The sequence below is a fragment of the Schistocerca nitens genome, chromosome 2 (genome assembly GCF_023898315.1).
Source record: "Schistocerca nitens isolate TAMUIC-IGC-003100 chromosome 2, iqSchNite1.1, whole genome shotgun sequence".
Lineage (NCBI taxonomy): Eukaryota > Metazoa > Arthropoda > Insecta > Orthoptera > Acrididae > Schistocerca > Schistocerca nitens.
In genome coordinates this window covers 913859978-913932066 of record NC_064615.1, presented here as the reverse complement: position 1 = coordinate 913932066, position 72089 = coordinate 913859978, and the positions used below count along the sequence as shown (strand labels likewise).

Here is a 72089-nt window from a genome sequence, read left to right as displayed (position 1 = left end):
TACCCATCAACAATTGACAAAATAATGACAGGGGCACCATTTCATTAACACTGCTTCAGAATCTATATTCATTTAGATTCTGATAGCTGTCATAACCTCTAATGCAGGCTAACGACAACAGATACAATTAATGGGCAAAATCAATTTAGCAGACGCACAGGACAGGTGGTCAAGTGGAAGGTTTACTAGTTAAAGTGTTTTCTGTCAGGGCGCTAACTCAGAGTCGTCTGCCACCTTTCAAAACATACCGCAAGTCCAGTGTGGTCTAGCAGCCTTCATCTTAAGTAAACACAATTATGAAATGTCCTGTAACTCTTCAGGCTTTCCCGGCGATCTAATGACATCTTGGGTTGTCGGGTGTTCTGCCGGATATCAGCGTCGTACTTGCACGATATTTCGGTCACGTAGCTCGTAACCTTCATCAGGTGCGACCTGAGACTGCTCCTCGAGTGGACCTGGTCCAGTATTTATGCCTATGGCCTTCCCCCTCCACCAACGGCTGCAGGCGCTTCCTCTGTGGTCCGCGCCCATTCCCTGCGACCTGCTGGAGCGTTGCTGCTCCGTTTCCCGTCCGCTGCGGTTCTAGGTGTTCCCTCTGCGGTCCGCGCCCACCAACCCCGCTCCTGGGGGTTTCATCTACGGTCTGGGGTACCAAGCGTTCCCCCTGCGGTCCGCGCCCGCTCATCACGACCTGTTGGAGCGTTGCCGCTCCGTTTTTCGTCCACTGCGGCTCTGGATGTTTCCTCTGCGGTCCGCGCCCACCAGTCCCACTTCTGGGCGTTCCATCTTCGGTCTGGTGCTCCTGGCAGTCCGTCAGGGGCTCGTTTTCCATCTCCATGTCTCTGGTTCTTCTGTTTGTGCAGTGTTGCAGCTGGCCCCGTTGCTCCTTTAACAATTCCAGAGCCGGATCCCAGGCTCTGCTTAGCTGGTACCCTGTGTCACGGTTCATAAGATCGTCAGCCGTTTTAATTTCTATCGATTTTCTTATAACACTGTCCCAAAATCTGGGTGTTTGTGCTAGAATCCTGGTATCCTCATACTTCATGGCATGATCTAGTTCTAGACAGTGTTCAGCAATGGCTGACTTAGTCACCTGTCTTAATCTAGTGTGCCTCTGATGTTCTTTGCACCTGATCTCCACAGTTCTTGTCGTCTGGCCAATGTAGGACCTGCCACATTGACAAGGTATATTGTAAATCCCTGGTTTTCGTAACCCCAGGTCATCTTTGACACTCCCCAGCAGTCCCCCAATCTTGTTGGATGGACAGAAAACACACTTGATATTGTGTTTACGGAGGATCCTACTGATTCTGGCAGAAATAGAGCCAGCATAGGGCAGATATGCCACCTTCTTTGTTTCATCTTGGTCTTCTTCAGGAACCTGTGGTATGGTGGCTGGTTGGAGTGCCCTATCAATTTGTCTGTCCGTGTATCCATTCTTGGAGAAAACTGTTTTGAGACGTTCTATCTCTATAGGTAGATTCTCTTGGTCTGACAGGGCATGTGATCTGTGGACCAAAGTCTTCAGAACCACATTCTTCTGTGCAGGGTGGTGACAGCTGCTGGCCTGCAGATATAAATCAGTGTGTGTTGGTTTTCGGTACACACTGTAGCCAATTGATCCATCTGCTTTCCTCTGGACTAGTACATCCAGAAATGGCAGCTGGCCATTCTTCTCCAGTTCCATGGTGAACTTGATATTAGGGTGGCATGAGTTAAGATGTTCAAGAAACTCATTGAGCCTGTCCATCCCATGTGGCCAGATCACGAAGGTGTCATCCACATACCTAAAGAAGCATGTGGGTTTAAATGTGGCTGTCTCCAATGCCCTCTCCTCAAAACTCTCCATAAACATGTTGGCAACCACAGGGGACAGTGGGCTGCCCATAACTACACCTTCAGTTTGCTCGTAATATTGGTTTCTGTACAGGAAATACGTGGATGTCAGTGTATGACTGAACAGGTCCAACAGAGCACCGTCAAATTTCTCTGCAATCAGTTCTAGTGAGTCCTTCAGTGGGACCCTGGTGAACAGCGATACCACATCAAAACTGACCATGATGTCCGAATCTGTGATGTTCAGTTGCTTGAGGCGTTGCAGGAAATCTTCTGAGTTGCGGATGTGGTGAATACATTTGCCCACATATGGAGACAGGAGACCTTTCAAGTACTTGGCTGTTGTGTACGTAGGTGCCCCAATATTACTGACAATTGGACGTAGGGGCACGCCCTCCTTGTGTATTTTAGGCAGACCATGCAGTCTAGGTGGCACTGGCGCTTTTTCCCGTAGTTGTCTGATGATCTTATCAGGCATCCCTGTTTCGTTCAAGAGAGCACTAGTCTTCTTGGCCACCTTGTCCGTGGGGTCACACTCCAGAATTCTGTATGCAGGGTCCTCCAGAAGTTGGCGTACTTTCTCATCATAATCCACCCGCTGCAAGATGACAGTGGAGTTCCCTTTGTCTGCTGGCAGTACCACAATGCTGTTGTCTTCCCGGAGTTTCTTGAGTGCAAGCCTCTCCTCGGTTGTGATGTTCGATTTCGGCGGCCTGGCCTTGGTGAGGGCCCTGCAGGTCTCTCGGCGGAGTTTTGTAATTTTTTGTATTTATGGCACATGAACATCAGAAGTCAAATATCAATATCCCGAAGTAGTTCGATACAACCCTAAAAAATTCAGGAGAAAACCGACTTTCAAGTTTTCTTAGAGTCGTTACGCTGCTGGAGTACCGGGTTTTCCTCTCGTTTTACTGCCCTCTTAATACTTACACAAAGAACAAGTATCGTATTGGACTTATTTGGAATCACTCTGTCTGAGGGGCTCTAAGCACCATAGCACTTAACATCTGAGGTCATCAGTCCCCTAGGCTTAGAACTACTTACCGCTAACTAACCTAAGGACATTACACACATGGATGCTCGAGGGAGGATTCGAACCTGCGACCGTAACAGCAGCGTGGTTCCGGACTGAAGCGCCTAGAACTGCTTGGCTACAGCGGCCGGCAGGGGCACGTAAAATTCCGATTTAAAAATAATTTTGTTCGTAGCGGGCAACAAATCGGCAACATTGATTAATGCATGAAAGAAGTCATAAGCACTGTTTGTATGGGCCTCTACGCAACGCAAAAACGAAACTGCAACAATCTGCCGAAACACCGGAGAAAACGCGTCCCACCGCTCGTAGAGATACTCCGTATGTATATGTAGTTGCGAAAAATAAAGAATTGAAGAGTTCGGTTTCTTCAGGAGTATAGATTGGGAAGTTGCAACAGCCCAATTGATTGAAAAATGGAAATCTGAATGTAAATCAGATAGTAAGACAAGTATAATATGGTCGACTAAATGGTACTGATGCGAACGGTAATTAATTTCCTCCTATTGAAATTTTATGCCTATGTTACGAGTATAATCTTCCGAAAAGTAATAATTCGTTTGTCACAAATACTCTTCATTAAAAAGTAAAACTATAATAGCTGGGAGACAATTAGTTTGGCCTTTTCTTACCTTTGTTACACGTAGAATTATATCCTCTACGTATAATAAGTGTATAACGGCTAAGAATATTTTAAGAAAAACGTAATGTTATGAAGGTGATTGCATTTTGGTCGTCTTTTGACGGAATACATTTAACACGGTACGATATTTACAAAACCATATTTTTTTGAAAATGTTTTTGAAGCGGAATGTTTAAGACACGTGGCACATAAAGCAATTGATTTGAGAAACTTAATTTTAGACAGTATTGTATCAGTACATCGAGAAACGTTTTTCACCATATTTCTTTACTTTGCTGTCATTATGTGCCCCAAGATGTTGAACGCTTTCCTTGCAAGAGTGGATAGGTTACGTTTATAAATGTTTGCGTGACCTACAAACGTAATATGTTACAATAATTTCACCCGTATTATTTTCTAAGCAGATCGACAGAATGACTATAAAAATTACTACAGCTACTATCTAAGGAATTATTTTGTTCTAACATTTCGTGAGGTACTTGTACTATACGACCTATAAACTTTAAGAGACGCTCGGATGCCGTTGTAGTAAATAATTCTCATTTTAATGAGCTTGATAAATTTTTATTTGCATGTGGTATTACTGAACACATGACCACATGGGAAAATAAGATTTGGAAGAGCAGGCCCACAACTTTCGTCATTTGACATTTCCAAATTGATACATATCTTAATTGATAAAGATACTATTTGAACAAAGTGCATGAACAATACGCGCCAATTTAAATATGCTCTGGAATTCACCACATAAGATTAGCCAACAATTAAAACCACTGGCACCATTGTGGAATTGAAAACATTTTTTGTAATTAAAAAAATTATCCATATATCCCAGCCCTTGAGGCTGTAAATTTACAGGTAATATTTAATGACAGGTAAATAAAAGATCTCCCTAAAAGAAATTCGCCAAACCATCAAGAGACAATTTTGACATTAAGATAGGTAGACATAAATAGCCTTAACAAACGATCATAATCTGGACAAGTCGAACAACAAAAGTGAAACAATATTTGAATGATACAAGGCGACATTTGGTAAAACCTTAATTACTGAAAGGCAAGATTTTAAAAATAACCTTCAGTTTAAGGGAAAATTTTGTATGCAAGACTCTGCCGTAGGAAACTTGTACAATTAGGCTCACTAGTAATCTGAGTGAAACAAGTATAACTGACTGAATTTAAAACGCACAACAACATGAAAACATGATGTCTACATACAGAGGGAGGCCTTAAAACAGTAACCTTTAGGCGGCAAAGAGAAAGTCTGATAAAACTCAACTTTATCTGCAGACAGGCGACGTGAACAAACTTCTGCACCACGGTGCGGCGCCGCCCAAACACCAGCCGATACCGCGAACACAGCGGTGTCTCACCAACAGACCCCCCGCTCCCGGCAGGCACGCTACAATCACGCGAGGGGCCCGAACTTCAGGAAAACGATTACCAAAAGCTGTCAACGAGAATACTATAGTCTAAACGCAAATAAATTAAGCCAACATAACTAAAGCCTGTTCTAACGTTGCTCGCCAAAAGACGCCTTTAGAAATTAATCCTAAGAAACCAGCAAATTATTCATTCAGATGCGCATCTACAAATACGTTTACACGTTTTAACATAACAATGAGTTTAAAACAAGAAAAATTTACAACACCACTCGTCAATGTACCTCAAGAGTCGAAAGCTAATTCGAGCCAGACAAAAAGAAGTGAACAAATGAAAGTCCAGTAAACATACTTTAAATGTAAGGCCTTACCAATATAGATCCGGCAGAGGGCCGTTAGTGCAATCAGTGTCTTAGAAGATGCATAAGCCTTACACCTTTATAATTGATGGTATTTAGCATAACCTTTTAGCCACCAAGAAATACACTCCTGGAAATTGAAATAAGAACACCGTGAATTCATTGTCCCAGGAAGGGGAAACTTTATTGACACATTCCTGTGGTCAGATACATCACATGATCACACTGACAGAACCACAGGCACATAGACACAGGCAACAGAGCATGCACAATGTCGGCACTAGTACAGTGTATATCCACCTTTCGCAGCAATGCAGGCTGCTATTCTCCCATGGAGACGATCGTAGAGATGCTGGATGTAGTCCTGTGGAACGGCTTGCCATGTCATTTCCACCTGGCGCCTCAGTTGGACCAGCGTTCGTGCTGGACGTGCAGACCGCGTGAGACGACGCTTCATCCAGTCCCAAACATGCTCAATGGGGGACAGATCCGGAGATCTTGCTGGCCAGGGTAGTTGACTTACACCTTCTAGAGCACGTTGGGTGGCACGGGATACATGCGGACGTACATTGTGCTGTTGGAACAGCAAGTTCCCTTGCCGGTCTAGGAATGGTAGAACGATGGGTTCGATGACGGTTTGGATGTACCGTGCACTATTCAGTGTCCCCTCGACGATCACCAGTGGTGTACGGCCAGTGTAGGAGATCGCTCCCCACACCATGATGCCGGGTGTTGGCCCTGTGTGCCTCGGTAGTATGCAGTCCTGATTGTGGCGCTCACCTGCACGGCGCCAAACACTCATACGACCATCATTGGCACCAAGGCAGAAGCGACTCTCATCGCTGAAGACGACACGTCTCCATTCGTCCCTCCATTCACGCCTGTCGCGACACCACTGGAGGCGGGCTGCACGATGTTGGGGCGTGAGCGGAAGACGGCCTAACGGTGTGCGGGACCGTAGCCCAGCTTCATGGAGACGGTTGCGAATGGTCCTCGCCGATACCCCAGGAGCAACAGTGTCCCTAATTTGCTGGGAAGTGGCGGTGCGGTCCCCTACGGCACTGCGTAGGATCCTATGGTCTTGGCGTGCATCCGTGCGTCGCTGCGGTCCGGTCCCAGGTCGACGGGAACGTGCACCTTCCGCCGACCACTGGCGACAACATCGATGTACTGTGGAGACCTCACGCCCCACGTGTTGAGCAATTCGGCGGTACGTCCACCCGGCCTCCCGCATGCCCACTATACGCCCTCGCTCAAGGTCCGTCAACTGCACATACGGTTCACGTCCACGCTGTCGCGGCATGCTACCAGTGTTAAAGACTGCGATGGAGCTCCGTATGCCACGGCAAACTGGCTGACACTGACGGCGGCGGAGCACAAATGCTGCGCAGCTAGCGCCATTCGACGGCCAACACCGCGGTTCCTGGTGTGTCCGCTGTGCCGTGCGTGTGATCATTGCTTGTACAGCCCTCTCGCAGTGTCCGGAGCAAGTATGGTGGGTCTGACACACCGGTGTCAATGTGTTCTTTTTTCCATTTCCAGGAGTGTACATCGAAGTCTTAAGCTTGCACAATAAGGTCTGAAGCAATTAAAACAAACTTTTACAATAGCCTCTAAAATCACAAAATTTCATTTTAAGAAAAACACATATCTGAAGAAAATAATAAATTAGATCCAACAAATTTTAAAATTGTCCGTAAGTACTAATGTATGTTCCGATTTTAAGTCACAACTTGGCCTATAAAGTCTCATAATTCCCAAAATCATACACGGTAAACTACACACACACACCAATGGACTCTGAATAAGCAGTATGGTTACTGCTCCATCAAAATGAACTGCAAAAAAATCTCAGAGAGCCATGCAAGGCAGGAACCGAGTAAGCAGACAGGTAAATAATACCGACCGTTGCACAAGAAGTGCTGTCCAGTCCTAACATTTGAAATTGCAGTCAACGACGGAAGGCCAAATCTGCAATTACAGCAGCCCAATACAATCGGGGGCGACTCCCATCACCAATAACGGCGACGATTCGTCAAAGACACATTCTGGCTCATCGGCGCGCAGATGGTTTTAAAACCTGGCCACCGTCAGACAGCGTTGTACCCCAGGACTCGGCTCTTACTAACTCCAGGCGGGCGAGCAGTGCTTTCCTTCACGTGCTTAACGATAAGTAAGCTTTTTAGAGTACACTACAATCACACCATCTGTTGAGACGAGTGTAAGTCAGAAAAATAAACGAGCCAAGGACTCGACACGAGCCTGCAAGACTCATTATGAATGTCACTTTTTAATGTTCACCGTTACTCTAGGTTAGTTGTACAAGTACTGAAATACACAGATAACTTTTTTATCAAATGAATTCAGTTTAACGGTAAGGAATGTTATGGCATTTGTGTTAATTATCTGTTTCGTTCATCATGAGACTGCTCTGGGCAGATTAGTGCCCTTGGAGACATCCTTACTTCAGGCCAGATTAAATTGCACGGTGCTGATGTACATTATTTTTTACGCACGTGTTACTATAACGCATTAGGCAACAGATTGCACGTGCCGGACTAATCTTAAATTTCCTTTTAGCACTCTTTCTTTACATTACTGGAATCATTTCCTGCCACAGTCAAAACTACTTTGAGATTAAATTAAACTACCTTTTACTACACTTTGGCAAAAGTTATTACTAGAGAAGAACATACTTATTAATTTAAAACAATAATCAAGTTGTTGTTTCTCAATGAGACGTACATAAAACAATCTCTTGTGCGTGTGTTTCACAATTGCTGCAGTGCTGCTAACTTAAATACTATTTGAGAAAATAATTTAGTGTATAATTAGCGTACGAATAGAGGTTGTTCACTGCATGGGGGCTTAATTAAATACAATGCAAATAATTTTAATTTTAGTAGCTGTTTGTCCGATTACGAAGTCTCGTAACCGGTTGGCCCTGACTAGTAATAGTAAGCAATCTGACTGCATAGAACAACAACAAAGAATGAAACGAAATTTCCATTAACACAATTAATTAATTAAGTCCCCAGCAACTATGAAAGCTACGAAACAACAAGGCACAAGTGTCGCTGTTCTGTGTGTGGAAGTGTGATTCAACGTACACATCTGGCACGGTTCTTCCTCAATACGACAAGATATTTTAAATACCATTTATACTGAAGTAATTAAAAAAATAAACAGAAATACTATAATTGCACATAGAAACCAGAAATACAGTCTAATACAAGAACACGAGCCAAATGCTATGTTGACTGAACCTGTGAACAAGGGGCATTATTGTTTCACACTTTTGAAATAAAAAAAATAAAAAAAATTCTTTACCTTTATATATATTGACGAAAAGTACTCTGATCATTACAATATCTCCATTCGAACAGCATCTGGTGTCTAGCCCATCAAAACATCTGCACACAACATGGCCTCAAATAGTACAGGTATCAACATCCTCTCTCCAAAGCACTAACTACCACCACGTCTCAACAACGACTGACTACTGGGACTTTTCAACAAGCACTACCAGTGGAGGCGTCGGAATAAAACTCTTTGGCGCAATCTCTGGCGCTGTGGCTCAGTGTAGCCACCTTTCATATGCCCCTCCTCCATGGGCTAGAATTTTATGGTATTTTTGGCAGCATTGGTGGTGAAAATACCACCAAATTCGTCCAAAAAAATACAGACAAAAATAGAAGATAATATTAATACGTAAATATCACATAACTAGATAAAATTTTGGCTTTGCACTGACCTTTCAATAACCTAATATATACGAGGGGCGTTCAGAAAGTAAGCTCCGATCGGTCGCGAAATGGAAACGACTATGAAAATCCGATAAAGCTTTGCACAGATGTGTTGGGTAGTGTCTCTAGTATAACCCCAGTTAGCATCACGTCGCTCTTCTCATTTCTGAGCCCGCAGTGAGTGCGTAAAGATGTCTAGAAAATAGTGTCTGCCGCCAAGTACGAGGGCCTGGTGAGAAATTTCGCCTGAAGCTATGCAGCTAACATTACATAACTGTCGTGCTGTTTCTTCTTCAAGACAATTCTCAGCCGCATTCTGCAGGGGCAATGAAGATGCTCCTGCATCGTTTTCAAATGGAAATGTGAGATTACCCACAATACAGTCCGCAATTGTCTCCCCCTGAGTTTCATCTCTGGTCACATGAACCGCTGTCTTTGAAGACAACATTTTGACACAGACAACGAGGTGTAGGCCAGCGTGGAGAATTGGCGGAAAGCACTGGCGGCTGCCTTCTATGATGAGGCTATTGAAAAGTTGGTACACCGCTATGACAAAAGTCTAAGTCAGAACGGCGACTACGTAGAGAAGTAGCTGAAAGGTGTAGCTAATTGTTACAAGTAAAACATTTCTGATGTTCACTGTGGTTTCAATTTGGCAATCAATCGGAGCTTACTTTCTGAACAGGCCTCGTAAATACAGTAAGGAATACAAATTATTTCATACGTGAGGCTTTACATAATAGTTTACACAAGTATCATGTGGTTAAACAATTCAATCAATAGCGTCAGCAATGACGAACAGGTGTAGGTAAGAGTCTCATAACATTTCATAAACAGTAAATACACAAAAAATCAGTTTATACAAATATTCACATAAAATGCTTTCCATAGTTCATTAAACAAGTAGTTGACAGTTCCAGCAGTAGCACCCAGCAATGGTCAACAGGTGCAGACACCAACAAGTGACATCATTTCAGTAAAAGCAGTTCCATCAGTGGCACCCAGCAATGTTGAACAGGTCCAGACACCAACAAGTGACATCATTTCAGCAGAAGCAGTCCATCAGTGGCACCCAGTAATGTTGAACAGGTGCAGACACCAACAAGTGACATCATTTCAGTAGAAGCAGTTCCGTTAGCGGCACCCAGCAATGTTGAACAGGTGCAGACACCAACAAGTGACATAATGTCAGTAGAAGCAGTTCCATCAGTGGCACCCAGCAATGTTGAACTGGTGCAGACACCAACAAGTGACATTATGTTAGTAGAAGCAGTTCCATCAGTGACACCCAGTAATGTTGATCAGGTGCAGACACCAACAAGTGACATTATGTCAGTAGAAGCAGTTCCATCAGTGGCACCTGGCAATGTTGAACAGGTGCAGACAGCAACAAGTGACATCATTTCAGTAGAAGCAGTTCCATTAGTGGCACCCATCATGTTGAACAGGTGCAAGCACCAACAACTGACATTATTTCAGTAGAAGCAGTTCCGTCAGTGGCACCCAGCAATGTTAAACAGGTGCAGACAGCAGTCCATAATATTCACTATCACTAATCACACTGTTCATCAGAGTTTATCAGCAGAAATTAAACATTTCCAAGTGGCACCTATCATGTTGAACAAGTGCACGCACGTACAACAGTTTGAAGGCACACACAATTGCTTTTACAAAATTATTCTCAATGCTCTTACACTAAACATACAAATTATAATAAACACACAAATGATATCAGATAATTGTCATATTAAATATTACAAATACACAAATATCAGTAAACCTATAATATTTATGGGTGTCAGTGCAAGCCACAACAAACAAGTAAAATAACATTTAGGAGATAGGTCGGTACCAATTATTTGGGAATAGGAAAAGAAAACACACAAACACACTTACTCATCTTTCATCCACATTAAGTACTACTGTGTAATTGAATAGTGTTAACTGTGTAAATGCAATTCTGTCCAAAATTTTATGTTCAACTTGTGTATCAAGTAGTAGTGGCAGCAATGTATAAAAGTCAATAATAGTTAGTCAACGTCATAGTCATCATGTCAAGACCAATGTTTGCCAAGCCAAATCAAAATATACAGTTGCTGAACAACTGTCAGTGAGCCAAGATATGAAAATACTTCCTCTCAAATATATATATATATATATATATATATATATATATATATATATATATATGTATATATATATATATATATACTGCTTAGTAATTTAACAAAGTATGTGTGTAGACAATCTTCTTTCCACTTGAGTGTTCCAGTCTGCCATCTTCATCCTACTTGTTCCATATAAACCAACAACAAAAAAAAAAAATGCTCCTCACTTACTGTACCTCTTATCCACCAAAACTCCAATAATCATCAGCATCTCATAATCTTAATACTTCAATAATACCTCTTACGTCGATACATATAAACCTTATCATCAATATCATTTACCTTACCTCTTGTCCACCAAAACTCCAATAATCATCAACTTCACACAATCTCAATACCTCAATAATACCTCTTCAATACGTCGACACATATAAACCTTATCGCCAATATCATTTCACTTCCATAACAACTCTTTCCTCTAGTCAGTCTCCTCGAACAAGTACAGATAAAATCCTAGTGCAAACTTCAATTCATCATCCCATGCAATACGAAGACACAATGTCCACACACAACCTCTGTGTAATCCATCTGACCCATATCTTCTACTCATTATGAATCATAAAATACATTTTGGTTCCCTTGTCCATCATTAAATAAAAGAAATGCATACATGACCTCTAACAGCCTTTAGTTTGAATAACTTTCAGTAAGAAAGTACGAGTACTGAGTGTGAATGACAGTAATAATTCACAGTGTCTACACCACTTTAAGAATCATGGCAAAACAGAAGCAAACATGTGGAGTATTTCTTGTGTCAAGTGTCGCTTGCTATTTCAATTGCTCACGAAGAATGCAGTGTAATAACTGTCAATGGTCTAAACCTAGTGTTGGTATGTCATGTCGTTAGCTTCCTTCCTATTAGCATAAATTTATACAGCTTCCATAAAACCTCCAGCTCATGTGACTTCTATGAAGTTTCTTGTACTAATGTCGTTCGTCGAATTATAACAGTTCATTTTCTTATCTTAAAAATGTAAGGCACTGAGCGTAAGCAAAACATGCAATAGCGAGTAAATATACCAGTAGAGAACAGAATGTCAACAAGTGGATGCAGCACAATACCTACAACGAGGCTCTGCCAAGCGAACAATCTATAATTAATACCATAGTGTGACCCAAACTCTATGTTTGTACACAGTATATCAGCATTTTTATATACCAAATTAAAGAGTAGTTATGACAACAAAACAGAAATATGTAAATATGCAATCCATACGCAAAGCAGCAAATATATATCTTACATAATAAACAGGTCATTAGCATCATATCAGCATAAGCAAATAAATGTTCATATGTAATCTTAATAAGTAAACATGAAGGTGCAAGCAGATACATCACAAAGTATAACTTACATACATAACCGTATCGGCACAACTAATCAGGTTACAATTATAATTTAAATAAATAAGCACAACGGGCACATGGCAAAAAAATGTGACATCAGTGAAAAAGCATAGCAGCCAAGCGATGCATAATACACATAAGTAACAACCCTGTTCATTGATAAAACATTGTCAAAATCAGCAAATGTACGCAAGCATGTCGCTTCACAAGTAAATTCATAGAACATAAAATTTAGCACGAAGTATAAATCACGTAATCGCGAGCAGCAAATTACGTCTAAAGTACGTACCTAAGTGGAAATATGTTACCTGAAAAATAAACTCAATTAATAGTTACCTTTTTAGTTTATTAGTTTCTTCTTCGAAATTACATTCTTCCTGAAATTTTCTCGATAGCAAGTCCTCTTAACGTCGGACACACACAGAATTTACCTGAAGTTCTTAAATATTTTATACAACCGTATCCTGAAAAATACTGAACGTTAATACATAATTTATCAAATCACTATAGCTTTATACTGAATTTAATCAGAGAAATTAGACTATTTGTTTACGGCTGTCAGTGCATTCGCACTGAGCGCTCGATCAGCTGTAGGTACGCGTGACGTAGGAAGTAACTGTTTGCTGTCAACGACTGCCTTGTGCGGCGCGCAGACTGGACTGTTGCTTTGAGTATGTGCCGCCGCCAGAACACGGCGCGGTATCCTTGTACTCTCCGAGTGTTTAAGTATAACTGTTAGTTTCTCAAAAGTATGTCATTCCACAAAAATTTTAACGTTCGATATATGATGTATTCCCTTGGAGCGTCGAGATTTAAGAGTTTCTACATCAACAGTGTTATCATGAATAATTTTGCGAACTCTATATGGACCGTTATAAAGCACAAAAAATTTGCGACACAAGCCCTTTCCTTTGTGAGACAAACGGTGAGACTTAATTAACACCTTTTGACCAACTGACAAGGTTTTTAAACGACCAGGACGCTTAGCTGATTTCTCTCTTCTAGCAGCCGCAGACCCAATATTTCGTAGAGCCAGGTTGACAACTTCAGAATGCCGCAGTTTCCGTGTAGGTGGAAAAGGAACGATTTAAGAAATGCGATTTGTCGGTGCTTTGTTTTTTAATATCAATATAGGCGGTAAAGAAGTTGAATCATTAGGGAGTTCATTCAGAATGTTTTCAAAAATATGAAGATACTGATCCCCCGTTCTGTGATTCTGATGACAATAAAGTCGACACAATTTATCGATTTCCTTCATCGATCTCTCTGAAGCGTTAGATTGAGGGTGAAAAAGTGAAATGAAAATTGGTTTAATCTTACGACGCCGTAGGGTACGAAGCCAAATTTTAGAGCGAAACTGTGATCCATTATATGATATAACCTTATCAACATGACCCACTTCTTTAAGAAAATGTTTGATGAAAGCATTAGATACTGAACGAGCTGTTGCTTTGCGTAAAGGTGTAAAACACACATATTTTGACGTCAATTCCACTGCTACCAAAATGTACGCAAAACCAATAGTAGAACGAACCACTGGACCGAACAAATCGACTGCAGCCATGTCCTTTAATTTCGCTGGAATGATAGGAAACAACGGTGCTCTGTGAGAAATAGTTGGCGGCTTAGCCTTTTGACATAATTTGCATTTGGCAAGAACAGATCGAATAAGTTTTTCCCTGTTACTGAAGTAGCAATTTTCTCGTAATTTATGAAAGCATTTTCTGGGACCAAAGTGTGCATAACTGAAATGTGTGTAGCAAATCAATTTATTAACCCACTCATCAGGAATACAAACTAACCAAAAAGAGTTGTCGACCGATTTTCGTTTGAAAAGAATGTCATTGCGAACTAAATAATGCTGTCTAATCGCTACGCTTTCCTTTCTCCTCCACTTCTCCTTAATGTCCTTCCAGGTTGGATCCTTATTTTGCTCCTTAGCGATGTCCTGGAGCGAAGACGAAATAAAATTCTCAAATGCAACACCTTGAATATACACTCCTGGAAATTGAAATAAGAACACCGTGAATTCATTGTCCCAGGAAGGGGAAACATTATTGACACATTCCTGGGGTCAGATACATCACGTGATCACACTGACAGAATCACAGGCACATAGACACAGGCAACAGAGCATGCACAATGTCGGCACTAGTACAGTGTATATCCACCTTTCGCAGCAATGCAGGCTGCTATTCTCCCATGGAGACGATCGTAGAGATGCTGGATGTAGTCCTGTGGAACGGCTTGCCATGCCATTTCCACCTGGCGCCTCAGTTGGACCAGCGTTCGTGCTGGACGTGCAGACCGCGTGAGACGACGCTTCATCCAGTCCCAAACATGCTCATTGGGGGACAGATCCGGAGATCTTGCTGGCCAGGGTAGTTGACTTACACCTTCTAGAGCACGTTGGGTGGCACGGGATACATGAGGACGTGCATTGTCCTGTTGGAACAGCAAGTTCCCTTGCCGGTCTAGGAATGGTAGAACGATGGGTTCGATGGCGGTTTGGATGTTCCGTGCACTATTCAGTGTCCCCTCGACGATCACCAGTGGTGTACGGCCAGTGTAGGAGATCGCTCCCCACACCATGATGCCGGGTGTTGGCCCTGTGTGCCTCGGTCGTATGCAGTCCTGATTGTGGCGCTCACCTGCACGGCGCCAAACACGCATACGACCATCATTGGCACCAAGGCAGAAGCGACTCTCATCGCTGAAGACGACACGTCTCCATTCGTCCCTCCATTCACGCCTGTCGCGACACCACTGGAGGCGGGCTGCACGATGTTGGGGCGTGAGCGGAAGACGGCCTAACGGTATGCGGGACCGTAGCCCTGCTTCATGGAGACGGTTGCGAATGGTCCTCGCCGATACCCCGGGAGCAACAGTGTCCCTAATTTGCTGGGAAGTGGCGGTGCGGTCCCCTACGGCACTGCGTAGGATCCTACGGTCTTGGCGTGCATCCGTGCGTCGCTGCGGTCCGGTCCCAAGTCGACGGGCACGTGCACCTTCCGCCGACCACTGGCGACAACATCGATGTACTGTGGAGACCTCACGCCCCACGTGTTGAGCAATTCGGCGGTACGTCCACCCGGCCTCCCGCATGCCCACTATACGCCCTCGCTCAAAGTCCGTCAACTGCACATACGGTTCACGTCCACGCTGTCGCGGCATGCTACCAGTGTTAAAGACTGCGATGGAGCTCCGTATGCCACGGCAAACTGGCTGACACTGACGGCGGCGGTGCACAAATGCTGCGCAGCTAGCGCCATTCGACGGCCAACACCGCGGTTCCTGGTGTGTCCGCTGTGCCGTGCGTGTGATCATTGCTTGTACAGCCCTCTCGCAGTGTCCGGAGCAAGTATGGTGGGTCTGACACACCGGTGTCAATGTGTTCTTTTTTCCATTTCCAGGAGTGTACATCAAACAATAATTGTTTTCTTTGCAGTCCTCGTCAGTACTTTGTTTTAAACCCATAGGTGCACGTGATAAAGCATCAGCAATAATATTTGAAGATCCCTGTATGTAAACAATACTAAAATCAAATTCTAGTAGATACAGCGCCCATCGTGACAATCTTCCATGTGTTAATTTTGTTAACATAAGAAGTTCCAGAGCTCGATGATCGGTGTAAACCTTAGTATGTCTGCCATACAAAAAGATGCGAAATTTTGTGAAAGCCCAAACAACAGCCAAGGCTTGAAGTTCCGTAATCGAATAATTCTTTTCTGATTTAGAGAGAACACGACTTCCAAATGCAATAGTTTTCTGTACTACAACGCCGTTTTCTTCTATCTCTTGAAATAAATGAGCACCTAGGCCTTTGTATGATGAGTCCATCGCCAAACAAAAGTCTTTAGATAAATCCGGATGTGAAAGAAGTGGAGTTGCAAGTAAAGCATCACGAAGTTGTTCAAATTCTGACTGAGCTTCCTCATCCCAACACCAATTAGAATTCTTTCCAGATAGTTCACATAAACGAGGTGTGGCCAAATTGTCCAATCTAACAAAGCGTCTAAGAAAATTACAGACACCAAGGAAACTACGAACATCACGTTTTGTGGTAGGAACAGCATAATTACGAATAGCGTCTAGTTTCTCTGGATCAGGAAGAATACCGTCTGTAGAAATAATATGACCAAGAAATTTCACCTGAGTACGACCAAATTCAGATTTTTCCAAGTTCACTGTAATGCCAACTCTTGCAAAAATACGTAATAATGAATCCAAAATTTTGTTGCGCTCACTCCAAGAACGTTTAGCAATAAGAATATCGTCAACATATGAAGTAATATTGTCACGAAGATAAACAGGTAAAATTTCGTTTAAACTACGAATGAATGCTGCTGAAGATACAGTAAGTCCAAACCGTAATTTCCGAAACTGGTAACAGTTACCAAAGGCTAAAAAGACAGTGTATTTTCTACAATCAGGGTGGAGTTCTATTTGCCAAAAACTTGTGCCCATGTCAATCGTGGATAAAACTTTAATTCCATGGAAATGTTGAAGAAGTTCACCTAAATTTTGTGGACGGTCAGTTTCAGGAATGATGATATTATTTATCTGTCTGGAATCCAGAACCAAACGAATTGATCCATCCTTTTTAAGAACGACATGTAATGGGCTGGTATAAGGACTGACTGCTGGCTCAATAATGCCTTGATCTAACATGTATTGAAGTTCACTCTTAACCTTGTCTCTGTGCGCCAAAGGAATAGCGTAAGTTTTCCCGCGAAATGGTATGTGTTCTTTTACTTTAAATAAATATTGTAAGCCTTGTATAGTTCCTGTGTGATGACTAAATACTGTAGCATGTGAAGTCAAAATTTGGTGCAGTTCTTCTCTTGCAACGTCATCTGGCACTTCAGCTTTCTTAACCTTTTCATTAATTAATTCTTCGCTATTAATTATATCTTCCATCGCGTCTCTGTATCTATTGTCGTTGTCATGAATAAACACATTGTCGTCATAATGCTCAACGAAAACATCAGAAGTACCAAACCTTAAACATTTTGTATCTGATTCAGATCTTACTAAACACTCGAAAAATTTCAAACATTTCGGCATTCCGGCAACCGTCAAATTCACACTTCCTTCCTTAAAGTTCAAAATTGCCTTATGTGTGTTAAGAAACTCCATACCTAATATAATTTGTGTACTAAGTAATGGAACAATAATAAAATTAGCAGCAAATTTGTATCCTTGACAAATGAAATTTAAGTTGGTCTGTTGTTTGACTTCCACACTTTTTCCAGAAATAGCGCATCGAATTGTAGTTTTAGAAACAGGTAACACAGGACAAGCAATAGTTCTTACACATATACGAAAAACTGATTCACTAATGACATTCAATGGGCTCCCAGAATCTAAAACTGCAGTGAACTTATTGTTACCCACACATACTTCAATAACAGGATGTAAAAATGCGTCTACATTATTTTCCTTTTCGTCTAGCAAAATGTCTCTCATGTCTTCCAGGCGTACGTAGTGTAAAGTCGTAGTGTCATTACTTTCTGAACCGTCTATATTGCTGCCAGAAGCCGAAGCTACAAGTCATTGTCGATTGTTTGCATCACGTCTTTGATTATTCGCGTCATTTCGCGGATCAATTTCTACGATTTGCACTTGTCTCTCGGAATTTCTGTCACGCGGAGGATGCCAATTAGGTCCCTCCTGTCTGTTAGATGAAAATTCTTGGTTGTGTCTGTTATAAAAATCTCTATTTTCCTGTCTATCTGCATGACTGCTTCTTGTGTAATTTCGACTGTCACTTCTGAAATTACTGTTAGATCTACTACCCTGGTTATTCCTGTAGTAAGAATTTCTATTATTGTATGAATAATTTCTGTCTTGATGATACCGATTACTGTTTCCGTATGATTGATCATTCCGGTAGGAACTACCGTTATTATAACTGTCTGTGTAATTTCTGTTAGAACGTCTGTTATTGTCATAAGGCTGGTATCTATTGTCCTGTCTGTTTCGTCTGTCATTCTCAAAATTACCCATATAACGTCCGTTCCGGTCACTATCCCTTTTCTCTGAAAATCTATTGTAATTACTGTTACTGAAAAAATTACAAGAAGTCCCGTCGTCGTTGTCATACTCAAGTTCTTGTAGCAAAGTCTTAAAAGTCTCAATGTCGTCTTTACATCTTCCGGCTAAAGCAATTTGTCTTATCGATTGTGGCAGCTTAGTTAAACAAATGCGAATTAATTCAGTCGCGCTATAAGGGTTGGAAAGGAACTGATTCTTTCGAATCATGTCTTCAAAGTATTCTGCTGGCGTGCGGAACTCAGACTGTTTAAAATTACGCTGCATAATAAGACTATGTTTGACTCTGTCTTGCGTGTTTTCGGACCAATATGCCGATAGAAATGCATGATAAAAATCATTTAGATTATTACAATCTCTAATAAGTGCACGCATGCGCGTCGCCGGTTCGTTTTCTAACTATCCACACATAAATTCCAGTTTGTGACTTAGTGGCCAATTTGGTGGAAGTGCGTACATAAATTGATCTAACCATGAACATGGATGTATGTCGTTCTTAGAATTGCGAAAGATCTTAAATTTCCGAACAGTTAAGAAGTGTTTATAGTCAAAGTTTTCTCCTCGTGGCGACAAAGACCTACCGCGTCTGTCCCAGTCCCAATGTCGATTATTGTCAAGTTCGCGCGCCTGGCGCTCTCTTGTTGCATCCCGTAAATGAAATAAATTATTGTCTTCAAAGCCCTCTGCTATCTGTGATTCTAAATTTCTTCTGCTGTCTTTTCCTACGATTTCGCCTTCAATTTGTTTGACTTGCTTTTGTAATGCCTCAAATTCCCTTTTAACACGTTCATTAAATTTTCCCTGTTTTTCAACATGTTTATTTATGTTCTGGTACTCTTCTGTTTCTGCAAATGGCAATGGTGCTGTATCATCTGAATCTCTGTCCCCATTTAAACTAAGACTTGTCAATTTATCTGCAATCTCCTCAACTCTCTCCGATAAGTCACCTATTTGTTCTTTCTGTTTATTTACGTCTTCCGTAAGTGTCGCGACTCGGGTTTCAGTATTGACACATTTAGTAGTTAATTGTTCATACTGTTGTGTTAAGTTATTTATTCTGTTATTTGGTCCGGATTCCTCGATTCTCTCAAATATTTCTTCCTCATCGTGTGCAAGTTGTAAACTTAACTCTGAAAATTTTTGTACTATCACGCGATCTCTTTCTTCCTGTTCTCTATCCTGTTGCTTTTGTCTGATTTCTATTGAAATTAACCTACTATTGTGAGCATTCAAAATCGGTTGTCCTTTTTCTCTAATTTCTTTCTTTAATTCATCTTTCATGTTTTTGAAACATGTCCCTATTCGTGAATCTAACCGTGTTTCCATTGTTTCCATCTCTGTTTCTAAACGTGTTGCCGCTGTTTTTAATTCAGATCCTAACCGTGTTTCCATTGTTCCTATATCAGTTTTAATTGTTCCTATTTGTGAGTCTAACGGTGTTGCCAAAGTTCCCATCTCTGTTTTAAATTCAGATCCAAACTGTGATCCCAGATTTAATATTGCTCCCATCAACTGCTCCACATTGACTGGTTCGAAATTCCTTTCGCCCCTAACATTTCCCGCAAAACCAGCTTCCCTCGTCATAGCTGTAAAGCTATCTGTATTCGATACTATTCCAGAATCTTCTGTCATTAATCTCGTATTCTGAAAATTCTTTAATTGTGAAAAGTTTTGAACTGGTTCTGGACTATTTTCCCTGCTTATTAAATTATTTTCAACTTCATTATTCATCATACTGTTCTCCTGTGTCGGCGAGTTCGCCATGTTAACAACTTCGTCATTCTCACTATTCATCATTTTTGCCTTTTTCATCGATCGCGTAATCATTTACAAAACATACAAAACTCGTCACTATACGAAAATTACACACAATGACACTTTATCCCCAACAATACCATTCTAACGAAATGCTTCCCTCAAACACGATTAACGAACAATTAAAACCTTCACAATTACACAAAATTGTCAGACCTGTATACAAGACATCAAAAATTTAATTCTGCAAAAATACCATTAGAAGAATGACAATTACCAAATCTACACATGCAATATAGACTACAATTACTAAACTACGAATTACTACAACAATACTACTATCTGCTATTTATACAATCAGAAGAATTCCAAGGGACGATCCGAAGCAACGGTCGCCACGTGCATGGGGGCTTAATTAAATACAATGCAAATAATTTTAATTTTAGTAGCTGTTTGTCCGATTACGAAGTCTCGTAACCGGTTGGCCCTGACTAGTAATAGTAAGCAATCTGACTGCATAGAACAACAACAAAGAATGAAACGAAATTTCCGTTAACACAATTAATTAATTAAGTCCCCAGCAACTATGAAAGCTACGAAACAACATGGCACAAGTGTCGCTGTTCTGTGTGTGGAAGTGTGATTCAACGTACACATCTGGCACGGTTCTTCCTCAATACGACAAGATATTTTAAATACCATTTATACTGAAGTAATTAAAAAAAATAAACAGAAATACTATAATTGCACATAGAAACCAGAAATACGTCTAATACAAGAACACGAGCCAAATGCTATGTTGACTGAACCTGTGACCAAGGGGCATTATTGTTTCACACTTTTGAAATAAAAAAAAAATTCTTTACCTTTATATATATTGACGAAAAGTACTCTGATCATTACAATATCTCCATTCGAACAGCATCTGGTGTCTAGCCCATCAAAACATCTGCACACAACATGGCCTCAAATAGTACAGGTATCAACATCCTCTCTCCAAAGCACTAACTACCACCACATCTCAACAACGACTGACTACTGGGACTTTTCAACAAGCACTACCAGTGGAGGCGGCGGAATAAAACTCTTTGGCGCAATCTCTGGCGCTGTGGCTCAGTGGAGCCACCTTTCATCACTTGTCGCAAACTACAAAAGGCACTGTGTTTTAAATCAAACGGAAACTTTTCCACAATTAATTATGCTACTACAAACTACGCCACACAGCATCTGCCCTTAATTTTTATATTTTGTTACCAGAATCACTACTTTCATTTTTCTCGTTAGAAGACAATACACAAAACTCACAAATTTTCTGAGCATTGTGGCTACCGTTGTAGAAATTAGTTATTTAACGTTTACTTCATTTTTTAGATACTCCAATGGCTCCCCCGACTCTTTACGACCATCCAATGAGCCATCCATGTCGTCTGGTGCATCTGGTGGCTGGTATCATCGGCGTAGACCTAAAAGTAGTGGATGTAAAGGACTCTGGTACTGACATGAAGTCGACCGATATGTTGAAGGTAATATGTGTATTAACTGTTACCAAAATTATTATATTTATAGAGTGCAAAAATATTTTTACATACCATGAGACACAAGACGTGTATAAAAGCAAACATTTCATTTTCTTTGGATGAGAAAGTAAGTACTGGGAAAGCTTTGTTATGGCCCTGGTGAACCTGTACACGCTATCACCAGATGTGTCACCAGTGGTCTGCTTTCTGCGCGGCCATGAGAGGTGTGTTCCAGATGTGTGGAGTCAGGAGTCGAGTTTTAAAGTTTATCATTGAAACAGTAGGAATCTTTGCTAAAGTTCAACAGTCCCTTGATAACAGATTCAATTTTGGCTTGGAAATTCATAGTGGAAATGCCAGGTCATTGCCATTGTAACAATGAGTTAGTAGTAAGAAAGTGTCTCGATAGGTAAATGGGTAGGTGTTAGACCAAAAGCCTCTGGTTCAACACAGAGACAGCAGTTGGATTTTTTCTGCCTCCTTTAGCATATGACAATGATATGTGTACATGAAAAATGCCAAATTGCCCCGTGGTTGGGTTCTGCGTAAGTCAGTTCGAAGGCAAGGGCATACTAACTGCAACAGGACGTTCCCCAATTAAGTATTGCCTCAACCTTTAGGTTGTGGAGAGTATTACTTACTTATTCCAATTATTTTCTGTCACAATAACAATCTCTGACCTCCACTTTCTTAGCTATAGTTGTTTATCCACATGTACTTTTAATTACTATAAATTATTTCTCTATATACACTACTGACCATGAAAATTGCTACACCAAGAAGAAATGCAAATGATAAACGTCTATTCACTGGACAAATATGTTATACCAGAACTGACATGTGATTACATTTTCACGGAATTTGGGTGCATAGATCCTGAGAAATCAGTAACCAGAACAACCACCTCTGGATGTAATAACGGCCTTGATACGCCTGGGCAGTGTCAAACAGAGCTTGGATGGCGTGTACAGGTACAGCTGCCCATGCAGCTTCTACACGATACCACAGCTCATCAAGAGTAGTGACTGGCGTATTGCGACGAGCCAGTTGCTCGGCCGCCATTGACCAGACGTTTTCAATTGGTGAGAGATCTGGAGACTGTGCTGGCCAGGGCAGCAATCGAACATTTTCTGTATCCAGAAAGGCCCGTACAGGACCCGCAAAATGCGGTCGTGCATTATCCTGCTGAAGTGTAGGGTTTCGCAGGGATCGAATGAGGGGTAGAGCCACGGGTCGGAACACATCTTAAATGTAACGTCCACTGTTCAAAGTGCTGTCAATGCGAACAAGAGGTGACGGAGACATGTAACCAATGGCACCACATACCATCACGCCGGGTGATACGCCAGTATGGCGATGACGAATACAGGCTTCCAATGTGCGTTCACCGCGATGTCGCCAAACATGGATGCGACCATCATGACGCTGTAAACAGAACCTGGATTCACCCGAGAAAATGACGTTTTGCCATTCGTGCACCCAGGTTCTTCTTTGAGTACACCATCGCAGGCGCTCCTGTCTGTGATACAGCGTCAAGGGTAACCGCAGCCATGGTCTCCGAGCTGATAGTCCACGGTGCTGCAAACGTCGTCGTACTGTTCGTGCAGATGGTTGTTGTCTTGCAAACGTCCCCATCTGTTGACTCAGCGATCGATCCGTTACAGCCATGCGGATAAGATGCCTGTCATCTCGACTGCTAGTAATAATAATGAGCGTATGGCATTGGTGGCCGGGAGACCCCTCGCGGGGCGGTTCGGCCGCCGCTCCATAAGTTCTTCAACGCCAGTACAGCGACTTGCGAGTGAATGAGGATGAAATGATGTTGAAAGACACACAACACCCAGTCATCTCGAGGCAGAGAATATCCCTGCCCCGCCGGGAATCGAACCCGGGACCACGTGCGGGGGAAGCAAGAACGTTACCACAAGACCACGAGCCGCGGACTCGACTGCTATTGATACGAGGCCGTTGGGATCCAGCACGGCGTTCCGTATTACCGTCCTGAACCCACCGATTCTACACTCCTGGAAATGGAAAAAAGAACACATTGACACCGGTGTGTCAGACCCACCATACTTGCTCCGGACACTGCGAGAGGGCTGTACAAGCAATGATCACACGCACGGCACAGCGGACACACCAGGAACCGCGGTGTTGGCCGTCGAATGGCGCTAGCTGCGCAGCATTTGTGCACCGCCGCCGTCAGTGTCAGCCAGTTTGCCGTGGCATCCGGAGCTCCATCGCAGTCTTTAACACTGGTAGCATGCCGCGACAGCGTGGACGTGAACCGTATGTGCAGTTGACGGACTTTGAGCGAGGGCGTATAGTGGGCATGCGGGAGGCCGGGTGGACGTACCGCCGAATTGCTCAACACGTGGGGCGTGAGGTCTCCACAGTACATCGATGTTGTCGCCAGTGGTCGGCGGAAGGTGCACGTGCCCGTCGACTTGGGACCGGACCGCAGCGACGCACGGATGCACGCCAAGACCGTAGGATCCTACGCAGTGCCGTAGGGGACCGCACCGCCACTTCCCAGCAAATTAGGGACACTGTTGCTCCTGGGGTATCGGCGAGGACCATTCGCAACCGTCTCCATGAAGCTGGGCTACGGTCCCGCACACCGTTAGGCCGTCTTCCGCTCACGCCCCAACATCGTGCAGCCCGCCTCCAGTGGTGTCGCGACATGCGTGAATGGAGGGACGAATGGAGACGTGTCGTCTTCAGCGATGAGAGTCGCTTCTGCCTTGGTGCCAATGATGGTCGTATGCGTGTTTGGCGCCGTGCAGGTGAGCGCCACAATCAGGACTGCATACGACCGAGGCACACAGGGCCAACACCCGGCATCATGGTGTGGGGAGCGATCTCCTACACTGGCCATACACCACTGGTGATCGTCGAGGGGACACTGAATAGTGCACGGTACATCCAAACCGTCATCGAACCCATCGTTCTACCATTCCTAGACCGGCAAGGGAACTTGCTGTTCCAACAGGACAATGCACGTCCGCATGTATCCCGTGCCACCCAACATGCTCTAGAAGGTGTAAGTCAACTACCCTGGCCAGCAAGATCTCCGGATCTGTCCCCCATTGAGCATGTTTGGGACTGGATGAAGCGTCGTCTCACGCGGTCTGCACGTCCAGCACGAACGCTGGTTCAACTGAGGCGCCAGGTGAAAATGGCATGGCAAGCCGTTCCACAGGACTACATCCAGAATCTCTACGATCGTCTCCATGGGAGAATAGCAGCCTGCATTGCTGCGAAAGGTGGATATACACTGTACTAGTGCCGACATTGTGCATGCTCTGTTGCCTGTGTCTATGTGCCTGTGATTCTGTCAGTGTGATCATGTGATGTATCTGACCCCAGGAATGTGTCAATAAAGTTTCCCCTTCCTGGGACAATGAATTCACGGTGTTCTTATTTCAATTTCCAGGAGTGTATATTCTGCTGACAGTCATTGGATCTCGACCAACGCGAGCAGCAATGTCGCGATACGATACGATAAACCGAAATCGCGATAGGCAACAATCCGACCTTTATCAAAGTCGGAAACGTGATGGTACGCATTTCTCCTCCTTACACGAGGCATCGCAACAACGTTTCACCAGGCAACACCGGTCAACTGTTGTTTGTGTATGAGAAACCGGTTGGAAACTTTCCTCATGTCAGCACGTTGTAGGTTTCGCCACCGGCGCCAACCTTGTTTGAATGCTCTGAAAAGCTAATAATTTGGATATCACAGCATCTTCTTTCTGTCGGTTAAATTTCGCGTCTGTAGCACGTCATCTTCGTGGTGTAGCAATTTTAATGGCCAGTAGTGTAGATACTGGACTGCAGTGGTGAGAGTCCACATTCTTACATTATTCCTTTGCTTATCGTTTCATGCTTTTTGTGTTAGCATGGAATTGCTCTTCGATTTTTGTATGGATGATGAATTAATCTTCGGTCTCTGTATCATACTGTAAGGTTTCTTGAGAGCTCTGAACAGAAGGAACGGTTTTTCGATATCAGGGGAAGGGATTAGTAGCTCTGTATGTACTTGGTATATTCTCGTGTACTGTCATAACAGTTCCTCGCTTTTCTCTGTGTCTTCTAAACATGAGCTAGTCGTCTAACAGCTATTTTCGGTCTAAACAGTATATAGTGATATTTAGTTAATACTTTGGAGCGTATGACACAATGTTCAATGTAGGGTGGCCCTCATATTTTTTTAGCTCCTTTTATCGTAGGGTTTGCTACCAGGATAGTTTTCTCAAAGTCTTTGGTAGCTTTCCTGATTTGTATATGTCATTATATACTAAGTATAAGGCCTTTTCCTTATTTCCTAAAGCTGGCAGAAGTCCACCTGAAAATTGACACTTTCCTAAAGCTTTTCGTGGATTAATCTCCCCTCACGCTTCGTTGACTTTCAAAGTATTACTGGTCTCAGTTCATCTCCTTATTCAGTTTGCTTTCCCTGCCTTTGGAATTCCCGACTCGGCCGTCCTTCATATATCTCCTCTTACAGTCATTCCATCTAAGAACTAAGTATTTTACTTCCGTTAAGACCACTCGTACTTTGTATTTAGTACTCTGCGTAGCCTCTTATACTTTTGCAAACTAATTACTCATTTCTGTAATAGTGTTGCTCTTTTTAGTTTTACTTATACATTTATTCTCAGCTCATGTAAATCTTTCCCCATTTCCAGGCATTAGACATGAGTACATTCTTGTCTTTGGTTGTTAGAAAAGAGTGTCAGTAATTACAAGGAATTTGCTCGAATGAAATTCAGTGAGTCTCTCCCCTCTTTCAGTTATATACCGAACAACATAAACTATTACTGTGTTGTGGTTTTTATCATCTCCACTGCTGCATTCTAAGGTCAGAGAAATATCAGACTATCTTTATCACTGTCTCTAGCTCAGTGGCCGTCAAAATTCGACCCGAATCACGTATTAGTGCTACCCTCGGTTCTCAGCCGTATTTTACGATAATATGCATCTGACAGCTAACAGCTGAACCCAAAACCCCTAGCTGACGTTAAGAGCTTCTAAAGTGTGTAGTATATAGAGACGGTCTCTACAAATGCGGTACATGTTTGTAGCAAGGAATATTATATTAAATTAAGGCTGTTGTAATACAACACAATGAGTAGAAGAAAAATGAATTCCAAACATTTAGCAACATAATGCATTTAAATATAAGCACGATTACTGTTATTAGTCAATTAAGTCACACGGACTTAACAGCAACACTTCATCAAGCAATTATTGTGTCACACTTTTGGGGTCGATGAGGGTGGCAGCAGTCTGAATCAGAGAACAGTCGACATAAAGTATTACGAATGGTGCCGACTTTTAACGATCGGCACTTAGAGAAATGGTGCCAACTTAGCACCCTATACTATAATTAGTGTAGTGGGCCCTCATAACATACTAACTTTCCTTGGTTGACAATAAGAGCGGCAGATATAAGGACCGAGGAGCCATTTCACAATGAAACTTCGTGGCAAATTAAAACTGTGTTCTGGACAGAGACTCGAACTCGGGACCTTTGTCTTTCGCGGGCAAGTGCTGTACCAACTGAGCTACCCAAGTACGACTCACGACCCGTACTTAAAGCTTCAATTCTGCCAGTACCTCGTCTCCCACCTACCAAACTTCACAGAGACTCTACTGCAAACCTTGCAGAACTAGCACTCCTGAAAGAAAGGATATTGCGGAGACATGGCTTAGCAGCCTGGGGGATGTTTCCAGAATGAGATTTTCACTCTACAGCGGAGTGTGCGCTGATATGAAACTTATATGAAACTTCCTGGCAAATTAAAACTGTGTGCCGGACCGAGACTTGAACTCAGGACCTTTGGCTTTCGCGGGCAAGTGCTCTACCAGGAAGTTTCATATCAGCGTACACTCCACTGCAGAGTGAAAATCTCATTTTGGAAACATTCCCCAGGCTGTGGCTAAGCCATATCTCCGCAATATCCTTTCTTCCAGGAGTGTTAGTTCTGCAAGGTTGACAGGAGAGCTTCTGTGAAGTTTGGAAGGTAGTAGATGAGGTACTGGCAGAACTGAAGTTGTGAGGAGGGGTCATGGGTCGTGCTTGGGTTGCTCAGTTGGTAGAGCACTTGCCCGCGAATGGAAAAGGTCCTGAGTTCGAGTCTCCATCCGGCACACAGTTTTAATTTTACAGGAAGTGTCATATCAGCACACACTCCGATGCAGAGTGAAAATCTCATTCTGGCACTTCACAATGTCAGTACTGGCTCTTGAGCAGAAAAGTTTGCCGACCACTGCTGTACCTATTCGTAGTTCTCCCTCGCCTCTGTGTCCTTGAAGATATGGGTACGTATGCTTGTATTAGCTATGCACCCTTTCGTTCAGTTTTTCTAACTGGGCCATGATTGATCTATCACCTTATCCCCATCTGTTCTACACTTGAATACCAGGTTTTATTTTCCCAATATGAAATCTACACCGCTGGATCCTTGAGTGATACTCCACTGTCTGACAAACGCTCTTCGCCGGTCCCTAATACGCAAATTATTAGTCTTTCCGTTTCTTCACATCCTCTACTGCTCTACTTTGCAATTACCTGATATCCTACGTTTCCAGTCGATTTGCTGTTTTTTATTTTAAGTTTTGTTCGAAAGTTCTTGTAGTGCTACGTCCGCTGGAGAGTCAGGTAGGTGGCTACTCTGATTGATTACACGTAAGGAGAATACATTATACAATTTTCTATGGGATTTAAATGGAGTGGTTTACCGTTCCCATCTCCTTTCCCATACCACTGACTAGTTCACTGACTCTTCTGACTTTTAGGGTGGTTTCCCATCCTAAAACAAAATAAGAAGGATGTATCAGCCTCACCGAACGGAAAATGATAAACCATAGAGTCATAATGGTAGAGAGAGGAAAAGAGGACAGTGCCATGAGCTGTTAACATAGAGCAGGGACCGAGCAACTGCCATAAAGAGGAGGCAAATCTCTGTCAGGTACCAATGACCCCCCAGAGCGCGCACGACCGAATAGAAGTCGGGGCAGTTCCTTATCAACGGCTTTCTCCAACTAATAAAAGATCAGTATTCATCAGAGAGACAGCAGTCCGAAATTCAGCTAATGTCCTTCGCTGCTTTCAGTTCGAGAAATGATAATATTAACATTGTTCAGAGCTGAAGGTTTAACATAATGATATCTACTTCTTATGTGTGACCATTTAAACTTTATTGTAAATTACGATACGTATCAGAATTGATTACCAAGAATCGGTGGCCTTTCAGGGATAGTAATTTGGTTTGACTCACTGTTCTTTCCCAATGGGATAGTAATTTGGTTTGACTCACTGTTCTTTCCCAATTTATCAACACTGATTTCAAACTGTGACGAAACTACAGTTCTACTGCATTCAGATTGTGGTAAAAGTGGAGTAGGATTCGAGAAATAATACATGCCCATTTTATTAAATAATAAAGAAGTGACTCTTCAAACGTAGGTTACTTGAGAGGATAGGTCTATTACGCATCAATTTCCTGTCTCTATTAACTGCCGCAAATTGTCGTTCTCTAATATTCGGACAGATATATATTCAAAGCTCCAGCAGCATTCTCCGCAAATAAGTTTCTTTCCCAAGAAATTTTCACAGCTTTGAGCAGAAACGCGTGAGTGGAATCACTGGACAGTACTGCAAAGGTCTCACAATCACTCACTCGCGCCTGCTCACGAAGAACCAGCCAACTAGCGCGCTAACAGTCCGAATGGTTCAAACGGCTCCAAGCACTATAGGACTTAACATCTGAGGTCATCAGTCCCTTAGACTTAGAACTACTTAAACCTAACTAACCTAAGGACATCGCACACATCCATGCCCGAGGCAGGATTCGAACCTGCGACTGTAGCAGCAGCGCGGTTCCCGACTGAAGCGCGTAGAACCGCTCGGCCACAGCGGCCGTAGCTCTAACAGTCTCCCACCCTCTTCACAACTAATAAGCGCACTGCGTTTTCACTGTACTCTGCATTTTCAAATTTGAAAAGAACGTGTACATGCCGAATAACAAAAAAGAATTTGTTAAATAAATGATACCAACTACTTCTCTCGGGATTTGTAAAATCCCACTGCACTTTATTCTACATAAACATCCTTTGTTTTAAGATATTAAGAGGTCGACCGCCTCACTATTCTTCGGACTTACTCACATCCGCCGTCACCCTGTATCTAAACGTAACGTATCTACCGAGCAGGCTCTCTCACTTTCTAGTATCCTCTATTTATTTCTGAATGCAGTAATTTCGTGATGAATCTGTAGATTTTCTTGTCGGACGCGCAGTGCGCAGCGTTTATTGAAAAAAAAAAAAAAAACCAACAACAACAACGTCAAACTCATACAGTCTGACGTACACTGACGACAAAAATCACAACACCAAAAAGTAATTAATGGAAACTAATTAAGCATTCATAAAACAGATCTCCACCCTGCCCTCCAACGAACTTTTTGTATCCCGCCTGGAAGGCGGCGCGTGGGTCTGCTCCTGTAAACTGAAGGGTAGGCCGAATGTAGGAAGTGAGTAGGAGCAGGAAAAGCAGAAGATCTCTCGGCACTGTTCTTAGAAATGGTTTTACTATATCACAATATTAACTGAATACATAACTTTGCACTGAGGTGCGAAGCCTTAGACCCGTTGTAAGTAGTACATAGTCTCAATAGCAAGCGAAGTGTCCCGGCCGTCTGCTCTTGATTCCGCTCTTGATCAAATGGGCAGAATCTGGAGCGGAGCTCGTAGAGCTCTCCGCTCCGGCTAGAGTGCGCTGTCGTCAGTGTCTGTCGTAGTGCCAACCTAGCAGAGCTACCTGCGTTGTGGCATCGTAGCTATCGATACCACAGAGCTCTCGCTTGACATCAGTAAAGTCTCAATGGTTTGGGGTTAATGGAATGCACACTACAGGGCGTCTGGCTAGGAGATGTGCTTGAAGTAAACGATTTATAACAGTTCGTTGTGTCAATGTGGTGCCAACTGCTGTTCAAATTGCTGCTGCAGATGCATTACGATAAATCAGAGCCATACGCTGAACATGATTGTCTTCCTCTATCACGGCAGCCAGCAGTCATGTACAGCCGCTACATTCTTGCCAAGCCTTCCTGCATTATCGCAGAAGGAAAACCCAGCTTCTTGTAGCCCTATTATACGACCTCGTTCAAACTCAGTGAGGTGTTGATAATGGTACCGTTGTCGCCTTAAAGGGATTCTTGACTAACATCAACTCAGCACTTCCATTCTCAAGAGCGTTACAGCGTGTGTCTGAAGCAAAGCTGATTTACATCCTTATAGTGGCGTTACCAGCGCCACTCTTATACGACCGGTGCGAAATTTGAACAGACATCATCTTTCAAATGTAGAAACATGCCTGCCAACTTCCTGTGGCGTTCGCTGTGTTATTCAGTGGTTTGGTATTTAACTAATTTGTAAATGAAAATGATAATCTTATTTTATTACATTGAGTAATTACTAAATAATTTTTCTCCCGGCTAAAGATTTGATCAAGTTGCTAAAGAACTCCAAGTTAACGTTGTGTTAAAGTGTTGTGTGTAAGTTGTGTAAGTGTCTCTAAATCACAGTTCATACAACAGATTCTATACAACTATTGATTATGTTGGAAACAGTTATCTTCAGCAAAATGATCATTAAAACCAGCGAATATCAGCCGCGCACAACCCTGACGTGTGTTACCTGAAACAATATTCTTCGCAACGCGCAACGCGCAACGCGTGCGTCATTAATTTCCATACATCAGCAAGGAAAGTTTGTTATATGGATCGTGCTATGAGCACAGTTTTTAATGAACCAATCTGATTCGAATTATTTTCATTAAAATGTGTTCGGGACCACCGGTGCACATTTATTTTTACACATTCTTATTACCTTCGGCATTTATGTCTGCAGAGTTGCGTAATTTGAATTTGCCGCTGAGATAATTGTTAAGATGGCGGCAGACAATTGATAGAGACTTGCTATTGTTAGAGCAAATTTAACAGGATAAGTGTTTGAAATGCTTATTAACCTGTACTTGCATATTGTGCACTATTTAGACTAATTTTCATCAAGCAAACCTTTGATTTTTTTCTAAAGAAAACACAGATAAAAACGCGATATAAATCGCTATCATCAATGACTGCGCTCCTTGCAGGGGAAAGAAAGAATTAACACAGATAATGCTTATTGAGAGAGGAAGTAAAGTTACAAATAATTATTCACTCATATTTATAGTAATAATGAACTCTACTCTCAAGTAATAATTAACAAATAATTACAATTTCTTAACAGACCTCAGTTTTATGTGCGTCTTGCGTCCGCAACCTACAAAAGCCAACCAACAAAAGGTAAAAACAAAGAAAGACAAACGCAGATCATAAAAGGATTTCATAATTATCATTGTCTTTGTATGATACGCATCGATATGTCCAATTACATCATAAAATATTATATAAACAATTAATATTTATTTCACTGTTTTTTCATATGCCGTATAGATAATGTTTATAACTGTTCGAGGCATAATTTCCTCTCGTCACACTGTAGCTAAAATTTATGTCGTGGATGTTACATTCCGTTTATATCGCATAACTTCTTCTTGGTGTTATGATTTTTTCCTTCGGAGTATTAGTGGACGTTCGAGGACACTTTCAGTGAGATGTCTGAATGTCTGCGGAGGAACGGCAGCCCAGTCTTCCTGAACAGTAGAAACCAGAGAAAGTAGTGCTATTGAAGACTGGGGTATGCGGCTAATCCACGTTCTGCCCCTTTTCAAAGGTTCTCCATTGGGTTCAGTTTGGAACTCTGGGTAGGTCAGTTCATTTCAAGACTGTTATTGTCCACAAACCACTCTCACAGTTGCTTTATGATAGGGTGGACTGTCATGCTCGGTCAAACAGTTGCTGTCTCCAAATACTTGAACTATTGTACGCAATACACAATGCTGCAAAATGTGTTCATATCAATCCGCTTTAAGCATTTTCTTAGGCGCAGGAAAGAGATCACAACCTAGCCATGAAAAAGTGACGTTCTACAGGTATTCACCAAACTCTAAGACTACCATGGGATTTCCACGAGTTATAGCGTGCTTGTTCCGTCGGGCGCGCAGCGTTGGCCAGTAACTGCCGCACCGTATTGAGTAGAGTAGATATCTGCTGCTTCTGGAACTGAAATATCTGCATTATCTGTGTGGCATCGAACGCTTGCGGCTGTGGCGCCTGAGCAGGGGGCGGAATAGGCGGGGTGACATTCTGGAAAGGACAAAGGCAACAAACAGACAAGGCAAGCAGGACAAAGCAAAGACAATTTCTGCAACGTTCACCTGAAAACACTGATTAGCAGAAACGTTAAAGCAAATGAACGCCCCTGCAAAGAAAAGACAAGAGAGAATTAAGGCGCCAACAAACACAAAATGCTTTGGCTGTCAGGCGCGGGATTAGTGCAGAACTCCTCGCTGCCAGTGTGGGCTCCTGCCCACTCGTCTCTTATAAGGTGCCTAAAGGATGCTGCTTTCTCGGATAGCTATACAACAATTCAAGCAAATCACATTAATGGTTTTTACTACAATAAAGTAGATTGACAATACTTAAATTTTGTTTACAAGGTCGTGTCGTAAGCGAATGGCGACAGCAAACAATCAATGCCTTTCGCGATATACAATGTGGTTTCTTCCAGTGTCCGTCTTCTACTGTCCGGCCGAGGCAGGCAGGAGCTGTGCTTATATTCTCTTCTGCGTTATACAGGGATGTCTGGATAGTTTTGATCAGATAGTGCAGAAACAGTTGAAAACTCTGCAAAGCGGCCTAGTCGACCCAGGCTAACACGAAACGGGGAAGAAGGGGTTCCACTCAAGTAAAAAATCACAAGCCACGTTAGTCCGCAGCACGCAAGTAAACCGGTGCAAAAGGTCCGACAAGCGTACACCATTTCCGATCCGGCTTCAAACTGCCAGCTCTGTTTCTTTATTTTATTGTTATTTTATTTCCCCGCGAAGGAGCGGGCTGTCAGCGGATAAACCCACTCCCCAGCCAAAGGTTTTATGCTTACACTGCAAATTTTGTGGAAATGGATGTCCGGTTTGCACAGAATGGATTGGCAGTCAGGGGCTTGTATTTTTAGCCAGTAAGCAGATCGTAATAATACTTTGAAAGTATACTTTTGTGCAATCATGCACTTTCTTGAATGGAGCAATACCTATTGACATTAACAAACTAAAAGTGGGCTAATTTAGAATGTCAGTGGGGTCTGTTGCAGGATTCTAGTACCAGTCATTTACGAGATAACCGTATTCTGAAAAGTTTCCACACCAATACTTGTTTGTGCCACTCTACTTGCGTAGTTGCTAGGTACGACGTTGTTATGTGTGCTTACAGTGTGATTGTGTGTTTCTTGAGTGCATTGCGACTTGCTAGTCAGAGTGTGACAACCTAAGCAGTAAGTCGTGGATGTGCGATCGTATTTACCAGTGCAGAGAAAGCCGACATGCTCGTAGTGTATGGAGATTGTAGGAAGAAGGCAGTGCATTCTTGTACGCTGTATGCTGTAAGATATCCCAATAGACGTCAACCATCTCGGCAGTTATTTATCGACGTTTTCAACGTGAAAGTGGTAGTGTAACATCTACACAACGGCAGAGAAGCAAATGAGTGACGACAGAAGAGAGGGAGATTAATGTTCCTGCTGCTGTTGAAGCTGACCCTCACGTTAGTTCCCGCGCAATCGCAAAAGGATGTGGCAGAATCAGGCAACTGTCCTACTCATTTTCCGTCGATACAAGTTACATCTCTGTCCATCTAGAGCTGAATAGCCACGATTATGAGACTCATGGTAACATCTGTACTTGGGCATTAAGACAGGATGCTCCAGATATATCAAAAAAAATGGTTCAAATGGCTCTGAGCACTATGGGACTCAACATCTTAGGTCATAAGTCCCCTAGAACTTAGAACTACTTAAACCTAACTAACCTAAGGACATCACACACACCCATGCCCGAGGCAGGATTCGAACCTGCGACCGTAGCAGTCCCGCGGTTCCGGACTGCAGCGCCAGAACCGCTAGACCACCGCGGCCGGCCCAGATATATCATGCATCTTGTTTAGTGATGAAGCCACATGTACGAATCATGGCCAGTTAACCCGCCGAAACATACATTGTCTGCTGACACTTGTCTGCTGACAAACCCAGTTGGCTTCGTCAGGTGGAACGTCAGAGTCCGTGGAATGTGAACGTATGGTGTGGGACAGTGAACCTCAGCTCATAGGCCCGTGGTTCATAGACGGAACACTAAACGCGCACAAGTATCGCAGCCTCCTAACAGCCCATCTTCCACGGCTGCTGGAAGACGTTCCTCTGCAGTCTAGGAGGAACCTGTGGTACCAGCATGACATCTGTACAGCCTATAGTGCACAAAGTACGACAGCATGTCTTCGTAAATTGTTTCCAAATCGTTGGATTGGATGTAGAGGACCTGTACCCTGGCCGGTCCGTTCCCTGGTTTTGACGCCTGTACACAGTTTTCTGTGGGAATAGCTGGAAGACGCTGTCTACAAGGACATACCAACTTCACCTGATCATATGTAACGACGTATTAGTGGAGCCTGCTCCGAAATCTTCACTGAAATACTAGCATGTATGCAACAGTCGTTCCGTTTCAGACTGGAAGCGTGTATTGCCACTGTCGGAAGTCGTTTCCAGTACAACCTACTATGGTCAACTGTATCGTTATTAGTCAAAATCCACGTAACTAGTGTATGCACTTGTGCTGCTCATAGTGTGTGCTACCACAGGCATAGTGAAGGGAGACGAAAAGGGTGACTGGAATTCGACAGTAGGAAAAGGAAGAGAAGGAAACGTAGTAGGTGAATATGGAATGGGGGGTGAGGAATGAAAGAGGAAGCCGACTGGTAGAATTTTACACAGAGCGTAACTTAATCATAGCTAACACCTGGTTCAAGAACCATAAAAGAAGATTGTACACATGGAAGAAGCCTGGAGATACTGACAGGTTTCGGATAGATTATATAATGGTCAGACAGAGATTTAGGAACCAGGTATTAAATTGTAAGACATTTCCAGGGGCAGATGTCGACTCTGACCACAATCTATTGTTTATGAACTGTAGATTAAAACTAAAGAAACTGCAAAAAGGTGGGAATTTAAGCAGATGGGACCCGGATAAACTGACAGAACCAGAGGTTGTAGAGTTTCAGGGAGAGCATTAGGGAACGATTGACAAGAATTGGGGAAGAAAATACAGTAGAAGAATAATGGGTAGTTTGAGAGATGAAATAGTGAAGGCAGCAGAGGATCAAGTAGGTAAAAAGACAAGGGCTAATAGAAATCCTTGGGTAACAGAAGAGATACCGAATTTAATTGACGAAAGTAGAAAATATAAAAATGCAGTAAATGGAGCAGGAAAAAAGGAATACAAACGTGTCAAAAATGAGATCGACAGGAAGTGCAAAATGGATAAGCAGGGACGGCTAGAGGACAAATGTAAGGATGTAGAGGCGTATATCACTAGGGTTATGATAGATACTGCCTACAGGAAAATTAAAGAGACCTTTCGAGAAAAGAGAACCACTTGCATAAATATAAAGAGCTCAGATGGAAACCTAGTTCTACGCAAAGAAGGGAAAGCAGAAAGGTGGAAGAAGTACATAGAGGGTCTATACAATGGCGATGTTCTTGACGACAATATTATGGAAATGAAAGAGTATGTAGATGAAGATGAAATGGGAGATATGATACTGCATGAAGAGTTTGACAGAGCACTGAAAGACCTGAGTCGAAACAAGGTCCCGGGAGTAGACAGCACTCCAAAAGAACTACTGATAGCCTTCGGAGAGCCAGCCCTGACAAAACTCTACCATCTGGTGAGCAAGATGTATGAGACAGGCGAAATGCCCTTAGACTTCAAAAAGAATATAATCATTCCAATCCCAAAGAAAGCAGGGGTTGACAGATGTGAAAATTACCGAACTATTAGTTTAATAAGACACGGCTGCAAAATACTAACACGAATTCTTTTACAGACGAATGGAAAAACTGGTAGAAGCCGACCTCGCTGGATATCAGTTTCGATTCCGTAGAAACGTTGGAACACGTGAAGCAATACTGACCCTACCGCTTGTCTTAGAAAATAGATTAAGGAAAGGCAAACCTACGTTTCTAGTATTTGTAGACTTAGAGAAAGCTTTGACAAACGTGGACGGTAAATAGTTTGGACAAGAAGAGAATAGAAGCTTTCGAATTGTGGTGCTACAGAAGAATGCTGAAGATTAGATGGGTAGATCACATAACTAATGAGGAGGTATTGAATAGAATTGGGGAGAAGAGAAATTTGTGGCACAACTTGACTAGAAGAAGGGATCGGTTGGTAGGACACATTCTGAGGCATCAAGGGGTCACCAATTTAGTATTGGAGGGCAGCGCGGAGGGGAAAAAATCGTAGAGGGAGACCAAGAGATGAATACACTAAACAGATTCAGAAGGACGTAGGTTGCAGTAGGTAGTGGGAGATGAAGAAGCTTGCACAGGATAGAGTAGCATGGAGAGCTGCATCAAACCAGTCTCTGGACTGAAGACCACAACAACAACAGCAACAACAACAACCACAGGTATAGTAAAGCCTCGGTGTGGGAACTTCCCGAAAGGTTGTTGTTGTGGTCTTCAGTCCTGAGACTGGTTTTCCGAAATACCATGTCTCGTAAAAGACTAGTACTAGAATCCTGCAATGAAAACCATTAACTTCATAGTTTACCCTACTTTATTAATGTCAACAGGAATAGTCCTACTAAAAAGTGTAGTTTGCACAAAAATGCACTTTAGAAGTATTATTACAATTTATTGATTGCCTAACAATTATAGCCCCTGATTACCATTTCATTCTGTGAAACCTGCTCATCAATAGCACTTTCCATATCTGCAGTATTTGCTGTGTAAGTTTTAGGTGATTCACCTTCTATATTTAACCTAAGTAGCCAATTCAGTTTTTTATTTCTTTACTGTAATTTCATTCCCTCATCCCAAGCGGCGAAGGTGGGCTGGCAGCGGAATAATACTCCACATTTCAGCCTAAAGAGTTTGGATACAAATGCGAGTTAAGAATTTTAAAAGGTTGAATTGTGGAACGTTTTTAAAAAATGCATATAACGACGCATTTCATTGATGGCATTTACAATGACACATAGGAAAACGTTGTTATAAATGTTTAAAAAAATTACTTGCGAGGAAGTTAAAATAAAAAAAAATGTACTGCATTACACTCGTATGAGAGGGACCCGCATAGTGGACTAGTAAAGTGAAGAAAGGGTTTCGATCGGTTCTTTTCAGCTAGTTGGTGCTGATGAGGCTGCTGGGTACAGGTTGGTTGGCTTGTGGGATAAGTGCAATATTGGAGAAAGGTAGGAAAATGGGGTTCGCGTAATGCATAGATCGGATGGAGGCCATGTAAACGTCAAGACGAGGAGAGAAAACAGAGGGATGGGGAGGCAGAGGAACCCTGAAGTTGCCAAGGGGTAGGTAGGAGCCAGCCAAATCTGATAGGAGGGATAGACGTCAAGAAGTGGGAGTCTGTTAAAACTGCCATGGGAATGGACCAGGTGCGTCCGACTACCTTGCTTGTATCGTACCTTCCTGTATCCTGGGTTTAGCCCAAGCAATACGAGTTGTGCACCTTTCTGTGGTTCCATCGCAGACCGACTTCTCCGTAACATCGATAAGTTTTCCGCTGAAGTGGTTCCCACGTTCTGTCGTTTCGCAGTCGGCGTCTGAGCCTCTGTCACCTTCGCTGGTTACAAGATTTCAGGTTAAGTGTTGTGCGAAGGCTCCTGTAATCCATAGTTATGAGATCTAGACTGAATTTCAATGTTCGCTGTCAGAGAATTTATGAAGTACTTGTTGATCAGTAGCTCTCGCATCTGCCGTTACAAACATAATTCGACGATGACCATAACCAAGGTGTATGCGTTGTTTTGACCACATCGTTTCATCCTGACAGCAACGACTTCACTGAGGTCCACGTACTCGTAGCATACCAGTGATCTGCTGCCCGTGAAATACTCAGGGCCTATGTGACATTGGAGACGAAGTGTGATATACGTCTTGGTCCGATAAAATATACTGAAATACCGTATATTATCTTATCTGTGTGGGAAGGTCATGCAAATTACTTCTTGGTCGACTGACATCTCGAACTACAGTTTCCTCTTCGACATGACTGTACGCTGAATTGATGTACGCCTGGCGTTCTGAAACTCGGCCATATTGATGATGTCACAGGCTGAGATTAAGCGATGGAAGTTTTCCTCCATAAGACCAATGATAGGACTTTAACTTGATTTTGATAAATTGTTAATAACTAGTACATTTGTTGATAACAATGTCTGAAAATTGGTATTTTGACTAATATCAGCATGCTGAACATCATGGCAATCTCAGAATAGCCATTTTTCTAAAAAGTCATCGGAAGTGAATTTCCCATGGTGCTGCAAGACTAGATTGCACAACAACCAGGTTTTCGTACAATCTAGTCTTCCTTATTGCACGACCACGGGGTATTCACTTCCGACGATTTAAAAAAAATGGTAATTCAGACATTGCCATGATGTTTCGCATTCTGATATTAGTCAAAATACCAACGCCAAGCGTACATCGAGAACCGCCCCTCCATAGAGTATGCAACAATTGGATATATACATCAAGTTCAGTTTCTCATATGTGCATAATATATTTTATGGAAAATGAGCCAAGTATGAATAACGTAGCACATAGCCTACCGTGGTATGTGAATGTCAGTTCTTGTTTGTCAGTATAACATTTTTTCATTTAAGAAAATGACAAATATTACAATGAATACACAAACCAGAAATTGTCAGTGCTTATGTTTTCATTTTTTGATATGACGATTCAGGTATAGGATGTATGAATAACTGAATTGTACGCTTTCTTCCTTAGCTCACATTTTAGTTTCTGTGTCGTCATAGATACTGTTTACACAAACTTGTGTACTACACTCCTGGAAATTGAAATAAGAACACCGTGAATTCATTGTCCCAGGAAGGGGAAACTTTATTGACACATTCCTGGGGTCAGATACATCACATGATCACACTGACAGAACCACAGGCACATAGACACAGGCAACAGAGCATGCACAATGTCGGCACTAGTGCAGTGTATATCCACCTTTCGCAGCAATGCAGGCTGCTATTCTCCCATGGAGACGATCGTAGAGATGCTGGATGTAGTCCTGTGGAACGGCTTGCCATGCCATTTCCACCTGGCGCCTCAGTTGGACCAGCGTTCGTGCTGGCCGTGCAGACCGCGTGAGACGACGCTTCATCCAGTCCCAAACATGCTCAATGGGGGACAGATCCGGAGATCTTGCTGGCCAGGGTAGTTGACTTACACCTTCTAGAGCACGTTGGGTGGCACGGGATACATGCGGACGTGCATTGTCCTGTTGGAACAGCAAGTTCCCTTGCCGGTCTAGGAATGGTAGAACGATGGGTTCGATGACGGTTTGGATGTACCGTGCACTATTCAGTGTCCCCTCGACGAACACCAGTGGTGTACGGCCAGTGTAGGAGATCGCTCCCCACACCATGATGCCGGGTGTTGGCCCTGTGTGCCTCGGTCGTATGCAGTCCTGATTGTGGCGCTCACCTGCACGGCGCCAAACACGCATACGACCATCATTGGCACCAAGGCAGAAGCGACTCTCATCGCTGAAGACGACACGTCTCCATTCGTCCCTCCATTCACGCCTGTCGCGACACCACTGGAGGCGGGCTGCACGATGTTGGGGCGTGAGCGGAAGACGGCCCAACGGTGTGCGGGACCGTAGCCCAGCTTCATGGAGACGGTTGCGAATGGTCCTCGCCGATACCCCAGGAGCAACAGTGTCCCTAATTTGCTGGGAAGTGGCGGTGCGGTCCCCTACGGCACTGCGTAGGATCCTACGGTCTTGGCGTGCATCCGTGCGTCGCTGCGGTCCGGTCCCAGGTCGACGGGCACGTGCACCTTCCGCCGACCACTGGCGACAACATCGATGTACTGTGGAGACCTCACGCCCCACGTGTTGAGCAATTCGGCGGTACGTCCACCCGGCCCCCCGCATGCCCACTATACGCCCTCGCTCGAAGTCCGTCAACTGCACATACGGTTCACGTCCACGCTGTCGCGGCATGCTACCAGTGTTAAAGACTGCGATGGAGCTCTGTATGCCACGGCAAACTGGCTGACACTGACGGCGGCGGTGCACAAATGCTGCGCAGCTAGCGCCATTCGACGGCCAACACCGCGGTTCCTGGTGTGTCCGCTGTGCCGTGCGTGTGATCATTGCTTGTACAGCCCTCTCGCAGTGTCCGGAGCAAGTATGGTGGGTCTGACACACCTGTGTCAATGTGTTCTTTTTTCCATTTCCAGGAGTGTATGTGTTTCTCGATCATTTCAGAAAATTCCTCAACATACCATTCCTGCACTGGAAGACAACGGCCTGTATCTTGCTGAAAGGTAAGCAATAAATATTAATTACAATTATGTATCAACTCTTTAGTGACCACTAGCTAATGATTTTCTCACATGGAGAAAAACAAAACATTCTACATGAGAAGTGCACCTGATACTGATGAAAAATAATATTAAACTGAAAAAAATATATATTAATGTTTGCTTTAGCATTTCAGTGATAACTTTAGCATTATATTTCTTGTTCAATCTGGCAAGTATATTGGAGGAAATCATACACGGCTTCTATAGTTCACGACGTTTAACCGCAACATTTATGTTTGACCGAGGAATGAACTACATTCACATATTACATATGATAAATATGAAACCGCATGGACAAACTGACGGAGCAGGTACAAGCTCCATGTTTCCTAAAATTTCTGAAAAACCAAGAATATGCTTGGGAAGTAGCACCAAACCTGCAAAACAGAGAGGCTTATAAAGAAGAATATACTGTGCATTAGAGCGAAACAGACGCATATAAAGGAGTGAAGAAAGTTTTATGAGAAAGAAACTTCACATTTGTTACCAAGATACCATGTACTAATTTAACATAAAAAAAGGTGGAACTGTAGAAGGTCTGTCTGGTTCTAAACCAGCTGTTGTCTTGCTAAAGAACATCAACCCGGAAAAATGAATCACCCTTTAGCAGGCCGAATAGTAGCAGTACTGAGAGAATTTCGAAGAAATACGCGGCTAGCCGAAATGTATTTGATCAAAATTGCAGATAGTCAATCCAAACAGGAAACATATATTGGCGAATAAAAGCAACGAATAAAAGCATACTAAAGTACCTGCTAAGGACTTTCTATAAAAATGTAGACCACTAACAAGGGAACCTCCCCATCGCTCCCCCCTCAGATTTAGTTTTAAGTTGGCACAGTGGATAGGCCTTGAAAAACTGAACACAGATCAATTGAGAAAACAGGAAGAAGTTGTGTGGAACTGTAAAAAAATAAGCAAAATATAAAAACTGAGTAGTTCATGGAAAGATAAGCAACATCAAAGACATTAAGTATGCAGGAGCGCCGTGGTCTGGTGGTAACGCGAGCAGCTGCGGAATGAAAGATCTTGGTTCAAATCTTCCATCGAGTGAAAAGTTTAATTTTTTATTTTCAGTTTATGTGACAAACTCTTATGTTTTCATCACTTTTTTGGAAGTGATTATCACATCCACAAGAAAACCTAAATCGGGCAAGGTAGAAGAATCTTTTTACCCATTCGCCAAGTGTACAAGTTAGGTGGGTCGACAACATATTCCTGTCATGTGACGCACATGCCGTCACCAGTGTCGTATAGAATATATCAGATGTGTTTTCCTGTGGAGGAATCGGTTGACCTATGACCTTGCGATCAAATGTTTTCGGTTCCCATTGGAGAGGCACGTCCTTTCGACTACTAATCGCACGGTTTTGCGATGCGGTCGCAAAACACAAACTTATTACAGTGAACAGAGACGTCAATGAACGAACGGACAGATAATAACTCTGCAAAAATAAAGAAAGTAAAATTTTCACTCGAGGGAAGATTTGAACCAAAGACCTCTCGTTTTGCGGCTGCTCACGCTACCACGGGACCACGGCGCTCCTGAACTTAAATTGTCCATGATGTTGCCTATGCGACCCATGGACTACTCAGTTTGTATATTTTGCTTATTTTTTCACAGTTCCACACAACTTCTTCCTGTTTTCTCAATTGATCTGTGTTCAGTTTATCAAGGCCTGTCCATTGTGCCAACTTATAACTAAATCTGACGGGGGTGCGATGGGGAGGTTCCCTTGTAAGAAGATATTAATGGAATAATGAACGGGCACAATCCTCGAAGTCAATACACTGACATTATGCCAGTATATCACTATGTAATACCAAGCAAGCCGTGGTGTACGAAGGGCTCTTATGGCAAAATGTCTGCATTCACTACAGCACAGTTGAGCTCGAATCATACATGCCCGATAGCATCTAACCCGTAATTAACCGTAACTGATTCTTCGAGGACCTATGCAGCAAGTACACGAGTAATACTTCTGGTAGAAATGTAACTTTATTAATTATTTGGTTATGTGATGTGTATTCTCCATTACGGTTTTATCTCTATTTTCTTATAACTTACCTAACACAATAACATATAATGTCTAATTTTAGACTTAATTCTACATAGTTTATCTCTCCATGTACTTAAGCAAAAATGTTTTATTTGATCCACGTAACTAGATAAAACACACTACGGAATTCTCAGAATTAAGTACTCAAAATTACAAATAGTACCACCTATGAATTCATCACAGTATTACTGTTGTGGTTGTGGTCTTCAGTCCTGACACTGGTTTGATGCAGCTCTCCGTGCTACTCTATCCTGTGCAAGCTTCTTCATCTCCAAAAACCTACTGCAACCTACATCCTTCTGAATCTGCTTGGTGTATTCATCTCTTAGTCTCCCTCTACGATTTTTACCCTCCACACTGCCCACCAATGCTAAATTTGTGATCCCTTGATGCCTCAGAACATGTTCTACCAATCGGTCCCTTCTTCTTGTCAGGTTGTGCCACAAACTCCTTTTCTCCCCAATTCTATTCGATACCTCCTCATTAGTTATGTGATCTACCCATCTAATCTTCAGCATTCTTCTGTAGCACCACATTTCGAAAGCTTCTATTCTCTTCTTGTCCAAACTATTAATCGTCCATGTTTCACTTCCATACATGGCTACACTCCATACAAATACTTTCAGAAACGACTTGCTGACACTTAAATCTGTACTCGATGTTAACAAATTTCTCTTCTTCAGAAACGCTTTCCTTGCCATTGCCAGTCTACATGTTATATCTTCTCTACTTCGACCATCATCAGTTATTTTGCTCTCCAAATAGCAAAACTCCTTTACTACTTTAAGTGTCTCATTTCCTAATCTAATTCCCTCAGCATCACCCGACTTAATTCGACTACATTCCATTATCCTCGTTTTGCTTTTGTTGATATTCATCTTATATTCTCCTTTCAAGACACTGTCCATTCCGTTCAACTGCTCTTCTAAGTCCTTTGCTGTCTCTGACAGAATTATAATGTCATCGGCGAACCTCAAAGTTTTTATTTCTTCTCCATGAATTTTAATACCTACTCCGATTTTTTCTTTTGTATCCTTTACTGCTTGCTCAATATACAGATTGAATAGCATCGGGGAGAGGCTACAATCCTGTATCACTCCCTTCCCAACCACTGCTTCCCTTTCGTGCCCCTCGACTCTTAAAACTGCCATCTGGTTTCTGTACCAACTGTAAATAGCCTTTCGATCCCTGTATTTTACCCCTGCCACGTTCAGAATTTGAAAGAGAGTATACCAGTCAACATTTTCAAAAGCTTTCTTATAAGTCTACAAATCCTAGAAAAGTGGGTTTGCCTTTCCTTAATCTTTCTTCTAAGATCAGTCGTAAGGTCAGTATTGCCTCACCTGTTCCAATATTTTTACGGAATCCAAACTGATCTTCCCCGAGGTCGGCTTCCATCAGTTTTTCCATTCGTATGTAAAGAATTCGCGTTAGTATTTTGCAGCTGTGACTTATTAAACTGATAGATCGGTAATTTTCGCATCTGTCAACACCTGCTTTCTTTGGGATTGGAATTATTATATTCTTCTTGAAGTCTGAGGGAATTTCGCCTGTTTCATACATCTTGTTCACCAGATGGTAGAGTTTTGTCAGGACTGGCTTTCCCAAGGCCGTCAGTAGTTCTAATGGAATGTTGTCTACTCCCGGGGCCTTGTTTCGACTCAGATCTTTCAGTGCTCTGTCAAACTCTTCACGCAGCATCGTGTCTCCCATTTCATCTTCATCTACTTCCTCTTCCACTTCCATAATATTGTCCTCCAGAACATCGCCCTTGTACAGACCCTCTGTATACTCCTTCCACCTTTCTGCTTTCCCTTCTTTGCTTAGAACTGGGTTTCCATCTGAGCTCTTGATATTCATACGAGTGGTTCTCTTTTCTCCAAAAGTCTCTTTAATTTTCCTGTAGGCAGTATCTATCTTACCTCTAGTGATATGCGCCTCTACATCCTTACATGTGTCCTCTAGCCATCCCTGTTTAGCCATTTTGCACTCGCTATCGATCTCATTTTTGAGACGTTTGTATTCCTTTTTGCCTGCTTCATTTAGTCATATTTAAATGAAACGTAATTATCAAGAGTGAGGTGTTGGAAAATGTCGTTCCTTTAAACTTATGAAAAGTGAGGAAGATGATATCTATCTTCGCAGATATAATTATCCCATGTGTAATAAATACAGAGGTTTGTCTTTTGAGACATTAAATGTACTAGAATACACAGAACTAAAAATTAATTGTTATGTACCCACTATTCGCCCACATCTACCCCTTTCTATTTAAAGACGACAAAGAGCATTTTCAGATCATTTATGCTTCACAACAGGCAGAGTCTAGCTATCCGCCACTGTCTGACCGACGGCGTTTCTCCTCGTTCAGCGAGCACACAGGTCTTTGTTTAATCCAAAGCTGTTAAGAAAACGCACTTGCTTCAGTATATTTGGTGATACAATAAACGTACCTTAATTATTATTCTTCACTGCTGTTATTAACCTCCCACCATTTGTCTTTAATTCGCCTTCAAAACTAAATTCAAAGCGCACATCTAAATTCAACCAAATACCCAAAATCGACACCTTTAAGTTTCTTATAATATGAAACAGTTTTCTCTGCTAAACTAGAAATAACAAACGCCGTTAACGCGTTCATCAGTCGTTCCAAAGATCTTATCTTTAGGATAATTCCACCTACAGCGTTACTTCCTCTTTATGAACTATGGAACGTCTCATTTTTTTCATCTTTCATTCTCACTCATGAGAAGGAGAGAGTGGACAAACGGGAAACCTCATACTCTTTTCACCGATAGATCTAGTTTTGCGTCTTTTAGCGCCATTTATTTACAAAGAGGAAAAGGAGAATTCTGAATATATTGCCTGTTTTCGTTTTCTTTTCCAGATTCGGGTTCGGCTTAAAGGGTCAAATCTTAATCACAGCATTTACCTTACAGGTGAGGGAAACCGCTCTAACACCTCATCTGAAATTTTTTTTGTTTGCTTTTCGCAGTATCTGTTTCAAATGGCTCTGAGCACTATGGGACTTAACATCTGTGGTCATCAGTCCCCTAGAACTTAGAACTGCTTAAACCTAACTAACCTAAGGACATCACACACATCCATGCCCGAGGCAGGATTCGAACCTGCGACCGTAGCGGTCACGCAGTTCCAAACTGAAGCGCCTAGAACCGCTCAGCCACACCGGCCGGCTTCGCAGTATCTACCTCTGAAGGTGATGGCACGCACTCTTCCTTCTTGAGTATCAGGAAATTCTCCATTAAAATTGCTAATGAGTCGTAACTGAGTGACAAATCACAATAATTTGTCAGTTTAGGAATATCTGTTACAAGCAGTGCAATTAATGGGAGGATGTTCAGTAGGACTGAGTATGAAATTCACACAAACACCAATTTCATTAGTATACGAGGCGGTCGGAAACAGTCTGAAAAGCTTGTAAGGGTACTGCAGCTTAGGTTGCGCTGAGGAATGATTCTTAAGAAAAAAATTCGATACGTTGCAACGTTTCCAAGTGAATTAGCATTGAAAGGAGCCACAATCCCGTTGCGCCCGCAAATTCAAGCACCCCTCCAGAGAAGGTGTCCCCAGACATGTTCTTCGTTTGGGTTACTAAAACCGGACAAGAGAGCAATACAAAAATTGAGACTGTAGTATCAAACCCGACCTAAAGGCTGAACTGTGCCGCGCGCTGTCGCCTACGCTATGAGAACAACTGACAGTAATTGTATCTAGCGGGTCGCTTGAACGCGCACGCAACGTCATGATTGGATAACTTCAATCCTAATTAACTCGGATATGGAGCAACGTGTCGAAGTTATTTCTTAACCATTTTTTCTCAATATAGTCTACCCTGCAACACCCTTACAAACTTTTCAGGCTTTTTCTGACCACTACTACTACTACTACTACTACTACTCCGTCCGATCAGGCCTTGGAAGGTTCAACGGTACCGACTGGCTGTCGTGTCATCCTTAGCCCACAGGCGTCACTGGATGCGGATATGGAGGGGCATGTGGTCAGCACACCGCTCTCTCGGCCGTATGTCAGTTTCCGAGACCTGTCAACTAGCTGCTCAGTTTGCCTCACGGCCTGAGTGCACCCCTCTTGGCGCTCGGTAGACCGGATGGTCACCCATCCAAGTGCTAGCCAAGGCCGACAGCGCTTATCTTCGGTGATCTGATGGGAACCGGTGTTACCAGTGCAGCAAGGCCGTTGGGTTCTGACGACCCTATGGATCGCATATTCAGTTTTTATTGGAATAAACTGGGCGATGGCTTGTTGATTATGAACCACACTTATTGAAAAATTCTGTGTCCCACAGTTTAATTACTCACTTTAAACCAGCTTCCACATAGATGATTGATTCTTAACGTTTTGTACTGTTCGTTCACTTAGCTCGCGCTCACCTTGTCATCAGCCAGTTTCCAAAAAACCATTACTGGTCTCTCGTCAGGACTTCGCCCCTTCAACTGCATCTGTCTCAGTTTATTCCACATTACGCAATGATAATAAGTACTTAGTGCCCTTTACTGTATCATTTCGTGCCTTTCATGTGTCATTCCACCAACCAGCCCAACAGACGCCTTTCCTCGTCTCTCGCACAACGCTGAAAAACTGTTCCCATCCCTTGTTCCTTTGATTTTATGTTGATATTAGTTCCTCTTAGATTAGCATTTAAATTACGAAACGTGTACATCTAAAACATTTGCCCGCATTTCAGATTTACGTTTCACTCTGTAGGTTACAGTTACAGGATACTAAGCAGATGTATTGTATAAATAATTTCACTGTGAGTCAACATTTTTGGTTTCCAGCTGACACACATAATCAGCAGATGGTTGCAGCTTAGGGCTATTTGTCAACACCAGTTGACTTCATAGACGGCTTACTGTCGTGATGTCATTGTAATTATGGTTACCTTACTGCAAGATGATAGAACTAATAGCCGGCCGAAGTGGCCGTGCGGTTAAAGGCGCTGCAGTCTGGAACCGCAAGGCCGCTACGGTCGCAGGTTCGAATCCTGCCTCGGGCATGGATGTTTGTGATGTCCTTAGGTTAGTTAGGTTTAACTAGTTCTAAGTTCTAGGGGACTAATGACCTGAGAAGTTGAGTCCCATAGTGCTCAGAGCCATTTGAACCATTTTTGAACCATAGAACTAATAATCTAAAGCCTGCTGCTGAAACGAGTTGTATGAAACTTCTCGCCTTCAGAGAGACATTCACAGAATGTTTGTTTAGATATTCGGTAGCGAATCATACAGACGTAATAAATTAACATCACGATCTCACTATGTACCTGAATGTGCGGCGACAGCATAGAATTTATATCTGGGCTTGTATGTTTCTAATAATTTGGTGGTCTGTTAACAGCCGTGCTATTGCCATGTACCTCATCTCAAAGTACGCGAAGGATGACTCTCTCTACCCGAAGGAGGTCAAAAAACGTGTTCTTGTCGATCAGAGGCTGTTTTTTGATCAATATTTGTACAACAGAATTTTGAATGTTGTCGTAAGTATCGCATTATTGCCGTTCATACAAAGAGACAAATCACATTCTGTTTTTGTTCAGTATCGTCAAAATGAGAAAAGGAAAATGACATACTTTTACTTTTAGTTCCATGGTTTTCTTTCGATAAATGACCTTAATTTTTAAAAAGTACCCAAGTTCAGTCGCCATATCTCTCTCCTTTGTTTTCATATGACTGGTGGCGAACCAGCTACCCATCTTCAGATCATTTGTTCAAAAATGGTTCAAATGGCTCTCAGCACTATGGGACTTAACATCTATGGTCATCAGTCCCCTAGAACTTAGAACTACTTAAACCTAACTAACCTAAGGACATCACAGAACACCCAGCCATCACGAGGCAGAGAAAATCCCTGACACCGCCGGGAATCGAACCCGCGAACCCGGGCGTGGGAAGCGAGAACGCTACCGCACGACCACGAGATGCGGGCGGGATCATTTGTTACAATTGCAGAGTAACCTGTCGAATGTGGAACTGAATGTTCACTGTCAAGTTAGCAACTGATACAACAATCTCCTTTCTGTGAGCATGCGCAATCTGTTGCATGCTATGCATTTTAGGACAACACACTCGCCACAGCCACATTGTCACTGACGTCACCAAGCCACTAGCGACGTGATTGGCGGCTGACTTACATGCAGTCACGTGACGCGCTCAAATCAAGGATAGTCGATTTTGAGCAAAGACTCGAAAAACGGGCTTTAGCAAAACACGGCCCCATCTCCCCTCCTGCCTGTTGGAAGTCGATAATCACTAGGTTTAATTATTCAAGTCTTGGCCTTCAGTTGGAGCAGTGAAGATTTCATTATTGATCTCAGAGTTACTTTATACGTATTCATTTCGTAGTAGTGGTGGGGTACAGCCTAATTAACGTTATACTTTGTTCCCATAGTTTGTGTTGTACTACTAATGTTTAACATTGAATCAACTCTGAATGAAACAGGAGACGTTGTATTTGGAGAAAAGGCCTCATAGTGGATTTCCTCTTTAAGTATCAATTTTCTAAACTTCGATTTTTCCTTGCCTAAATAAAACAAGTTTCCCCTTGAATCAACTGCAGTCCGAAGAATGATGTCTTATCGTATGTGATTATGTATTTTGCGCCAGACCATACTCACTATGCTGTAAGCACAGTAAATACGTCATTAGTTGGATTGCTAAACACGTCTTTGATTACAGTTTTAATCGTTTCGGTTACGTGGTTGATTCTGTGGAGACAATGTATAATGTAAACGTTACATTATTAATGTCTTTCTACTTTCAGTATGTCGTTTTGTGTACCTTCCGTGTATTTTTATGTCTTGTACTTTTTAGAACCCACGTTCTTACTATATCATTGCAGTTACTGAGATCTGCATTTAAGTTAATTTCCTGTCAACAGCGGCCAAAATTTTATAGCGAACGGACGGATCCCAGCAGCATCGATAAAGTAATTGACGGTCTGGAAATCCTAAACAGAATGCTGGATGGCAAACAGTGGCTAGCTGGAGACAAGATCACACTTGCTGATTACGCTGTCGCTAATTCTTTGTCGACATTAGATGTAACGTAAAGCTTTCTATTCAACTTTCAAAAAGTTAAGAATATACGATCAATCTATCTAATACGAACTAGTTAATTTTGATTCCAAACGCCCTGAGTGGTTGCAACAGATGATGTCGTCGAAATTTCCCACCTTAGTTCAGCAGAAATATCCTTAAAGTTTGAGTGACACCACCGGGCACAATTCCTATGAAACTCAGAAAAATTATTTAATTTAGACAACCAAAATACTTATGTTAAACAATTATTTGGGTGCTGATGTTATCTCTCACTTCAGTTTGTTCCAGAAAGTGGAATTGACCCTACGAAGCAGCCCAACATCAAGGACTGGCTTCCACGCGTTGAAAGTTCCCACCCAAAATACGGAGAAAGCCTCAAAGAATTACGTGAGGGCTTTAAGAAAATGGCGCAGAAGTAAAAGCACCTACTACCTACAGATTTTGTATTAATGTAATAAAGTGTTAACAGTTATCTAGTCAAAAAAAGTTTATTAACAATATGTACACATTATATGCAAAGAGCGAAAGACTTTCTAGAGTGAATTTTTAAATATCCAGCGTACGGAGTGCGCGTTGTTCCGAAAATTCCTTACAGGTTAAAACTATTTAAGACCTGTCTGTGTCTATCAGCAACCGTAACTCACAGTGGTCTTAACTGTCGTCTGTGCTAAGGCGAATAAGTTCACATTTGGTACAACAAAGTCCTATACTGTTCGCCTCTGCTGAAGATGGTGATGATATGTCCATGACGAGCTCCTTAAGCCCAATTCCAGCAAACGTTTTTATGGAAAAATTCTAAGAACAGGCACAGAGAAACGCTTTCAAAAAGAACGAACGTCCGGCTGTTTTACGTAAACGATACCTTCGTGTTTTGCAGACAATGGCTAAGAGAAATGATAGTGTCTTCATATACTCCTTAATAAAATTAGTACTAAGATTCAGCTCGTCAAGCAGGGAGAGGCAAATGGCAAATTAATGTAAATTTAATGAAAATTCTGCTTGCACTAGTCTTCATGAAATAAAATGGTAGCTTCGGCCCTCACGAACGGACCGTTACTTAGGCTGGGATTCAAATTACCATCCGCAGCAATAGTGTAGTGTTATGGAAACGTTTGCAATTAGAGGGAGTCAAGAAGATTTGTGAACCAGAGCAGCTCGACGTAGAAGTGGATTATCTGGTTCATGCGCTACTCAATATCTTCTATTCATCTGTTGAAAGAAGTGTTGAGACCAACACGTAAAGATCATAGTGGTGTACTACTGTCTCCAAAAGCCTAAGTTTTCCTGTCTTTATTAAAGACGCAGCTGACGCTGCAGGGAAGATCCTGAAGAAACGGAACATCGCCGTAGTGTACAAACACATATGAGCGATGACATGTCTTAGCTCGGCCACGAAAGATCAACAATCACTGGAAAGAGCAGGAGTTTACAGAATACCACGCAGTTACGGAGACTACGTGCTAGGTTGTGGAAGCACACATGCACCGTAGGTGTCTATTACCCGTGCTCGCGCCTTCCATTTATATGTCTCGCGTTTGTCACCACTTCCGGACGCTGTTGCATTTACTCATTTCGCCCGTCACTGCGGCTGTTCTTGCAACGCTCGCGACTACAGCGGCTGTTTTCGTCTCCATTGTCTATCGCTATTAATTTTACTTTGTTGGCGTTACGTTTGACAACCACTTCATTGTAATTTTCTTGACAGGTGATGAAGCCCCAAGTTTGTCTGACTATTTTAGTGATTGTTACAAGTTGTTGTCTAATAACCCCTGGTAGCTTGAAGTTAATTAAATGTGGCCAGATCTTCAGATTTACGCGGATCGTTGAGATACCGATTCAGTTCGCAGTATTTAAGTTAGAAGCCCGTTAAACTCTTGTCGCTATTCCTTGTGAACGCCTACTCCTGCAATGTCTCATGGTGAATGATGTTCTATACGGAAGTTTCTCCTGTAATTCCATTATTGACGGGCAGAGTTCACTTGGCTCCATGAAAGCGCACTTTCATTTAATCTAATTACAAAGGAGCTTTTTTTCCTTCTCTCACTCCATTGGTTTGGCAGTAATACTTCGAACTGCTTGATGAAAACAGACAGGTATATTTTTCCCATGAGCTATGTGGATGTGGTGCTGTCACCTTGCTGAATCATTTACGTCATCACGCTCGTGGCTCCTTACTTCGGTAATTATTTGAGAAGACAACGATCGCTAGTACGATCTGTCTGGGATGCTCAGTTATTTCTCGATCCTTTTCGGCTGTTTCACCAACCCTTCTTCCTAAATGACCTGTATTTTCGCCCACTTCATTTGATACTGCTTTTTCCAATATATGAATTCCTTTAGTCTGTTGTGTTGCAAGCTCCATACGGGCTGTTTGCAAGCCAGAATTGGCTACCGTCACCTCATTTCACAGCTCTGTTGAATTCCGTTCTGTTTGCTTTAACTCTGACGCTGCAATTCAGCCCATTTTTTTTCTGACAGTTCAGTAGGTAAACCGACCTCTTCGTATTCAACTACTGTTTGCGACCACCAACATCTGACCCCGTTTGCCGAAACTCAAGCGATTGGTTCTACAGTTTTCTTTCCATGTCAGCTAATCGTTGATTCAGGGCTTGATCTCAGTCCAACTCCCTCTGTTCACGTATTGCATTGTCTTCAGACAATTCCTTTTGTTTCTTTTGCGCCAAGCTCTTTCGTTATAATGATGTTCGCGAATAAATTCTCAAAAGTAAGTCTGTCACTTGATGGGACATCCTCTATATTACTGTTAATATTCTGCCGTGAGGAAGATCGTGTGGAGATCAAGTTACCTTCCCTGTAATGAATACTATTCTGCTCCTCTTTGAGGTTTTCTGCGGTATCATTCATATCGTTCTCGATAGTAATTTCCCTTCCAGTTTTAAATTAACCGGAAGACTTCCAAAACGCACAAATATATGTTCAAATGTTTTCTGGCTCAGATTATCTTCATACGATTTACTCTGCAACGCGCACCAACACAAAAATATTCAAAAACTATATCCCCAGTGCTTAATATGTGTTGTTGTTGCGGCCTTCAGTCCGAAGACTGGTTTGATGCAGATCTTCATGCTAGTCTACTTTGCGTGCCTCTTCATTTCCGAAACTACTGCAACCTACATCTTTCTGATTCTGCTAATTGTATTCATCTCTTGGCGCCTCTCACTCTTACCTTCAGTACTAAATAGTGATCCCTTAATGACTCAGAATGTGTCTTATCAACCGATGCCTTCTTTTAGTAAAGTTGTACCACGAATTTCGTTTCTCCCCGTTTCTCTCCTCATTATTTACGACATCTACTCATCTAATCTTCAGCATTTTTCTGTAGCGTCACATTTCAAAAGCTTGCATTCCGTTCCTGTCTAAACCGTTTATCGTCCATGTTTCACTTCCATGCATATCTGCACACCATACAAATACCTTCAGAAAATCTATATTCGTTTTAACAAATTTCTTCTCTTGAGAAACGCATTTTTTGCCGTCGTGAGTCTACTTTTTATCCTCTCTGCTCCTGTCATCATCGGATTTTTTACTGCCCAAACAGCAAAACTCATCTACCACTTAAAGTATCTCGTTTTCTAATCTAGTTTCTTCGACATCACTTGATTTAATTCGACTGCATTTCAATATGGTTGTTTTGCTTTTGTTGATGTTCATGCCGTCCAGTTGCTCCTCCAAGTCCTTTGCCGTCTCTGGCGAAATAACAGTGTCAACGGCAAGACTCAAAGTTTTTATCTCTTCTACCTTAACTTTAATTCCTACTCTAAATTTTTCTTTGGTATTCTTTACTGAATCTCACACGTACAACAAATAGGCACCCACAACAGTCACACATCCCTCTCACAAATGCCACCCAGAAACAGAAAGTCAAAATTTTTCTTGTAAAAAGAGAGCATGGCAACTCACAGTTAAATAAATGTCCCACCAAAACAAACGCAAGTAATAAGACACTCAAAACAACGACATACGATTAAACACATCTATAGTTACTTGTTGAAATGGCTCATATTCTAAACTCTTTGGTCTTCTTAATAAATCTCTGTTAGTTTTTGTACTATAATTCTCTTTAAAGATGATTTACCCCTGTCGATGTGACATCACATACTCCACACAGGGTGTCGTGTCTTGCATATGAATGTTGCTCTTTTCCGTTAATGTACGGGCGTCCTGACAGGGTCGTTACGTGCGATGTTATACGGCTTGTAGATTAGGCATTTAAAACGGTATTTATTGTGCTTGCGCATGCCGATTCCGGACACTGAAGAATCCAGCAGACTGATCTGCTTCCTACTGCTCCAGCACAATCACCCCCACGTATACTTCCCTGTGTGCCGTGTTGCACAGCGGAAACGCCCAACATTCTGCATACCTCATGTGTTAAACATCAGCAGGAACTAATATAAAACGACAGCGTTGCTATCTGGATCCCAACGCGAAATAAACCAAGCTAACTCAGGATAAGGTACCTTTTTTTTCTTAGGATTACATACCTGGTAAAAACGGAACCCTTATAGAATCATCTATCTGTCTGTCCGACTCTTAAAAAAGCATGTTTTTCATAAATGTTTGGAGGTATCATGTTTAAATTTATGTCAAATACTGTGATCTACTGTCCCTTGGCGGTGTACGAAATTGAAGCTTCTACGTCAATGCAGTCAAAAGATATGGCGGTAATATATTTTGATACAAAATCACTCATCAAACGCTATATGGTACTTCCAGTTGGCCTAGGATCTTGAAATTTGGCAAGAGGCGAGGTTTCAAAGTACAACAAAAGCAGAATTGTATAGACACGTAACGTTTAATTGTTAATACAAACTAACGCGCTTACGTGATAAATGGATGTTTCGTTATGTTTCCTTTTGAGCTATCAGCTAATAACTGTTATGCGTCACCCCTAATTCAACTCCTCAAGCAGAAGTGGGTGGATTAAACATCTGAGCTGAAAACGGTGTACAACGGAAACGGTCGGTTTCCGATCATGGGTTCCTATTCAAAATGTTCTGTACTCACTCCCCTCTAAAAGCCCTAGAAGTTCATAACGGGAGTTTCTGAACACCCTGTATACATTATTAAGTTTGTACCGTACCCACTGTGCTCGCACATGGCCAGTTTCTTTTTTTAAACTTGTCACACCGGACAATCACCTTCATTTGTTACTTTTCGGACGCCATATTTATACACTGCCAATCTCGAAAAATAGAAACAATTTGAGAGTCATTATCACAATTATTTTGAGTCGTTGATTACATATGTATTTGATTAAGAGTACTACTTGCAGTCCTAGCCATCTTGAGCTTTGTTACATCAGCTATAAAGATGACTACGTTTAACCCCTGTTTTCCCTGTTTTATAACAAACAGCAAACAAAAATATAGCCACGATGTGCAAACATACTAATTCTTCCCTGCACTCGACACCAAATGTAATCTGTCGTACGTTTTTCTGTAATGCACGTTTACGTCAAATTTGTAAGTGCTGTAGATGAATGGTATAGGCATCTTCATGTAGTACTATATGGACAAATAGATGGCGTGCTTCGTAATGTTTGTTCACTGAATAACGTACTACTAAAATAAAGAACTGTTTAAAAATCAGTGAATATAATGAAAATACTGATACTTTCTATACGAAAGATGGAACACGTGTGGATTGAATTATTAGCATCGCAGCCCACAAATTGCAGATTTGTTTATTACAAACAGGTATGCAGCTCTGAACGCTACTACAGGAAAGTAACAATGTTATGGATGAATAGCTGTACTGCGGGAGTTATGGTAGAGGTGAAGTCTTGTTCAGTCAGATGAAGATTAGACAATGCAAAATTATTCATCAGTGTAGCTAAGTGTGAATGTATGTAGCAGCAAGGAGATGGTAAAGCTGTTTAACCTATGTGCCAAAATAATTCATTTCCAGTAGAGATGAAAACTACGTTGGCAAGAATATATACAAATTCTTTATTTATTCTTATTAACTGTTGAGAATGACGAAAAAGAAGACGCAGGTAGAGCCACGATTTTGAGAAAATCAGATAAAACGGATTTGTGTATAGAAAAGTCCCTTTGGTGTTGAGGAACGTGATCCAAGTCCAGTGGTTAAATAAGTTGCTAGCCACTCAGAGTGCTATAATAAAATTCCTTGTTTTCTTCACTAAGAAATTCAAGTCCATTTTATTTGTGTCACTAAAAGGTACTACAAAATAGAAACACGAAAATTCTGCTGCTATTACGTGATGAACAGTCATTCCTCGTTTCAGAACAAACTGCTTCTCCCACTGAATGAGGCCGCTATAATTTTTCTTATCCTAAACGACTCCACGATCCTCTGTTCTAGTCCAAGCCTTGAAACCTGGATAATAGCAAGCTTTGAGGTGCCTATATATTTTCTTGAGGTACTGTCAAAACTGAAGCTTTCTACTGCCATATATAAAGATTTGCAGTAGTTAATACAAACTTCCGCATTCTGAAATGTAGAATGTTTCGGACGTTTCTCAATCGGCGCGAGCTGTGTCCAGACACAGGGAACTTATATGGCGTCAAATACACCATTAGTGACGATGACGTTATGAGCCTGCACAGCGAATCGAGCAGCAAAGATTATGAAACTTACTACTTCCAACGGAACAGTTAAATGCGCTGAATACTATGGCTGCTTGGGAAATTATCGCAGTGCCGTAATTACCAGTTCCCTTTATGTGAAGGTCTGCAGCGGCCTGCTGAAGTGTCAAAAATTTAGTATGCGTTTACCAGTGAAAAATGGTTTAGAAGACATACGGCATCGTCTATGTCCCAATAAAAGTTTATTATGTCAAACAAATTTTCAAGCCGTCGACTGAGAATTTAAACTTCAGTGTTTAAACTTAGTGATTACTAGATATTTTTATGGATAATTTTTGTTAGTTACCTTAATTAATTTCTAGCAATTAAATCTTATCCAGAGACAATTTTCGCTTTGCAGTAGAGTGTGCACTGATTTGAATGATGTGTCACACTGAGACTCCAAACTACAACCTCCGCTTTCCGTAGGAAAGTGGTCTGGTGACAGAGCTATCCATGCATGAGTTCCATCTCGCCTTCACAGCTTCACTTCCGCCAGTACCTCATCTCCTGGCCTCCAAACTTCACGGAAGTTCTCCAGCATACCTTGCAGGGCTAACACCTCTGGAAGAAAGGATGCTTAGCCACAGCCTGGTACTCGTTCTGTTCATGCTGCTGTTGTAAATGCATTCCAAAAATGGCAAGATGAATGGTGAACCAGCTGAAACTATATTTTACAAGATATTACCAGTGCCAAAGCCGTCGGAATAACACTGTTTACTTTGGTATTTCTCTCCAAACAGTGAACTTTAAGCTGTATGCTGGATCAACAGTAGCGCTAATGTGTATTTGCAATGTTACAGAACAGATTTTTAATAATTTTGATAAATTTAAACCGTAGTATTAACTGTGGTACCGACAGCACATGTTGGCATTACCAATAGAAGTTGACAGACATTTTGCGCTGCAAGAGAAAATTACATGAGGATATTATCATGTTTGGAATTATCAGCAGGAGATGGTAAACATTATGCAATGTGAATACCTTAGCGTTGAGTTGTTATAATGTTTGTGTGACTTTGAAAGCATAGCAACCATCGTTTCTTACCTATATGAATGTGTATCAGCACTGTTCAGTATGACGTTTCATCGAAGTGTCATGTACTTTCCACTGAATGACAACAGAAGACGACAACGATTGAACTGTGAGACGATGTTAATATCCTGGCATAGGATCACTGTAATGTTTAGCGGACTTTCCTGTCCGTTTTAGAGTCGAGTTCTTTTGATGAATTTACACTTGGGGATACCATTGTTTACTTAGGAAATCTGCCATATCAAACTGCATAGCTAATTTCCGTGGTACCAGTAACCTTGTTCTTGGCTACGTGGTACCGGTCTCACGAGAATGTGGCCGGTGTCACTTCAAGTTTTAAGTTAAATCAGCGGTAGTATTCATATGTGTTTTCCGGTGTTATAGAGCTAATTCTTATATATTTTATTGGATTCGTGCACGATATTAATGCGTGGTGCAGGGATCAAACTACGCTCATCTATTAACCTACAGTTTACTTCAGTTGTGTCAATAAGTGAGCCGCGTAAATTTTAGTAAGTTACACAGAAAACAAAGAGGTCGAAATATTTCGTTTGAAGGTCCATTGTGGTTTCAAACTCTGGACTGGACACTGAACTTTGGTGACCAACAAGTCCTGCTAAACCCGTAAGTCTTACAAAAAGTGCCATTATGAAAACTATGTAAACTTTTTGGTATTACACAACAATTCATTTACAACAGTAGTGCCACGTGTTTCTTGCTCGACATCTTATATATTTTCAGAAATAAGACAATTTTATTTGGTGCAAAGTTTGATCTTTCCTTCGTGGTCAGACATTTGTAATCCCACTTGCGTATTAATATATATATATATATATATATATATATATATATATATATATATATATATATATATATGTGTGTGTGTGTGTGTGTGTGTGAGGCAGCCCTGACAAAACTCTACCATATGGTGAGCAAGATGTATGAGACAGGCAAAATACCCTCACACTCCAAGAAGAATATAATAATTCCAGTCCCAAAGAAAGTAGGTGTTGACAGATGTGAAAATTACCGAACTAACAATTTAATAAGCCACGGCTACAAAATGCTGACATGAATTCCTTACAGACGAAGGGAAAACTGGTAGAAGCCGACCTCGGGGAAGATCAGTTTGGATTCCGTAGAAATGTTGGAACACGTGAGGCAGTAATGACCCTACGACTTATCTTAGAAAATAGATTAAGGAAACGCAAACGCCGCGCGAGATTAGCCGAGCGGTCTACAGGCGCTGCAGTCATGGACTGTGCAGCTGGTCCCGGCGGAGGTTCGAGTCCTCCCTCGGGCATGGGTGTGTGTGTTTGTCCTTAGGATAATTTAGGTTAAGTAGTGTGTAAGCTTAGGGACTGATGACCTTATCAGTTAAGTCCCATAAGATTTCGCACACATTTGAACATTTTTGAAAGGCAAACCTACGTTTTTAGCATTTGTTGACTTGGAGAAAGCTTTTGACAATATTGACTGGAATACTCCATTTCAAATTCTGAAGGTGGCAGGGTAAAATACAGGGAGCGAAAGGCTATTTACAATTTGTACAAAAACCAGATGGCCGTTATAAGAGTCGAGGGGTATGAAAGGGAAGCAGTGGTTAGGAAGGGAGTGAGACAGGGTTGTAGCCTCTCCCCGATGTTATTCAATCTGTATATTGAGCAACCAGTAAAGGAAACAAAACAAAAATTCGGAGTAGGAATTAAAATCCATACAGAAGAAATAAAAACTTTGAGGTTTGCCGATGAAATTGTAATTCTGTCAGAGACAGCAAACGACCTGGAAGAGCAGCTGAAGGGAATGGACAGTGTCTTCAAAGGAGGATATCAGATGAACATCAATAAAAACAAAACGAAGATAATGGAATGTAGTCGAATTAAATCGGGTGATGCCGAGGAAATTGGATTAGGAAATGAGACGCTTAAAGTAGTAAAAGAGTTTTGCTATTTGGGGAGCAAAATAACTGAAGATGGTCGAAGTAGAGAGGATATAAAATGTAGACTGGCAATGGCAAGGAAATCGTTTCTGAAGAAGAGAAATATGTTAACATCAAGTATAGATATAAGTGTCAGGAAGTCGTTTCTAAAAGCATTTATATGGAGTGTAGCCATGTATGGAAGTGAAACATGGACGATAAATAGTTTGGACAAGAAGAGAAGCTTTCGAAATGTGGTGCTACAGAAGAATGCTGAAGATTAGATGGGTAGACCTCATAAATAATGACGAGGTATTGAATAGAATTGGGGAGAAGAGAAATTTGTGGCACAACTTGACTAGAAGAAGGGATCGGTTGGTAGGATATATTCTGAGGCATCAAGAGATCACCAATTTAGTATTGGAGGGCAGCATGGAGGGTAAAAATCCTAGAGGGAGACCAAGAGATGAATACATTGAACAGATTCAGAAGGATGTAGGTTACAGTAGGTACTGGTGGATGAAGAAGCTTGCACAGGATAGAGTGGCATGGAGAGCTGCATCAAAACAGTCTCTGGGCTGCAGACAACAACAACATGTGTGTGTGTGTGTGTGTGAGTGTGTGTGTGTGTGTGTGTGTGTGTGTGTGTGTGTGTGTGTGTGTCTGTATGTGTTTTTTTAAGGAAAATGGTTACTTATTATGTTAATAATTTTATTTCCGTGGCAAGAACTGTATGTATTCGAGATATACATCTTCCATTTCTACCTTCTGCCCTGGGCCTATTACTTACCCTCACAGAGGAAGAGTTTGGAACATGAAACACTTGCAGGGGCTTTGTCGAATATGATCGTTTTGATGGTTCAGGTATTATGGTGTGGGAAGACATAATGGTGCATGGGTGTACTGGCCTCTAAACCTTTGAATACGGTACACGGACTGAGCAAGCTTATTGTGACACTGTAATCCATTCCCACGGGCGTCTTCCATAGGTTTATTCGGCCATGAGTGTGTTTCTATGGATGACAATACGTGACCACTTCGAACTGCGAAGATGGAGGAGCTGTTACAACGAGAGGATACTCGACGAATGTACTGGCCAGACCCTTCCCTTGACTTAAATCCCATTGAGCACGTGTGAGATGCGTTGGGGAGATGTGTTGCAGTACGTCCACATAAACTAACGGCCATCCAACATTTTTCAACTGCGATGGTGGAGGAATGGAACTCCCCACCAGCAGAACTCCTTAACAGCCTTGTGGGAGCACGTTGCAGAACTTTCATTCTCGTCCATGGTGATCACACACTCTATTTGGATCCATGTCCCACCATTTGTGTTGTCCACGGGACCATCATAAATTGCAATGCCTTCAGTGAAATACTGTCTATGAACGAAAGTGTCACTTCTGTTCGTTTTATTGCGCATCAGTTTCAGTCATCTTCTGTACTGTTCTGTAACAGTTCGTTCTACATACGGTTCAAGTTTCATAGAAATATGTTACTTGGCGGTTCCGTATCATACAAAAGTTATTTTAGTTCTTAAGTTTTCTACACCAGTGTGGTTATACAACACTGCATTTTGGCGTTTCATAACTCGTAAAATCTTATGTTCTAACATTCTGCGTGGTGTCTCTTTGTTCTAAGTCGTGTCTCCCTACAACTTTCGCGCAATGACGCTCTGAGTGTGCTTTTTAGTGAATTGACTAGTTTGAACCTGGGACCTGTTGCTGGTTAGGAGACCCCAGACCACACATTCAGAAGAGTTCAGTGAGACTAGCGATAATATAATCAAATACTTAATGATTTCAGTGTAAGCTCCACTGCACTCCCTGTAAAAGAATCTTAATACTAACTAAATTTAGTGGAAGGGGTTCAAGGCTTTCCTATTTTTAGTTAGCTGGTAAAGTAACGTCGAAAAAGCAGTTAAGTTTACCATTGGAATTTTTATTCTACTCACAAAACATTGTTTATAAATTGCACTATTGATAAAAGGAAATATTTTAATACAGGATGATAAAAACCAACTGCGTTCAACAAAAATGTGAACGAATATTCCCTGAATGGGTTTCCAAGTTCTATAATGGATGGAAGGATGACCTATGCCATATCACATCTATAATCTAGGTTTAAGTTAAGTTTCATAAAAGAGGCAACTATCAAATTGGTCTACAGTGACCCTCAATTATCTTTAATTACTTATTTAACTTGTAAATTACAGTGGCTGATGTGGCTTCCCAATAAATATATAACAGAAAAATCATCGCGTTTCAGATTTTAACTTCTAATAGCAAATGTTAATACCACAAAGTTTCATTGACGATTGACACAATTATTACGTAAAAAGGGGGTGTAACAGATGAGACTTCTGCAGTTCTAAGTGCAGCCTTACGCGCTCTTATGCCACATCGTGTGCGTTCATTACCTTGTCGTTGGTTAGGCAGCGTCGGAGGCAGCTGGCGGCGCAGCTCTACACACCTTGCCGTCTCGGAAGCAACTCTCCCTAACTTCTCTTCACTACAATTTACCGAAGTTGGTTGAAGAAAAGCTATCTGGCTGTGTTTACAGATGACCAATCAGGGTCTCAATGATATCCTTAAGCTCCGCCTACAAAAATTCTGTCCATCCAATGAAAAACGTTATACTTTTCGTGGGGGGCAATGTTTTTAATGTTTGCAACGTAACAGAGACACGTATAGTCTCATGCTAAAACTTGCAGCTGGTGTTGCCCTTTTAGTGTTATCATAAGATCTATACTGTTCTTCTGGAGGGCTCTATCATTTAACATGGTCTGGGGGTGATCTTGGCGGTCGGCTGGCGACGTGGGTGTCCGTCCCTTATCGTAGGGCCTTCTCGCTTACACGACTCTGCTCTCGGCTTCTGTTCTCGTTTCTCCCCTCGGAACTGCGTCTGTTTCACGGTGGGAAGGTATGACATGCATTTAGGCATTCTTTTGTTAGTCTGTGGTATTCCATTTGCTCACTCGTTGATCGTATTACTTTGGTTAATTTAATGTCAGGATTTATTTGGAGCTATGTGACATACTGTTGGATTTGCTATCATGTCAGGGTTTTCATGGAAGGTGTTGGATTTGCCTGACACCTTACAAATCACCACACTTCGAACTTAATTTTTGCACTGAAGTTAGCCAATGATTGAATCGTTGTCTAAGTCAGTCAACAATTATTCCTTTATCTAAATTTTGTTGCCTACTGTTCAGCCACGTTATTCTAGTTCTATGCTAGTTCATAGTACTAATTTATATTTTTATATTTTTCCACATTACCCTCAAAAATATGTTTATATCGACAAGAGAAGAATATTTTTATAGTATTATCATTATTAATTTTTAATTATTGGGGCAACAGTCTGGATGATTGACTGATCTGGCCTTGTAACACTAACCAAAACAGCCTTGCTGTGCTGGTACTGCAAACGGCTGAAAGCAAGGGGAAACTACAGCCGTAATTTTTCCCGAGGGCATACAGCTTAACTGTATGGTGAACTGATGATGGCATCCTCTTGGGTAAAATATTCAGGAGGTAAAATAGTCCCCCATTCGGATCTCCGGGCAGGGATTACTCAAGAGGACGTCGTTACCAGGAGAAACAAAACTGGTGTTCTGCGGATCGGTGCGTGGAATGTCAGGTCCCTTAATCGGGCAGGTAGGTTAGAAAATTTAAAAAGGGAAATGGATAGGTTTTAAAGTTAGATATAGAGGGAATTAGTGAAGTTCGGTGACAGGAGGAACAAGACTTTTGGTCAGGTGAATACAGGGTTATAAATACAAAATCAAATAGGGATAATGCAGGAGTAGGTTTAATAATGAATAAAAAAATAGGAGTGCGAGTAAGCTACTACAAACAGCATAGTGAACGCATTATTGTGGCCAAGATAGACACGAAGCCCACACCTACTACAATAGTACAAGTTATATGCCAACTAGCTCTGCAGATGATGAAGAAATTGATGAAATGTATGATGAGATAAAAGAAATTATTCAGGTAGTGAAAGGAGACAAAAATTTAATTGTCATGGGTGACTGGAATTCGAGAGTAGGAAAAGGGAGAGAAGGAAACATAGTAGGTGGATATGGACTGGGGAAAGAAATGAAAGAGGAAGCCATCTGGCAGAATATTGCACAGAGCATAACTTAATCATAGCTAACACTTGGTTCAAGAATCATAAAAGAAGGTTGTACACGTGGAAGAATCCTGGAAATACTAGAAGGTATCAGAGAGATTATATAATAGTAAGACAGAGATTTAGGAACCAGGCATTAAATTGTAAGACATTTCCAGGGGCAGATGTGGAGTCTGACCACAGTCTATTGGTTATGAACTGTAGATTAAAACTGAAGAAACTGCAAAAAGGTGGGAATTTAAGGAGATGGGATCTGGACAAACTGATTAAACCAGAGGTTGTACAGAGTTTCAGGTAGAGCATAAGGGAACATTTGTCAAAATGGGGGAAAGAAATACAGTAGAAGAAGAAAGGGTGGCTCTGAGGGATGAAGTAGTGAAGGCAGCCGAGGATCAAGTAGGTAAAAAGACGAAGGCTAGTAGAAATCCTTGGGTAACAGAAGAAATATTGAATTTAATTGATGAAAGGAGAAAATATAAAAATGCAATAAATGAAGCAGGCAAAAAGGAATACAAACGTCTCAAAAATGAGATCGACAGGAAGTGCAAAATGGCTAAGCAGGGATGGCTAGAGGACAAATGTAAGGATGTAGAGGCTTATCTCACTAGGGGTAAGATAGATATTGCCTACAGGAAAATTAAAGAGACCTTTGGAGAAAAGAGAACCACTTGTATGAATATCAAGAGCTCAGATGGAAACCCAGTTGTAAGCAAAGAAGGGAAAGCAGAAAGGTGGAAGGAGTATATAGAGGGTCTATACAAGGGCGATGTACTTGAGGACAATATTATGGAAATGGAAGAGAATGTATATGAAGATGAAATGGGAGATACAATACTGCGTGAAGAGTTTGACAGAGCACTGGAAGACCTGAGTCGAAACAAGGCCCTGGGAGTAGACAACATTCCATTAGAACTACTGACGGCCTCGGGAGAGCCAGTCCTGACAAAACTCTACCATCTGGTGAGCAAGATGTATGAGACAGGCGAAATACCCTCAGACTTCGAGAAGAATATAATAATTCCAATCCCAAAGAAAGCAGGTGTTGACAGATGAGAAAATTACCGAACTATCAGTTTAATAAGTCACGGCTGCAAAATACTAACGCGAATTCTTTACAGACGAATGGAAAAACTGGTAGAAGCAGACCTCGGGGAAGATCAGTTTGGATTCCGTAGAAATGTTGGAACACGTGAGGCAATACTGACCCTACGACTTTTTAAGGAAAGGTAAACCTACGTTTCTAGCATTTGTAGACTTAGGGAAAGTTTTTGACAATGTTGACTGGAATACTCTCTTTCAAATTCTGAAGGTGGCAGGGGTAAAATACAGGGAGCGAAAGGCTATTTACAATGGTTCAAATGGTTCAAATGGCTCTGAGCACTATGGGACTCAACTGCTGAGGTCATTAGTCCCCTAGAACTTAGAACTAGTTAAACCTAACTAACCTAAGGACATCACAAACATCCATGCCCGAGGCAGGATTCGAACCTGCGACCGTAGCGGTCACGCGGTTCCAGACTGCAGCGCCTTTAACCGCACGGCCACTTCGGCCGGCCGGCTATTTACAATTTGTACAGAAACCAGATGGCAGTTGTAAGAGTCGAGGGCCACGAAAGGGAATCAGTGGTTGGGAAGGGAGTGAGACAGGATTGTAGCCTCGCCCCGATGTTATTCAATCTGTATATTGAGCAAGCAGTGAAGGAAACAAAATAAAAATTCGGAGTAGGTATTAAAATCCATGGAGAAGAAATAAAAACTTGGAGGTTCGCCGATGACATTGTAATTCTGTCAGAGACAGCAAAGGACTTGGAAGAGCAGTTGAATGGAAGGGACAGTGTCTTGAAGGGAGGATATAAGATGAACATCAACAAAAGCAAAACGAGGATAATGGAATGTAGTCGAATTAAGTCGGGTGATGCTGAGGGAATTAGATTAGGAAATGAGACACATAAAGTAGTAAAGGAGTTTTGCTATTTGGATAGCAAAATAACTGATGATGGTCGAAGTAGAGAGGATATAAAATGTAGACTGGCAATGGCAAGGAAAGCGTTTCTGAAGAAGAAAAATTTGTTAACATCGAGTATAGATTTAAATGTCAGGAAGTCGTTTCTGAAAGTATTCGTATGGAGTGTAGCCATGTATGGAAGTGAAACATGGACGTCAAATAGTTTGGACAAGAAGAGAATAGAAGCTTTCGAAATGTGGTGCTACAGAAGAATGCTGAAGATTAGATGGGTAGATCACATAACTAATGAGGAGGTATTGAATAGAATTGGGGAGAAGAGGAGTTTGTGGCACAACTTGACAAGAAGAAGGGACCGGTTGGTAGGACATGTTCTGAGGCATCAAGGGATCACAAATGTAGCATTGGAGGGCAGTGTGGAGGGTAAAAATCATAGAGGGAGACCAAGAGATGAATACACTACGCAGATTCAGAAGGACGTAGGTTTCAGTAAGTACTGGAAGATGAAGAAGCTTGCACAGGATAGAGTAGCATGGAGAGCTGCATCAAACCAGTCTCAGGACTGAAGACCACAACAACAACAACAGTTCTACAGCATTATCATGAGCAATTCGGCTAATTATGACCGGTCCTTTGTATGCTGCGTAAGACGTATGTATTTTGTGTTTCTGTTTGCTAGAGAGGTGGTGTGGTTTTACAAATACTTTCTTTCCTACTGAGAATGTTCTTTTAATTGCTCTTCTATCTCCTCTGTCTTTTCTTTTAATGGCTGCCTTTCTGATGTTGGAGAGTGCTGTTGCTATGACTTGTTTGTGCTGTCTACGTGGTACAATAGGAAGTCTAACATTTTCTCTGGTTATGTTTGGGGTTCAATATTTTTAAGTACAGTGACAGGAGGTAATAGTGTAGTGCTATGTGGCATTTCGTTTATTACTTCTTGAAAATCTTTAAGGTATATATCCCAAGTGTTGTGTCTTTTGCCTACATATAATCGGCATAAAGCCCCTACGTCCATCATAGATCGTTCGGCTGGATTTACGCTAGATTTGTACTTAGATATGTAGATGGATTTTATTTTGTGTTGTTTTAATGTGTTCTGCCATTGCATTGATTTGTATTGTGGGCCATTATCCGAAATTATTGGTACCACTCGACCTACTTGTCTGAGAAAATCTTGTCTAAATGCTTTACTTATAGTAAGACCTGTTGCCCGTTTTAATGGTGTCAAGGTAACATATTTAGAAGTAAGTTCCATATACACAGATATGAAAATACGAGTATATCCATTTTTCGTGCATGGGAGGGGCCCCATCAAAACCACTGCTGCTATTTCTTTTAATTTTTTAAGGATTATTGGAAACATAGGTGGTTTAATTTGGAAAGTGACGTGTTTAGCCCTCATACATTTTTTGCATTTGACTAATACTGTTCTAATTCGTCTTTCCATATTAGGAAAATGGCTTGTTTGTTTTATTTTTAAAAAGCATTTCTTTAGTCCAAAGTGGCCATTACTTAAATGTGTGTACTATATTTACTTACTAATTAGTTCATCTGGGATATAAATTAACCATTCATTCGTTGCAACATTTCGTCTAAAAAGTAAAACATTATTTTTTAGAATATCGTGCTGTCGAATGTCTGGAAAATCCTTACTTCTCCACTTGTGTTTGATTCCTAGTATTTCGGGATCCTTGTCCTGTCCTTTGCCTATGTTTTTCAATGTTGTCGTAATGTAGTTTTCGAAAGGTACTTGTTTCATATAGTACATTGTAAACTGGTCTTCTGCTGCTTCCAAACCTATGTTATTGGATGCACCCTGTGGACATCGTGATAAAGCATCTGCTAATACATTCCCTGGTCCTGGTATGTGTGTAATAGTGAAGTCAAATTCTTGTAGTATTAACATCCATCTGGCTAAACCCCCATGAGCTAGTTTGGCGGATAACAGAAATTCTAATATATTGTGGTCAGTGTATACTTCTGTTTTTCTTCCGAAAAGGAGGTATTGAAAACGTTGGGAGCCCCATACAATGGCCAATGCTTCCAGCTCCACGACTGAATAGTTTTTCTCTCTTTTTGTGAGTACACGACCGGCAAATGCAATTGTTCTATATGATCTTAGCCCAGCGTCTTCGTATTCTTGGAATAAAACAACTCCTAAAACTGTTTTCGCGCTATCAGTGGCCATACAAAAATTTGTGTTAAATCAGGATGTGCTAAAATCGGTGCTGTTGTTAGTGCGTTTTTCACTTTTAAAAATTCTTCATCGGCCTGCTGATCCCATACCCATGGTGTGTTTTTTCCAGTCAATGCACATAGACGTGGTGTTGCGAGAGAGTCGATCCAAATAAATTTTTTATAGAATCCGGTGAGACCTAGAAATCTTCTGAGAGTTTTCTTATTATATGGTGTACAGAATTCTTAGATTTCCGTTAGTTTTTCTGGGTCGGGCATTACCCCTTTCTCTGAAATTATGTGTCCTAGAAATTTGACCTCTCGCCTTCCAGATTTGGATTTTGTTATTTTTACTGTAACCCCATGCTCTTTCATGATCTGTAAAAACTGATTTAATGTGTCGTTGTGATGTTCCCAAGCGGGTTCTGCTATAATCACATCATCAACATAGCAAGTAATTTTTTGTAAAATTTCAGAACTGCGTATAGTATTTAATCCCCTAATAAACGCTGCTGATGATATGTTTAAACCAAATGCCAAACGTTTAAATTGGTAACATCTTCCGAATACGATAAATGCTGTAAATTTTCTACATTCTGGCACCAATTCTATTTGCCAGAAACTACTTCGTAAATCAATTGAAAATATCTTAGCACAGTGGAAGTTTTGTATCAATTCCTCTAATTTTTCTGGGCGACCTGTCTCAGTGATTATGATTGTGTTGATCTGTCTGGAATCAAGCACTAACCTGATGTTCCCATCTCGTTTTTGTTGAATATGGAGCGGGCTTTTATATGTGGAGGTAGCAGGTTCAATAATATCATCATCTAACATTTTAGAAATCTCCTGGACTACTTTATTCCTATACCTTAATGGGATTGTATAGGGTGGCACTCTAAATGGTTTGTGCTGTATTACTTCAAACTTGTACTGAAAGTGTTTAATACTGCCAGTCTTAGGTAAAAATACCTCTGCTTTATCCCGTAAAATACCCTCTAATTCTCTTTTACTGTGTTCCGAAATATCTTGACCTTCTTGCAATTTTTCGTCGATTTTTTTATGGACTTCTAACCTGAATTGAGGCTATTCCCCCTTTTGTGCATACCATTCTAATTCTTCATCCTCTTTATCTCGCATCATTCTTAATTGTTTGTTTATAACTGGTATTTCTTCTAATTTTAGCTTTTGCTCAAAGAGAAGTGTGACATCCCCGAATGTTAGGCTACCTTTCCCCATATCTATAATCGCTTGTCTCTCATTTAAGAAATCTGTACTTATAATTAAATCTACAGTTAGTTTAGGTATAATCACGAAGTTGGCTTCGATCTTTTGACCTTGGCATGTTTGTCTCGTAACTTCCGCAGCATTGTTTCTAATAGGACCTCTTACTTTAATCTTACGTGTTTTCAGAACTGGGAATTCCTCATTGGCATTACACTGCATGAATAAATTTTCTGAGATCGCGGTCAGTTCACTTCCGCTATCAATTACAATATTGATTGGGATAGGTTTTACCGTGGTCTTCACAATTGGTTGAACTTGAAAGGGTTGATTTTGTTCTTCTTCTTCTTGCATCAACGAATCTTTCACTGAATCATACATGAGTCTTTTCAGGACTTTCCCCTGTGAATTCGAACTTTCTGTAGGATAAGCTTCGACTGCTACTTCTCTCTCTTTTATTTCCTCTACTCTATTTCTTCCTTCATTTACGCTTTCTTCAACATTTTCTACTTTTTTCTCATCTTCGTTTATCTTCTCCTTCTTCGTCGCTACTTCCACATTATCTCATTTAAATGCTCTAATTATCGCTTCATAACTTCCTTCATTATATACGTTGGGTTGTGTGCCCATTAGTAACTTATTTTCAACCTCTGTCGACTCCGCATTATCCTCATTGAATTCGCTTTCCCTGGTTTCCATCTCAAATAGCTCTGCAATACTCATTACTTCATCCTTTCAACCTGCATTCGTTGTGCATGCCTCTGGTAATTCATTTTTCTCATCAGTATTCTCCCAATTAATTTCGTCCCAACACGATATTGTTATTTTCCTGTCTTCGTTTTCATCTGGTCCCTGCGGTTTTGTTTCTTCCTTCTTCTCTTCTCGTGATAAGGTATTTACTTCTCTGTTCAAGGTGCTGTAATTATCCTGGGTCGGTGCGTCATTCTCTTTGGCTTGGACGCTTAGCTATCAATTCGAACGTTTTTCGGGGTTTGGTGGTCTCTTCTATCTGTATTCTCTTTTCTTGTTCATCTTGTTGATATTGGTTTCTTTGTTGATAATTTGTCGGTCTATTGGTTCTCCAGTACCCGTTCCGGTTGTCATTATTCCCTCTGTAATAGTTGTTGCCGTTCTTGGGTGAATTATAGTTATTGCCATATTCTCTTCTAAATCCATAACCATTTCTTTGTTGAAATCTGTTGTCGTTTCTTGGTGCGAAGTTATCACGTGGTTCGTAATTATTGTTTCTTCGTATTGTGTCTTGTGGATTCCACTGCTTTTTGCTTTCGTTTTCACGTGCGCTTCGTCTATTTCTTGCGTCATCTTCCGAAAATATAAACTCTAGTTCCCTTTGAAATTCCTTTAAATGCTTCGACGTCATTGCCTCCGCGACCTACTAATGACTGCAGGTATTTCAATGGCAACTTCATCGCGCATAATTTAATCAACTCTCCGTCACTGTATGGTACATCTAAGCATTGATTTTTCTTTGCCATTACTTCGAAAAATTTCACTGGACTCTTCTCTCATGAATTTTCAAAATATGGGTTCTGTAATAATTCGTACTTCACTCTGTTCTGTGCTTCGCTGGACCAATATCGTGAGAGAAACTTCTCTCTGAAATCTTCTTACGATCGGCATGTCGCTGCAACATTCTGCATGGTTTCTGCGACTGTTCCTGATATGTGTGCACCTATAAAGTCTAATTTGTGTGCTAGCGTCCAGTGTTCTGGTAATCCTACTCGGAATTGATCAATAAAAGTTCGTGGATGTAACGAGTTTCCTTCTCGAAAGTGTTGAAATTTTCTGACTGTGAGGAAATGATCGTTGTCGTACTTCGTCATGGTTCCATATGAAATTCGCGATTCTTCGCCACTTTTGTTTCTTATCATTTCTCTCGTCGTTCTTTCTGGTTGTGGTAGATCCATTGGATATTGTCCACTGTAACTTTCGCCTACCCTTCCGTGGTATCGTTGAAGTGGTGCGCAATAATTTTCTTCCATCGGTTGTGAACGTGTAGCTGAATGCATTGCACTGTACTCTTCGAGACCCGGCTTTCCATTGTCACGTATTGCTTCGGTATCTTGTCTGGCTAACCTTGCTGCTTCATTGCACGATCGAAACTGTCTTGAAACATACATTTGTGGTTCCGCATGTGTTTGTGGTTCCGTTTGTTCATCAAGAGTTTCGAAATGTGTTTGTTGCCGTGCAGGCTGTCTGATTTCACGTATGTTACTTTCCGCTTGTGACTGGAATCGCAAATGCATGATATCTTCGTTAATTGCTTGTTTTTCCGGTGCTGTTACAGATACGGATGTGGTTGCAGACTCGGTGCTTGTTCGATTCTGTTCACTACGCTCTTCAATGGTTTGCAACAACTCTGTTCGCAATTTCTGAAATTGTTGCTTCGTTTGCGCTCGTATTTTGACTATGCAATTATCATATCTTTACAGCGCTGCTTTTGTGATACGTTTGTGTAACACACTGTTTTCAA

The 72089-nt window shown here is 41.7% G+C and overlaps 1 protein-coding gene across 1 annotated transcript; it reads left to right on the top strand.

Moving 5' to 3' along the window:
* Window positions 1-21698: 21698 nt before the first annotated feature.
* On the top strand, window positions 21699-50953 carry LOC126237233 (glutathione S-transferase 1-1-like). The gene is made up of 5 exons (XM_049947126.1): window positions 21699-21842; window positions 41305-41363; window positions 48836-48974; window positions 50375-50536; window positions 50813-50953. The coding sequence occupies exons 1-5, from the start codon at window positions 21699-21701 to the stop codon at window positions 50951-50953; spliced, it is 645 nt and encodes a 214-aa protein (XP_049803083.1).
* Window positions 50954-72089: the final 21136 nt, after the last annotated feature.

Excerpts from the sequence above, each read along its gene's own strand:
- LOC126237233 (XM_049947126.1), top strand. The coding sequence starts at position 21,699 with ATGGCTCCCCCGACTCTTTACGACCATCCAATGAGCCATCCATGTCGT. Across the intron at positions 21,843-41,304 it reads AGTCGACCGATATGTTGAAG|AAAATTCCTCAACATACCAT; the intron begins GTAATATGTGTA and ends CGATCATTTCAG. Across the intron at positions 48,975-50,374 it reads ACAGAATTTTGAATGTTGTC|CGGCCAAAATTTTATAGCGA; the intron begins GTAAGTATCGCA and ends TCCTGTCAACAG.